The following is a 60,418-nucleotide window of genomic DNA, read 5'->3' as shown; positions in this document are numbered from 1 at the left end:
GTGTGTCCTCCAAGGCAGGTGAGCACAGGGCCGGGTCCGGACTTGGGCCAACAGGTGGTGTATGCGGGGAGGGCGCCCCGGAAGCAGCCTCAGGCCTGCCAGGAGGCCAGCTCGGCTTCCAGAGATGGAGGTACGGGGCCACTGCTGGAGTCCCTCCATCCTGCCCCACATGGCCCAAGCTGCTGTCTTCTCATTACCCAGCGCCACTCCCTGGTCAGGCCCCTGCCGCCTCTCCCAGGTGTTCCCATCCCACTTCTGCTCCAGGAACCTCTTACGGCAACCCTCCCCTCCACAGCAGCGGCCCCCCTTCTTACTCATGGTCTAGGCCAAAGCCCGCACTTTGGCCGCGAGGCCCTATCTGCTTGGCCCATCCCTCACGAGCACTGTCCCTTTCTGTCCCCCATACCCGGGTAACGTGCTCCAGCTGGGCCATCCTCCCGGCCCTCTCGCCACCCATTGCCTGGGGAGCCTGAGACCCACATGCCGACCCAATGGCCCCTGGCCCTACAGGTGTACCCCCAAGGGCCAATGTGGGCGGGCAGCCCAGGCCAACCAGTGGCTGTGGAGCTATGAGGACGGCCACTGCCCGCACGTCCAGAGCTTGCTGCCAGCCCAGCGCCCCCGCCAGGAGCAGGGCCAGGTGAGCTGCCCACCGCTGCCCACCTGTGGGGGCTGCCCACAAACTGCCCCCATCGTCTTCCTCCTCTCCTGCTGCCTCTGCTCCTACCCCACTGTGCCCGAGCTCCCTCTCCTCTGCTGACACCCACTACATCCCCCTACCGAGGAGCCCCTGCCTGCTCTGTTTTCCTTGACGTGTGTCCCAGGTCACCTTGTCTGTCCCCCGGCTGCCCACCCTGGCCATGGATGAATACTTCCATTGTGCCTTTGGGGACTATGACAGCTTGGCTCACGTGGAAGGGCCCCACGTAGCGTGCGTCACCCCTCCCGAAGACCAGCTGCCGCTGAACCCTCCGGGCACAGGTGAGGAGCCCCTGGGGCCGGGGGCCAGGGGCCGGGGCAGGAGCTGGAGGGGCAGGAGCCCCGTGACCCGCCCTGCCACCACCGTCCCCTCCCAGACCACGTCACCTTGCCCCTGGCTCTGATGTTTGAGGATGTGGCCGTGGCTACCACCAACTTCTCCTTCTATGACTGCAGTGCCGTCCAGGCCTTAGAGGCGGCAGCCCCGTGAGTGCCGGGCCTGGCAGCTGGGGAGGGGTGGCAAGCCCACAGGGCGCCCGGCCTGAGCATCCCCCTGCCCCTCCAGGTGCCGTGCTTGTGTGGGCAGCCTCTGGCGCTGCCACTGGTGCTCCCAGAGCAGCCGCTGTGTGTATGGGGAGCACTGCCCTGAGGGCGAGGACACCATCTACAGTGTCCAGGAGGTGGGTGGGCCCCGCCCCATGTGTGCCCTGCCCAGCCCCTTCTCCTGCCAAAGGGCTAAAGTGTCTCCTTTCCGCAGGTGGATGTCCAGGTGCGTGGCCCAGGGGCTTGTCCCCGGGTGGAGGGCCTCGCGGGTCCCCTCCTAGTGCCTGTGGGCTGGGAGAGCCGTTTGGCCCTGCGTGTGCGGAACCTTCAGCATTTCGGAGTGAGCGGGGGATGCAGATGGGGAGGGCTGGTGGGGGGCGCTGACCGCATCCAGGGTCCTGACAGTGCCCACTCCCAGAGCCTGCCTGCCTCCTACCACTGCTGGCTGGAGCTGCCCGGGGAACTTCGAAGGCTGCCGGCCTCTCTGGAGGAGATGGCGGGGGACGTGGGCCTCATCCACTGCCAGGCCCAGCAGGTGTGTGGCCGCCCAGCAGCCTCTCCTGCCCCTGGCTGTTCTCTGCGGCCCTCACACCCCCACACCTGTTGCCTCCCAGATTGTTCTTTGCCCTCCGCATCTTGTCGTCCCTCACAAGGCAGGCTCTGTGCACCCCAGCCTCTGCCCTAGGCTTGCAGTCCGGTGGGAGACGTGGGCACTGAACTAGGGCACCCATTCTGGGAGGAGTGTCCTGGAGGAGGCAGGGGTCAGGGTTGTCCGGAGTTGGGCTCGGCCTGACCCCACCCTCTGCCCATAGTTCCGCCCCTCCATGGCACAGCGGGAGCTCCCGGTGCCCATCTATGTCACCCGGGGCGAGGGCCAACGGCTGGACAACGCCCACACTCTCCATGGTGAGCTTGGGGGCGGCAGGGGCGGGTAGGACTTGGTGGGGGGCAGGGGGCGATGCCTCAGCGCCCTGCCTGACCTTCCTCAGTGACCCTGTATGACTGCGCCATGGACCACCCTGACTGCAGCCGCTGCCAGGCGGCCAGTGGGAGTCTGGGCTGCGTGTGGTGCAGCCACGGCCAGCCTGCCTGTCGCTATGGTCCTCTGTGCCCCCCTGGGGCCGTGGAGCTGCTGTGTCCCACTCCCAGCATTGACACAGTGAGCCCCCAGCCTCCTACCTCCTCCCCATCGGCCCCGCCCCTCCCCCTCCCACTGTACTAACCCCACCTGGGTCAGACCCACCTGCTCAGGCCCCCAAGCCCGGCAGCTCAGTTCCGCCCCAGGCTGGCTGGTGGGGTACCCCCACAGCAGAGCAGATGTGGGTTCGGGCCACCCTTCCTTGCTGCAGGTCGAGCCCCTAACCGGGCCCCCCGAGGGCGGCTTGGCCCTCACCATCCAGGGCTCCAACCTGGGCCGGGACTTTACTGAGGTACAAGATGCCGTGAAGGTGGCTGGCCGCCCCTGCAGCCCGGAGCCCTCTCTCTACCGCACCTCTGCCCGGTGAGCCATCCAAGCTGCCGGCAGCTGAGGGACGCCCTCCCGGGGAAGCCCTCAGAGAGCGGCTACCCAGAGAGAAGGGGAGCTTGCCGCCAAGAAATGTGGGCCTGGGTCAGAAGCGCCAAAGGAAGATGAGCCCGGGGAAGGAAGTGGGGGCTGGCAGTGAGAGGAGGGGGCAGCGGGGTGGAGGGGGGGGTTCTGGGCAGTGGCTGGTGGGCGGGTGGCCCCCGGCTCCTGCTGAAGACGGGCCTGGTCCATGGGAGGAGCCCTGAGCAGCTCCCAGGCCTCCCTTCCCCAGGATTGTGTGTGTGACGGCTCCCGCCCCTAGTGGCACCACAGGGCCCATCCAAGTGGCCATTAAGAACCGGCCACCAGGCATCTCAACCCAGCATTTCACCTACCAGGTCAGCACCCGCCCCAGAGTGGTTCCCACGCAGGACATAGTAGGAGGGCGGGGGAGGAGGGAAAACTAAGTGAGGATTTCAAAGTTGGCCCCGGGTAGCAGGAAGAGCTGGCATGTGTCCAGAAGGAAAACCAGGTGATCTGTCCGAGTGATCATCCGAGTGGAGGACAGGCCACAGTACCAGTGGGACAGTGGAAGCAGCCAGTGTGGCAGGCGGGTGGGACCGAGGGAGAGCGGGGACACCTTGAGGCACTAGCCAAAGCCAGGAAGTGCAGGGGGGCAGGGCAGAGCAGTATCAGGAGTCCGGCAGCACCCCAAGTTGGCCATTGGATCTCAGGATTTAGAGTTCGGGGGGGCCTGGGAGGAGTAAGTTGTGGCAGAGGAAGAAGCCGTCCTGAGGGGCAGAGACGCAGCGAGGAGAGACAAGCCCCTCTCAGGGCAGAGGAGGGCTTCGAGGCTTCTGGGAGGAGGGTGTGGTCAGCTATGGCCCACGGGATAAAGCCCCCGCACCTTGGGGCCCAGAGCCTAAGGGAGCAAGTGTCCGGCACCCCAGCCTGCTCTGTCCCTCAGGACCCCATCCTCCTGAGCCTGAGTCCCCAGTGGGGCCCCCAGGCGGGGGGTACCCAGCTCACTATCCACGGGCAGCACCTTCAGACAGGGGGCGACATCAGTGCCTTCGTGGGTGAACAGCCCTGTCCCATGTGAGTATCTCTCTTGTCAGCTGGGGTTATCCTTGGGGGCCTCATTACCCCCTTGTGTACATGGAGGCAGTGGGCTCAGGGCTCCCTAAGGCCCCCATCAAAGTCCAAGAGAAACGGCCACTGTGCCCTAATGGTCTCTGCCGTCACTGAGGGAGGCAACGTGGGTTTCTGGCCTGGGCTAGAGCTCAAGATGCCAGAGCCGTTCGCCCCCGCCCCCGCAGCCAGGAGCCGGTGTGTCCTGAGGCCATCGTGTGCCACACCACGTCCCAGGCTAGCCCAGGAGAAGCTGTGGTTCGCGTGGTCTTCGGCCACGCCCAGCGCACGCTGCTCGCCAGCCCCTTCCAGTACACGGCCAACCCCCAGCTTGTGGGTGCCGAGCCGAGCGTCAGCTTCCGGGGGTGAGGACCGGGCTGGCTCTCCAGGCGGCCTCTGCTCCTTCCCCGGGGAGGTGGGGCTGGGCTGGGCTGCCACCCGTTTGGCTGCTGACTGCGACCCAACGCAGGGGCGGGCGGCTGATCCGCGTCAGGGGCACCGGCCTGGACGTGGTGCAGCAGCCCCTGCTGTCCGTGTGGCTGGAGGCAACAGCAGAGGTGCAGGCGCGGGGAGCCCGGCCCCCAGATCCCAGCCCGAGGAGGAGCTGCGGGGTCCCTGCCACGGCCCCCCAGGCTTGTATCCCGCTTGAGGGGGGCTTGCTGCAGGTGAGCACCCCACCGGCAGGCAGCGGGGCCGGTCGCGCCTGGGGGGCGGGGGCGCGGGGTGCAGATGGGGGGCTATTTTGCCCACCCCGGGAGCGAGCGAGGAAGCCCCAGCTCACCCCTCCTCATCCCGGGTCCCGCTGCCTCGCAGTGCTCCACGGTCTGTTCCGTCAACTCGTCCAGCCTCCTGGTGTGCCACAGCCCCGCCGTGCCAGACGGGGCGCACCTGCGGCGGGTCTTCTTCGCCCTGGACAATGTGCACATAGACTTCGCCAGCGCCAGCGGGGGCCAGGACTTCCTGTACCAGCCCAACCCCCGCCTAGCCCCCCTCAGCCGCGAGGAGCCCGCCCGCCCCTATCGTGTCAAGCCAGGCAACGTCCTGGATGTGGAGGTGAGCGCTTCTGCGGGCCGCCTCTGCGTGGGGACCACGGGCAGGGGCCGGGCCCCCCCGCCCCAGCTCAGGCCCCTGCTTTCTGTCCCAGGGCCAGGGCCTCAACCTGGGCATCAGCAAGGAGGAAGTGCGCGTGCACATTGGTGACGGCGAGTGCCTGGTGAAGACACTCACACTCACCCACCTGTACTGTGAGCCGCCGCCCCGGGCCCCGCAGCCCGCCAACGGCTCGGGGACCCTGCCGCAGTTCGTGGTGAGGGGGGTCTCCGGGCACAGAGGTGGCTGGGCACTAGGGCCCCAGAGCCTCCCCCCCGCTCAGGAGCCCTGCCCACTCCCTGCCCCAGGTTCAGATGGGCAACGTGCGCCTGGCCCTGGGCCCTGTCCAGTATGAGACCGAGCCCGCCCTGTCTGCCTTCCCTATAGAGGCCCAGGTGGGCCTGGGCATGGGCGCTGCCCTGCTCATCGCCGCCATCCTGCTGCTCAGCCTCATGTACAGGTGAGAGGCTCCTCCCCATCAGGCCTGTGCCCACCGCCCTCCTCACTTTCAGAAAGGTGCACCACGGCAGGCCTCCACGCTGCCAGCCACCCTGGCTCGGTGGCCTCGGGCTCCCGGCTGGCTCCGGCCTGTGGCTAACACCTGATCCCTGGGCCGCAGGCACAAGAGCAAGCAGGCCCTGCGGGACTATCAGAAGGTTCTGGTGCAGCTGGAGAACCTAGAGATTGGTGTGGGCGACCAGTGCCGCAAGGAGTTCACAGGTGGGGAGAGGGGGACAGGGAGGGGGACAGAGGACCCACCTGGGCCTGAGCCCACACATCAGTGCCTCCTGGTCCGCAGACCTGATGACCGAGATGACCGACCTCAGCAGCGACCTGGAGGCCAGTGGGATCCCCTTCCTGGACTACCACACCTATGCCGAGCGCGTCTTCTTCCCAGGGCATGGCAGCTGCCCACTGCAGCCTGCCCTCGAGGGGCCTGGGGAAGACGCCCGCCGTGTCCCTGTGCGCCAGGGCCTCACGCAGCTCTCCAACCTGCTCAACAGCAAGCTCTTCCTCCTCACAGTGAGGGCTGTGCGGGTGGGCGGGGGGCCTGGGTGGGCGGGGGGCCTGGAGGGGCGCAGGCCGGGCCGTGCGGTGGGGCTGGGTGGGCACAAAGGCAGGGCGCTGCGTGGGGCGCCCCTGAGTGCCAGTGCCCTGCCCCCCAGCTCATCCGCACCCTGGAGGGGCAGCCTGGCTTCTCCCAGCGGGACCGCTGCCATGTGGCCTCCTTGCTGTCCCTGGCGCTGCACGGGAAGCTGGAGTACCTGACCGACATCCTGCGGACACTGCTCAGTGACCTGGCCGCCCACTACGTGCATAGGAACCCCAAGCTCATGCTGCGCAGGTCGGCGTGCCCGGCCGTGCGCTCCAGAAGCGGGGGGGGGGGTCTCCCCACGGAGCAGGGGTGGGTGGGGTAGGTGGGAGGGAGGTAGACGGGCCTCCTTACCAGGAACAGGGGGCACAAAGGGCTGACAGGTGGAAAAGCTCAGCTCAGGGCCTAGGGCGGGGGCGGGGGTCCTGCAGCACCCCCTCTTTGACCTGGGGCCCACTCCCTCCAGGACGGAGACCATGGTGGAAAAGCTGCTGACCAACTGGCTGTCCATCTGCCTCTACGCCTTCCTGAAGGTGAGGGTCAGCCCGGCTGACGCCTTCTCCCCTCAATTCCTTTCACAGCTGCCACCCGTAGCCCCGCTGACCTGGGCCCCCTGTTCCCCCAGGGGCCCTGGGGTGTGAACCCTCCAGGAGGGCTGGATGTGAGGTTGGGCCGGCCGTCCTCCCTGCGAGCAGCCTGTCCCGTCATGCCCGCTGCAGGAGGTGGCCGGAGAGCCGCTGTACCTGCTCCTGCGGGCCATACAGTACCAGGTGGACAAGGGCCCCGTGGACGCCGTGACGGGCAAGGCCAAACGGACCCTGAACGACAGCCGCCTGCTTCGGGAGGACGTGGACTTCCGGCCCCTGACGCTGATGGTGTTGGTGGGCCCCGGGCCCAGCGGGGCAGCAGGGAGCAGTGCCACGCAGCGTGTGCCCGCGCGGGTGCTCGACACAGACACCATCACCCAGGTCAAAGAGAAGGTGCTGGACCAAGTCTACAAGGGCACCCCCTTCTCCCAGAGGCCCTCAGTGCACGTCCTAGATCTCGGTGAGAGAACCTACCCGCCCATCCCTGCTTGGGGCTGTCTCCACCTGCAGGAGCTCAGCCCTGCACTGCCCCGGCAGGGAAGGGGAGGGAGGCCGGGGATGGGGATGGTTGGGGGGAAGAGGGGAGCTTGGGCCCTGTCACCCTGAATGCACCACCAGTGCAGCCTCGGGGCACAGGCTGCAGACTCACTGGCTTCCCCGGGCGCCCCCAGAGTGGCGCTCGGGCCTTGCTGGCCACCTAACCCTGTCCGATGAGGACCTGACCTCGGTGACCCAGAACCGCTGGAAGAGACTTAACACCCTGCAGCACTACAAGGTGCCGGGCGGCCGGGGGCTGGGGGGTTGCCCCCGCCTCCGCATCAGCCAGGGAAGGAGCCCAGCCTCCACTCGCCTTCCCGCCAGGTCCCGGACGGAGCCACCGTGGGGCTCATCCCCCAGCTGCACAATGGACGTGCTATCTCCCAGAGCCCGGCCCAGAGCTGCCCCTTGGGGGAGAGTGAGTCTTATGGCCCCAGGGCTCAAAGCAGGCAGGTGGGAGTCCCAGTCCTGCTGTCCACCTTGCCTGGGTGTCCCCCACATCTTGCCAGGGGGCGAGCACAACCTCTAGGCTAGGCCAGGGACCTGAGGCGGACGAGGGCAGCAGCTTGTCCTGGTTGGGGAGCTCTGGGACACCGGGGTGTTGAGCTGAGCTCTTTCGCCCCTGCTTTCCACGTCTCCCCCTACCCTGCCTCACCCGGCTAGGTGAGCGGGTTGGGCATCCCCAGGCAGTGGTGTGGGACAGGGGACAGGGGCTGAGGACTGAGGCCAGACTTCTGGGCCCTCAGACGTTCCCATGCTAGAGGACGGTGAGGAGGGTGGGGTCCGCCTCTGGCACCTGGTGAAAGCCACCGAGGAGCCAGAAGGAGCTAAGGCGCGGCGAGGCAGCCTGCGGGAGCGGGACCGGGAGCGGGCGCGGGCCAAGGCGATCCCAGAGATCTACCTCACCCGCCTGCTGTCCATGAAGGTTGGTGTGGCTGGGGAGCTGTGCCCCAGGGGAGCCCCCTGGTTGGGAGGGCCCGTGGGGATGGGGGCTGGGACTGAGCTGGGGGGAGGGTGTGGTCCTGAGAGCTAGCGCAGTGGCCTGAGTCCCTGGGGGAGCGTGGCCCTGGCCTGCACCAGCCTCCCACACCGGGCCCCCTGCCTTCCAGGGCACGCTGCAGAAGTTCGTGGATGACACCTTCCAGGCCATCCTCAGCGTGAACAGGCCCGTGCCCATCGCTGTGAAGTATCTGTTCGACCTCCTGGACGAGCTGGCGGGCAAGCACGGCATCGAGGACCCGGAGACCCTGCACATCTGGAAGACCAACAGGTACCAGCGCGCGGGTGCGAAGGACGGGCGGAGCCCAGGAGGGTAAGGGCCGGCCGCGCTGGGGGTGGGGCCACAGGTCCAGGACCGGAGCCCAAGCTTGGTGGCATCCGCCCTGCGTTTCTGACATGGACATGTCAGACAGCCCCCCCGCGGGACTCGGGTACGGCACGGCCAATGATGCGCGCGGCGGGCCTGTGTCCCCAGCCTGCTGCTGCGGTTCTGGGTGAACGCCCTGAAGAAGCCACAGCTCATCTTTGACGTGCGGGTGTCGGACAACGTGGACGCAGTCCTCGCCGTCATCGCCCAGACCTTCATCGACTCGTGCACCGTCTCCGAGCATAAAGTGGGCAGGGTAAGCCCAGAGCTGGCATCGGCAGCCCGAGGCCCAAGGAGGAAGGGCTCAGGGAGGAAGCCACAGAACTCTCCACAGAACTCCCGGAGCCGGGCTGGGGAGGTGGGCGGGCCGCGGGGCACTGGCGGTGCGGTCAGGGGGACAGGGCCGGAGCTCCCCCCGCCTCGCCGCTCAGGCCCACTCCTACCCGGAGCAGGATTCCCCAGTGAACAAACTGCTCTATGCCCGCGAGATCCCTCGCTACAAGCAGATGGTGGAGAGGTGAGTGTTGGGACGGCGGGGCTGGGGGGCGGGGCTTCCCGCCTTGCCCGCCCCTAACCGGGTCTCCGCCACCAGATACTACAACGACATTCGCCAGAGCTCGGCTGCGAGCTATCAGGAGATGAACTCGGCGCTGGCTGAGCTCTCCGGGGTAAGGCATAGCCCAGGGGGCACAGCCCTCTGCCTCGCGGTGCGCGCGGGGGTGGGGGTGGGCTTTAAGGTCCCGGGCTGAGCCTCACCCCTCCAATGTGTGGTCCCCAGAACTACGCCTCTGCTCCCCACTGCCTGGAGGCTCTGCAGGAACTGTACAAGCACATCCACAGGTATTATGACCAGGTGAGGCCCGGTGGCCGGGAGGGGGGGACGCCCCCTGAGCCTGGAGGGAGGCCCCAGAATCTCCCTGGGGCTGGAAGGAGGTGTCTAGGCCCCTGTGGGCAGAGGAGAGGAAGGGCGCAGATGGGGGAAGAGCCACACCCTCCATCCAGATGCCCGGGGAGGCCTGGGTCGGCCCCAGCGATCCCCAAGCCACTGCTGAGATGGTCCAGGGCTGCCCAGCCCTGGGCTACAGGCTGAGGGCAGAGGTCTCAGACAGGGCGCCCTTCTGTGCCCTGGGCAGATCATCAGTGCCCTGGAGGAGGACCCCGTGGCTCAGAAGATGCAGCTGGCCTGCCGCCTGCAGCAGGTCGCCGCCCTGGTGGAGAACAAGGTGACTGACCTGTGAACACCGAACCCCACGGACACTTGAGGCCCAGCAGCCCCGGCAGGAGCAAGCAGGAGCCCCCACCGCAGTGCCTGAGGACCCCCAGTCGGAGCCGGCAGCTGAGGAGGGGCCGGTGGAGAACGGCTGGGGTGCTGCCCGCCAGGGCTCTCCCTGAGGCCTCCCCCCTCCACCTGCTCCTCACCCCGCATTCCCCCGCCCGGGCTATCTTCTAATTTATAGTAATCCTCACCTCTTCCCCCCACCTCCCCACTGTATTTATTTGCTTGCTAGAGAATCACATCTGGAAATAAAATAGAAAGACATCTTTTTAGAAAAAGCCCAGTCCCCAGCCCCTGCCTTTGCCTGCGCAGTGCTGCAGTGCTGCAGTGCTCCGTTGCTTGGCCTTCCTCTCCGCCCCATGGCTATGACTTGTGCCTGAGGAAGAGGAGTCATCCGGCACTCCCAGGCCTTGCTCTCCCCTCTCCCCTCTCCTCCCCGGGCCCACCCCCCTCCATGTATGCCCACCCCACCCTACCAATTCTTTCCTGGCCCAGGGCTGACAGAACCAAGCATCTCCTACCTTGGGCTAAACACAGTCACTGCCAAGGCCCCTCTGCTTTTGACTCCCTGACAGTCCCCAGCTGGCCTCCTGCCTCCACACTGTGCCCTCCGTTCCCTCCTGGCCACTTTTCTCTTTCTAAAGAGAAAAGTGCTCCTCAGCCTTCATGGGTCTCTCACACCAGTGCTGATGGGCGCTGGGTAGGACCCGCAGCTGCCCAAGGCCTCCCCATCTCTCCCCCAACCCCAGCCACTCTGTGGCCCAAGAGGTCTCCGGTCCATCAGGCTATAGGCCTTGCACCAGCCACGCCCTACGCCACCCCAGAAGCTCACCCACCCCTTTCTGGAGAGCCAAGTCTTCCTGGCCCCATGTTAGAGCCGTGGGCTTGTTGGGTCCCCGAGGACAGGCCCAGGGTGCATGGTTCCCTGTGCCTCCCACAAGGAGGTGGAAGGAAGGCCGCACGGTGTCAGCGCTAGGGTCCTGAGTGGGCAGGTTCCCAGGCTTTGGCACTGTCCAGGCACCTCTGCTGGGAGGGACCAGCTGCCTTCAGCTCATGTCCCTGACTCATTCATCCAGAATCCCCAGTGACAGCACGTTCAGGGAGAAGACAGGGACCTGCCTGTCTAATGGGTCAATGAGCCATGGGAGAAGTGGGAACCGCACTGAGAGGGGGCAGGGAATGGGGTACCCATGGGAATGGGAAGAGTCACCTCTGGAAAGGCTACCACAAGGGCCAAGCAAGAAGCCAGATACTGTTCCCAAAGTGTCACTGGTGCTGTAGGGCATATGCAGGGCAGGCCGTGGAGGGCTCCACCTGAGGACCGGGTTTCCCACTGCCCCCCTCAGCTGACTCCAGCTCTGGAGTGTGGGGACTCGTCCTGGGAAGCACGTTGCTGACACCTCCCCACTCAGTGGGCCTCTTCTGCCACCCCTGGGCCACAGGGGCTTAGCACTAGGGCCTGGGTTGCTACATCCTCGAGTGGGTGTCCCCGTAGGGACCGTAGGGGGTCCCCCTTGGTGCGGGGACTGAGCGCAGAGCGGTTGTACTCATCCCCACCACGGGCCCCCTAGGCCAGCCCCGGGGCGGGGGCGGCTGGGGGGCGGCTGGGAGGCAGCTGGTCCTGGGGCCCAGGTTCTGCCGGGCCATGGTGGCCGCACCGTCTCCTCCCCGCCACATACCTTGCCCACAGCCGAGCAGCTGGGAGGCTATTTATAAAGGCGGGTGAGATCAGCGGCCGAGGCTATAAATGCGCAGGCCGCAGCCGGGCCCCACAGGAGCAGCCGCCTGGGGCGCGGGAGCTGCGGGCCGCGCGGCCGGGATGAGCGCCAGCGCGGGTGGCGGCGGTGGCGGAGACAGCGGCAGCAGCAGCAGGTAGGGCTTGGCCCGGGCGCCCGGGGCGGAGGGTGGTAGGGGGGCTCGGCGCCTGGCCGTTTGCCGCCCGCTCACCCCGCCCGCAGCTCGCAGGCCTCCTGCGGGCCGGAGTCCTCGGGCTCCGAACTCGCCCCCGCCGCGCCGGCGCCGCGGATGTTGCAGGGGCTGCTGGGCTCCGATGACGAGGAGCAGGAGGACCCCAAGGACTACTGCAAGGGTAAGGCCTGGCCTCGGGCGGCAGGCCGCCGGACACAAGGCAGCCCGGGAGGAGGAGGGTGCTGAGGCCGGCCCACGTGGGCCAGGGAGCCGGCGGGGCTGGGCTCTTCCGGGCCACCCCCTCAACCAGGCAGGCGCCACCGCCCACCCTGCCGTCCGGACTCCCTTCCCCAGGCGGCTACTATCCCGTGAAGATCGGGGACCTGTTCAATGGGCGGTACCACGTGGTGCGCAAGCTGGGCTGGGGCCACTTCTCCACAGTCTGGCTCTGCTGGGACATCCAGTAAGTGGCCCTTCGGCCCCCACCCAGGGCCCAGGGTCCACAGGGAGCCTGCCCCTGGGCTTGGTTGGGGCCACCATGATGCCCCAGGGATCCCGCCGGGGCGGCAGCCGACACAGGGCTTGGTGTCGCAGGCGCAAGCGCTTCGTGGCCCTGAAAGTGGTGAAGAGCGCGGGGCACTACACCGAGACAGCGGTGGATGAGATCAAGCTCCTGAAATGTGTGAGGCGCCGCCCTCTGGCTCCCGGGCGGGGCGGAGCTCCCGCGGGGCAGGCTCCAGCTGGCGCCGCCCGGGGGGACCCACGGCAGGCCAGGGAGGGGGAGAGGCGGGCGGGAGCGCCCCGGGGGGTGCCTAAGGGAGCAGCCGCTGACGGGCAGCTTGGAGCTATTCAGGGACCCTTTGCTCCAGGTCCGAGACAGTGACCCGAGTGACCCCAAGAGAGAGACCATTGTCCAGCTCATCGATGACTTCCGGATCTCAGGGGTGAACGGAGTCCGTATCCTTTAACGATGGACGGGTCATGCGGCAGCAAGAGCGCCGGCTCCTGCCATCCCTGCTGCTAGGGCCTCCGTCTCCCCGACCTGCACGAGGGGGGCTTGCGCCTCCCAGGGACACTAGTCTACAAAAGCCCACCGCTTTGGGGGCCTGTGTTCATGTGCCTGGGGGGAGTGGGGGCTGGATGACCAGACTGACACTGATTACCCATGGGGCCGCGGCAGCGGCGGTGTCCTCTCTCAGAGACGAGCTCAGGAGGCACCATCCCAACGGGCACACCTGAGAGGGACAGGGACGCTGTGCTGACACTAGAGCCTCGGGTGGGTGGGGCCCGCGCCGCAGCTGTGGACCCGCCGGCCACCCTTCACTCCTGACCCCAGATGTGTGTATGGTGCTGGAGGTCCTGGGCCACCAGCTCCTCAAGTGGATCATCAAGTCCAACTACCAGGGCCTGCCCGTGCCGTGCGTGAAGAGCATCGTGAGACAGGTAAGCACCAGGGGCTCCGCAGAGGCAGGGCGTGACGCCAGACGCCCGGCCGCTGAGGTGCAGGAGGGGCTGTCCCCAGGTGCTGCACGGCCTGGACTACCTGCACACCAAGTGCAAGATCATCCATACGGACATCAAGCCTGAAAACATCCTGTTGTGCGTGGGCGACGCCTACATCAGGCGCCTGGCCACGGAGGCCACGGAGTGGCAGCAGGCGGGGGCCCCGCCCCCATCCCGCTCCACAGGTAGCAGCAGCCTGCATGGGTGGATGGGGGGGGGACTGTGGGCCTCCGCCCCTGCCTGAGTCTCTGTTTCTTTCTCACCCCCAACACCCAACCTGCCCCTCCAGTCAGCACTGCCCCGCAGGAGGTCTTGGTAAGTTGAGGTGCCCCTCTTTCCCTGGGCCTCACCTCCCCATCTCCTCAGAGCTCCCTCCTCGGCCTCTCTGGTCCTGCTGCCTCCCTACCTCCCTGCCCCCTCAGGGATGCAGGTGATGCGCGGGGTGGGTCACAGTCCCTGAACTGCCGCTGGGGGCTGCTGGGCTGGTCACTGCCTCGGTACAAAGACACGGTGTCTCAGCCAGAAAGGGCCCAGGCTGCCCCCAGGAGAGGCCAGCGCCCAGCCAGAGGGAGGTCCCTTGGCTCCTCCCCAAACTTGAGCTCTGGGGAGCAGAATGGGGGCAGGGAGACAGGAGGTGGGCTGGAGTTGGGTGGCACCACGTATGGTCATCCCAAGTAGTCGGGAGGGGGGGGGACCTGGGGAGCTCAGTCGTTGGGCGTCCACCGTCCGCTCGGATCATGACCTCCGGATCCTGGGATGGAGCCCCACATCGGGCTGCCTGCTCAGGGGGAAGCTTGCTTCTCCCTCTCCCCTTCCCTGCTCGTGTTCCTGCTCTGTCTTTGTCAAATAAATAAACCAAATCTTTAAAAACAAAGTAGCTCTGGGGCCCGGAAGCCTGGGCCCCCGTGAGGCAGGCAGGCCATAGGCAGAGGCTTGGGCTACTCAAGGGACCCGCGGGGAGGGAGGGCCGGGGTGACCCTGGCTCTACTGGCAGACCGGTAAGCTGTCAAAAAACAAGAGGAAAAAGATGCGGCGCAAACGGAAGCAGCAGAAGCGGTTGCTGGAGGAGCGGCTGCGGGACCTGCAGAGGCTGGAGGCCTTGGAAGCGGCAGCCCAGTCGGAGGGTGAGCCGGCGGGGTGGGGGGGAAGCGGGAATCACCCGTCGGGCCAGCGCAGTCCCCCCACCCGGGCTGGCAGGCCACGAGGACCGTCAGCTCAGACGGTGCCTCTGCCCCTCTCTGCAGATGCAGTCTCGAGGCTAGAGGGGGGCAGCGGCTCCACCTCCTCCTCCGGCTGCCACCCTGGAGGGGCCAGGGCCAGCCCGTCCCCTGCTTCCTCCTCCCCTGCCACGGCGGGAGAGCGCAGCCTCAGCCCAGGCTCCCAGACCTCAGGCTTCTCGGGCTCGCTTTTCTCGCCTGCCTCATGCTCCATCCTCTCAGGCTCCTCCAATCAGCGGGAGACCGGGGGCCTCCTGTCCCCCAGCAGTAAGTTGAGTAGGGCCTGCGGCCGGCTTGGTTTTGGGGGTGGGCACGCAGCTGGCAGGCAGGGTGGTGGTGCCCGGCCAGCTCAGTCTCTCCCCACTTCTCTTCCTTCTCCAGCACCATTTGGTGCCTCGAACCTCCTGGTGAATCCCCTAGAGCCCCAAAATGCAGACAAGATCAAGATCAAGATCGCAGACCTGGGCAACGCCTGCTGGGTGGTATGAGCTGGCCCAGAAAGCAGAGCCGGGCACCCTGCTGTGAGGGCAGGGGCGCGGGCCAGACCCCAAGGAGCCCGTTGCGGCCTGCAGTGCCACTCGACCGACCCCAGGGTCTGCCTCGTGACGCAGACCCAGGACTGAGCCCAGACCGGCATCGGTCCCATCCAGTCAGCAGAACTGAACCCACGGCAAGGGGCGGGATCACTGGGAAGAGGCCGGTCCCTCTCGGGACCTCTGGGGACCCTGAGGCTCAGAGCAAACCTCACTGAGCTCCCTGGGTACACGGCCCAGAGGTGGTGGGAGATGGTGGGGGCCGGCGGGGGACAGGCCAGCCATGGCCCCAGCTCCTCCCCAGGGCTGCCCTTGCCTCCAGCATAAGCACTTCACTGAGGACATCCAGACTCGCCAGTACCGGGCGGTGGAGGTGCTGATCGGAGCAGAGTACGGGCCCCCGGCCGACATCTGGAGCACAGCGTGCATGGTACGCCCCGGCTGCTCCAGCCTCGGGCCGGCCCGCCGGCCAGCAGCCTCACCTTCTCCCCCTTCCAGGCCTTCGAGCTTGCCACCGGTGACTACCTATTCGAGCCTCACTCTGGAGAGGACTACAGTCGTGATGAGGGTAGGCAGAGGCCAGCCCTGGGCTCATCCTCGGGGCCTCCCGGCTGCCCAGCCACCTCCCAGCCGCCTCTCTGTCCACAGACCACATCGCCCACATTGTGGAGCTTCTGGGAGACATCCCCCCAGCATTCGCCCTCTCGGGCCGCTACTCCCGGGAGTTTTTCAACCGGAGAGGTAGGGCCGAGCGGGCTTAGTCCACCGGGCTATAGGAGACAGGTCAGGGAGCACAGGCCACCGGGCGGAGGGGGACTGCATCCCAGGGCCGGAGGCCTCCCTGGCAGAGCCTAACCTGCAGCCCGTGGACCCGCCCCCAGGACAGCTGCGGCACATCCACAACCTCAAGCACTGGGGCCTATACGAGGTGCTCATGGAGAAGTACGAGTGGCCCCTGGAACAGGCCACACAGTTCAGCGCCTTCCTGCTGCCCATGATGGAGTACATCCCTGAGAAGCGGGCCAGCGCCGCCGACTGCCTCCAGCACCCTTGGCTCAACCCCTAGGCCCCACCCGGGCTCACCCTCAAGCCCCTCCCAGTGCCTTCAGGGAAAGCGGGACACCTCCTGCCACCCCCAGCTGACCTCCTCCCCGCTACTGGGCGTCAGCTTCCTCCCGGCCCCACCACAGGGCAGAGAGATGCTGGAGCCAGGCCCATGGTTCGGAACTCATTCTGCCCCTAACCCTCGCCAAGGGCCCCCAGTGGGAAGCGCGCGCATTTCTTTTATTAATAAAGTGTGAACTAAAACGTAGGCATCCTGGAGTGACAGGAGCACACCAGCCGAGGCCGAGAACGGGGACGGAAGCGGATTTATTCCGGGGCTGCCCACCAAACCGGCGAAAAGGCTGGGGCGGGAAAGGGGATGCGCGGAGGCGGTCCCGGGGGACGGCCTAGGCGTCCACGGCGCGGCCATTGATGATGCGGATGTGGCGGATGATGTCCTGGATGGCCTCCGATGTGGTGCCCTGCCCCCCAATGTCTGGGGTGTGCATCTGCGGGGCACACACAAGCTGGCGCACATGCCAGGGGCCCACTGACACCTGAGCCCTATGCTGCAGGCGGCCCAGGGCCGCCCATGGTCTCCCATAGCTTGCGGGGGCTAAACTGCTGGCGGGAGGGCAGCAGCGGTACCAGCTCCTGCCCAGAAAGACCGACCCGCCCTGGTCCCACCCTCCTCTTGGGAGCAGCAGGAAGCGCCAGGCCACCCCCCACCCCCCAACCCCCCCACACCCCCCCACCCCCGCCTCCAGGCCCTCAAGGGGGCACAGTGGCCCAACCCCCAACGGGGGCCAGGGCTCAGGTGGAAGGCAGGGAGGGGAGAAGAGGAGCCTCACGTTTTCGTTGTCCATGGACGCCAACACAGCCTTGCGGATGGATGTGGCATAGGAATGGAGCCTAGAGAGGGAGAGCAGCTCTCAGGCCCTGCTTCCGAGGGCCTGGCCGGGTGCCGGCGGCCGGGCGTCCAGAAGCTGCTTACTTGAGGTGGTCGAGCATCATGCAACTCGCCAGCAGCGTGGCTGTGGGGTTGGCGATGTTCTTGTTGGCGATGCTCTTGCCCGTGTTCCTCGTGGCCTAGAAGTGGCAAGACAAAGGCGGGGGAAGGTCTGAATGGAGTACCAGTCATGTGAGGCCATTGGTATAACCCAGAGAGATGGAGAGCGGAGCAGTGCGGGGGCCAGGGGCTGGGGCTGGGAGTGGTTGCTAATGTGGCTGGGGTCCCCTCTCGGGGCACCAGAAGCGCTCTGGAACTAGACAGAAGCGATGGTTCCACAGCACTGTGTGTGCGCCTAATACCCCTAAATCGCTCATTTTAAGTGGTTTCATTGTTATGTAAATTTAACCTAATTTTTTAAAGAAAAGCTCTAAAAACAGAAACTAACCGATAGGTAACAAAATGTGGTCTCTCCATACGATGAAATACTATTCAGACATAAAAGGAACGAAGCTCTGAGCTGTGCTACAGTGTGGGTGAGCCTTAAAAATACCACACTGAGGTACAAAAACAAAGAAAGAAGAAACAGAGACAAAACTGAAACCCGACTCCGCCAAGCTAAAGCAGCTCATCATAAAAGCCCACATGGGGAGGGGTGCCTAGGGGGCTCAGTCGGTGAAGCCTCTGCCTCCAGTCCCGCTCATGATCTCAGGGTCCTGGGACGGAGCCCCCCATTGTGCTTAGAGGGGAACAGAAGGAGGCGGAAGCAGAGTCCGTGCTGAGTGTGGAGCACTCGCTCTCTAAAATCAATCAAACTGTCTCTAAGATCTATCCAAAACACCCAACAACCTCCATTTGTAAAAGACGGCCGTAAGAAGCAAATCCACAGTGACAGAAAGCAGGTGAGTGGTGGCCAGGGAGGGGCAACGAGCAAGTATAGGGTTTTCTTTTGGGAGGATGACAACACTTGGGAGTGAGACAGCGGTGACGGCTGCAAAACTCTGAATGACCTAAACCACGGAAGTCCTCCACCTTCAGGGACCCGATGACACGCGCTACACAGCACGGAGGGGCCGGGAGCCCTGGCCCGCCGGGGCTACTCACCGTCTCAAACACAGCATACACGTGGCCATAGTTGGCCCCGGCCACAAGGCCAGGGCCCCCAACCAGTCCTGCGCAGACATTGTTGACAATGTTTCCATAGAGATTGGGCATCACCATGACATCGAACTGCTGGGGTCGGGACACCAGCTACGGGGCAAGGACACAGATAGGAGCCTGAGCACCGGAAGCCCACAGCGCCCAAGGCAGGCAGCCGGGGAGCCCAGCAGGCTGGCTACCTGCATGGTGGTGTTGTCCACAATCATATTTTCAAAGGTGATCTGCGGATAGCGGGCTGCCACCTCCTTGCAGCACTGGAGGAAGAGCCCATCGCCCAGTTTCCTAGGGGGGGGGCATAAGACACCAGTTTGGCCATTTTCATAGTCAGCTGGAGGAATGGGGCATGCAGATGGCCACGGAAGCCGGGTCGTAGCCTGTAACCGGCCCCCGTCTGTAAGACAGGCACAATCCCCCTCCTACCCTGCCCCCAAAGTGTGCATTGTGGTAAACCCGCATCTGGGAAACAGGCAAGGGGGCACAGCCCTGAGCATCCCCTCGGTGGGCCCCAAGTCCCTGAGAGCAGGCCCAAGGAGGGTGTTCAGTTCGGCTGTTTCACGACCGCCTGCAGCACGGGTGGGAGCACAGCAGGCCTGGGGCATACATGATGTTGGCTTTGTGCACGGCTGTCACTTTCTTGCGCCCGCTTTCCTGGGCCAGTTTGAAGGCGTATTCAGCGATGCGCAGGGACTTCGCCTTGGTGATGATCTTCAGGCTCTCCACCACTCCAGCCACACTCTGGGACAGGGACAGGGAGAAGAGACCCTCGGGCACAGGTTTTTCTTTGGGTCTGGCCTTCTTTACTGTAGACCCTGGCCAGGCTCATCATGGCCCCATGACCCAAGGGGATAAGGGGACAGTCTGGATCTCACCCACCTCATGTTCTAGGCTGCTGTACTCGCCCTCTGTGTTTTCCCGGACAATGAGGATATCTATGTCCCTGTGACGGGTCACCACTCCTGGCAGGCTCTTACAGTGGATGACATTGGCATAGAGGTCCAGGCTGGTGCTGGGGACAGAGAGAAGAGGAGCCGGCCAATGCCACTGCCAGCGCGTCCCACCTGCACGGAGCCCCGACGCCGTGCCCCGGCTGCTCACCGAAGGATGTTGTTTCGGGATTTGTGAGACGGAGGCAGGTTGTGATTGGTTTCAATGTTGCCTGCAAGACAGAAAGAAGACAGGCTGGAGAGGGGACCCCAGGCTCAGCCGTGCCACCATGTTCCCCTTCTTGAGCAAGGAAAATGCGTGCGGAAGGCGGCTCCAACCCGGGGAGGTGGCTTCCCGCAGCAGAAAGGCCTCACAGAGTGGCTGAGTGGCTGAGTGTAGCTTCCACTGTAAGCCCCGTGAGGGCGGGGACGGGGGCGGCGGTGCAAGTGCGTTTGGTTCCCTGATGGCTTCCGAGGACCCGGAACGGCACCTGGCACGTAGCAGGCACTTGACAGATACTGAATGATGGACTGACTGACTGAACGAACAAATGAATGAACAAGGGCTGGCAGCTGGCCAGGAGAACTTGCCAGCCCCTGGGCAGGAAACGGCAAGATCAGGGTCTGGCTGGATGGAAAGTGACGACTCCTGCTTGCTAACGGGCAGGCCAGCCAGGCTGGCGCCAGCAATGTGACCTTGGCCAGCGTCACTGTTAGGCCTCGCGTTGAGGTGCCACATGAGCCCTGGTTCGGGGGCAGGTGTGGGCCGCCTGGACCCAGGGCAAAAAGAACAGGAACAGCGGGGGCCAGCAGTCACCAGGAAAAGGTGGTCCGTCCAAGGGTGCCAAGAAGAGCAGGCCTATCTCCGGGCCCACCGGGGCCATCGCCCCTCTGAGTCACACCCTGCCCACACTGCCTTAGCCCAGTGCCTCGGGCACCTTGCAGCTGCCACGTCTGCTCCTCCTCTTGCCTGCCAGTGCCTCGGGCTCTAGCTGGGGTCAGCTCTGCTCAGAGACAGTGGGTAATACAAAACCAAGGCAAACTCAGGAAGGGCTAGAATTCCTTCCGTGACACCCACAGCTGTGCTGGCTGGAGCCAAGGCAGCAGGCAGACGGCTAAAACTGTGACATCTCTGTGACATCTGGTTCGTGAAAAAGGTTCTGAGGGTCAAAGGTGACCCCAGCAGAGAGGGCTGCCCCAGGAGAGAAGAGGGTGGGAGGAAGCCCTTTACTGAACAGGCTCCCACACAGCCTACTGCCACCAAGATCTCAGAATCGCAGCACACACAGGACCCCAGAAGCTTCTGTTCACTCTCTAAGCACAAGGGTCCTCCCTACCCAGAAAAGGCCTGAAGTCAGAGTTGGGCGGCCCCAGGGACAAGTGCTGGTTGGAAGGGAAAGGAATCGAGTACGGTGTCCCATTCTGGGCCCCCGGACGCACCCTTCAGGGCCACACGGTTCCGCCGGATGGCCATGATGGCGTTGCGGACGTCCTCCTCATCAGCATTGGAGCTCACGTGCACCTCTTCAAAGTCCACCGGCACACACGCATGCCTGCGGCAGAACTGGGTCCGAGTGGCTGGCCCCAGGGAGCCCCCATGGAAGGGGTGCCTCTAGGGGCCTCTAGGAAGCCCAGATGGACCACTGGGTGCAGAGGCCCCCCCACTGCTGCTGCCCACCCTGACTTGGATCTGACTGACAGGAGACTGGGACCACCTGCGCCAACTAACGGGGCGGTACTTGAACTCTACAACAGTTAGCAGGACCGGCAGCACCTTTCCCCCGCCCAGGCCGGTCTGGCAGGATCCCAGGCACCGGGATGCAACGCCTGGGCTTATGACCCTCCTGCCACTGGCGCACTGGGTGCTCAGGCAAAGCCCCAACCAGCGGGCTTCTGGGCTTCCTGCCCCTCTTGGCACAGTTCTCAAACCGCGCCCCCCCCCAGGGTGGGCCTGGGGTCCAACCTCCCCTAGGGGTACAGGAAGCGGGCCGAAGGGCTGTGTACCTGAACACAGACTTGACGTGCAACATGAGCTCTGGCCCGATGCCATCCCCCGGGATCATGGTGACCGTGTGCCGTCCACCATACTTAGCCGACGGAGGCTGGAAGGAGGGGAGAGTGCAAATGGGCTCGGCAGGCCACGAGAGGCCAGCTCGGGGTACCTTACCGCAGCACCCCCCCACCCCACCCCAGACAGGGCTGCTCCTGGGGGCTCCTGGCTCAGGAGCCCAGCAGCCATCCCCACCCCTGCCTGGACTTGGGTCACTCCCAAAGCAACTAAAAGCCCCAAAACCTAATAGGCAGATGAGAAGAATACTCACAATTGTTTGTTGCTAGAGGGGGAACAGGAAGGAAGAAGACACCCGTCAGCCAAGGTTGGAGGAACAAGGCCGTGCCCAGGGAACGGGGCCTTGTCCCCGGGGACAGTGTGCAGTACAGCTCGGGTAAGGAGCAGGGGCGGGCCATCCCTGGAGACCGTGCCGCAGAGGGCAGGACGCGGGGGGCCAGGCAACAAAGGCACAGCGCACACGCATCCACATATACACAAACATACGCGCCTCTGCACACACACATGCTCACACACACATACACACACACCTACAGGCTACACGCGCCGACAGAGCTGACACACGTGCAAGCACCCGCAGACACGCGGACACGACGCTCGGGCAGGTACTTACTGAGATGCTCCTCCGGGGGGCCTCATGGGCACCGAGAACCTGGCAAAGAGAACCCAGATGCCGACGGCTGCGTCCAGCCCATCCGGCAAAGGCCAGCTGAAGTCCTGGCAGGGGAGAGGGACCATTCCCACCGTACCCAGACCGGTCCCACGTGTCATCCCCTCACGGCCACCATACACCACCATGGGGGGAGGAGCACCCAGTGCGCACCTCCACTCCCCAAGGACCAGCCAGTCAGAGCACCATGCGGGGCGGCGGCAAGTGCCACAGTCAGCGGCTGAAGAAACATTCGTCTCCCTCCCCCTTCTTTGTTGTTTGATTCTTTTTTTTTTAAAGATTTTATTTATGTATTTGACAGACAGAGATCACAAGTAAGCAGAGAGGCAGGCAGAGAGAGAGGAGGAAGCAGGCTCCCCGCTGAGCAGAAAGCCCGATGCAGGGCTCAATCCCAGGACCCTGAGATCATGACCTGAGCACAAGGCAGGGGCTTAACCCACTGAGCCCCCCAGGCTCCCCTGTTGTCTGATTCTTTTTCAGCAATTCTTCCTGCTCTGAGGTATAACTTTTATAACTAACTTGCGATTATGTAAAAATTTTTAACACAGTGAACGTGGCACAACAGAGAAGTCCATCATAACAAACCACAGGGCCATCACGACAATCATTTTATCGTTTTCTAAAATCTTTTTTCCTTATTGCAAAAGCACCATACAGTCCTAACATGGAGATCAGAAGAAAAAGATAGCCCCCAGGTCCCTGCCCACCCAGAGGCAGTCACTGCTGGCATGGCGGGGAACGGCCCTCTGGAAGCACAAGCCCGAAGCAAACGAGGCACGGAAAATCGAACCATTTTAAAAAGAGAAACAGGCACCTATCTCTTGGAAGGCTTTCATGAGTTACTGCACAAGTGCCTTGTGCCCTGCATGGGAGATGAATATCCCCCAACCCCGACTCAGAAACAACCACATTCGGCCACACCAAAGCCACGTCTGACAGCTTCAGAGTAAAAGCTGTTGGAGCCACAGGGGCCCGGCGTTGAGAAGTGATCCAGCCAGAGCCCCCACGCTGTCCCGGAGGTAAAAGCCTGTGTCTGAGGCGCCACTGCAGGTGGCTGCAGGTCCTCACACTTTCCTCCCTGCTATGCCCCACCTGGGAACACAGCCAGGTGTCCTTCAACCCAAACAGGAAGGGACAGAGCCAAGGTCCCTTTTGTCCCTTGGAGATGCCCTGCCACTTGCCTCCCGGGACGGTACAGAGTGCTCGGGCCAAGAGCAGCGTCACCGCAGCTGTTTGGCGACAAGCCACACCTTCCTCCTGGAAGTCTAGACAGAGACTGACCACCTGCTGGGGGTCTCCGTGGCTGGTGCTCAGGCAGCGCTGGTGTGCTGGTCACCTGCCCACGCCAGGGGGTGGGTGGCGGGGAGGGCTGACCACTAGGACAAAAGGCTCCAGGTTTCAGCTCATGCATGTGGCCCCTGGATCCACGGCGACAGGCCCACCCACTCGTGGCTTTCCTATTTTTCTGCCCAGCACTTGTCAGTATCTGGATTCATCTTATTTGTAGGTCCCTGGTACAACTTGTGGAAGGAGACTTCCACTGGCCCTCTTCCAGGTAGCCTTCTGTGATGCCTTAAAGGCTGAACTGTGGGTCCCCCTGGGCTCCCAAAGCCCTACCTACTCCCTCCCCCACCAACCACAAGCTCCTTAGGCTGCCCCTCGTACCTGCCTTGCTTCCTCTCCCACCCTAAACTCCTGAGAGTGGCAGCTTGTCTGTCCAGCTTCTCACTGTCATCGCGAGACCCGGCAGGATCTCTGGTCCAGAGCTTGGACATAAGAAACATTTCCCGCATTAGTGAGCACAACAGAAAATGGAGGAAGGGATGGTGGGTTTGGGGGCCAGGGAGGCCTCGGTCCAAATCCACCATCCACTATTTTTGGTAGCAAACAGCTTAAGCTTGCTAAGCTTCTTGTCCTCACGTAAAAAACCCACAGAATCGAGATACGCACTTTATGTGGCTGCTGGGAGGAGGAAGCAAACCATTTGGTCCCCAGCAAGGCACACCCACCCACACACCACCCCTGGTCCCACCAGCTCCTTACGCCAGTATTTGATCCTGGGTAGACCCCTACAGCTCCGAGGAGTAGTTCCTCCTGGGAGTCCACTGGCCCTAAGCAAGTACCTCGGCCGTGGTGGTGAGCCACCGCCTGCACTAGCTCTGTATCTGGGCACCCACCCCAACCCCTCCCTCAGAACATATCATCACCTGAGCTAAACCTCTCCACCACCCAGTCCTTGTGCGAGATGTTTCTTCAGGCTTTACTCAAAGACCCAGAGAGCTCTCAAGATAGACTTACTTCCCTACCTTGCTCTGGACAGACACAGGCACGTTCTTCCTTACAAAGGTTCTGCCTCACACCTAGGCTGCCGTGAAGCCACCCATCAAAGCCCAGTTTAAAGCAGGGTGGGATACACGCACAGGCCTACTGCTTACTCCTTAAGCAGGAGGGTAGACTGTCAGTCATCCTTTGATAGTACCACAGAAAGAAAGGAGTCCACAGTGGTATGTGTTCCTGCCAAAGGATTCACACACTCCAAACCTTAGTGAGGCTTCTTTCGTCAGCGTGTTCTGTTAGGCCAAGTGCCAATGGTGGCTGCATGTTTTCCCATAGGGACCAAAGATCTGGGATTCATCTCCAAAGCTTCCCGTACCCGGGACAACCAGTCTCCGGGCAAAGCACTGCCCAGCTACCAAATGTCCTCTGCGCCCATCCCCACCCCGACATGGACACAAGCACACACGGAAGAGGTTAGGGAGGAGACAAATGTCTTCACCGAGACCCCACGAGAGCCTAGCTGCCAGAGCCGCCGGGCCTCTGGCAAGCCCCTGATCAGCATGCTCGGAGAAATGAGAATTTCATAAAGCGTAAGCTGTCACAGTGTAGACTTCCTAAGGAGTCAGGCAGAAGCATATCAGATGCGTCTACAAGTAGTGTCAGCAAAGTCACAGGTTTCTGGAAGGTCAGGGTTGGCTAGAGCCTTTGAGACAGAGGGGAAACTGGAGCCCAGTATGGAGGGTGGCCATACTGTGGATCAGTCCGGGAAGCCAGACCTGGAGGTCATACCTCTTGACTCCTAGAGCAAGTCCCTGCTCTCTAATGCTTCGGATGGCTTCCCATCCACCCAGGGACTAAATTATCCTCGCTTAAGCGTGTAAAGAAAGAGGAATGAGACCTGAATAACCAAGATCCTGAACGGAGAACTGAGAAAGCAAGGTCCCCACAGCCTCCCACCTCACCAGTCTCAGGCAATCAAGCACTGTCCCATTCCAGAAGGCTGAAAGGAAAAGGCATCTGGGCTATAAAAACCTTTGGGGCTGGGGTGTGGTATCGGGGGTACTGGCGAACTGGTTCTCCAGCTCCACTGGGGTAAGTGACAAAGCGGTCCTCCATAGAAAAACCCGAGGACGAATGGGGGCTGGGAACCAGAGTCCTAAGGCGGCAAGAACGAGGAGGGCCGGGACACGTGACCGCCTCAGAAGGGCTCCCACAATGACACTAGGGAGGTGACTCTGGACCCGCTGCTGCCCACTCACGCCGCCGGTCCGGAGCTCCCCCCGCCCGCGCAAGATGCAGACCCCTGGGGAAGTCGGACGAGAGTCAACTTTAGCTAAGCCCTTCACTGACAGCGGAGGGAGCCAATCAACTCCGGCGCGTAGCCCACTCCCCGCCCCTCGCGGGGCCCACAGCCAATCGGGCTCCAAGACGCTCCGCAAGCCTGCTGTCTCCGGACCGGCCCAGCGAGCGCTGCGGCTGTCCCGCTGCCCACTGCCCCTTCTCACCTCCCAAGGACGGCAAAGGAGGGCAGGTCTGAGCACCGCCTTTGCAGCGCCACCGACGACCGCTGCCACCTTCAGCGCCATGACGGAAAGTGCGAGCAGCCGCACGTCCAGAAACGCAGACACCGCTCTCGCGAGAGTTAGGCAGGGTGCGAACTGCCGGAAGCGGTCACGGACCCGGCAGTGCGCACGCGCACGGCCGCGCCGGTTCCCACGCCCTTTTCCAGCGCGGAGAGAGTCGCCGCTGCCGCCGCCATCTTGATGGGGCGGCCACCTGGGCCACTGGTCTGGGGAGGGGACACGTCAGTGCCGCCAGCGACGTCACAGGCCCGCCCGGCCCGCCGGCGCCTGATTGGCTGCCACTGCTGCTTACGCGTCGCGCTTCCTTCTCTGCCCCTCATGTTCAGGGGAGTCGCTCTCTTTTTCCCTCGGCAGAGAAGAGGCAATGGCGGCGCTGGCATCATTCGGCGCCCTGGCGCTACTCCTGCTGTCCAGCCTCTCCTGCTGCTCAGGTAGCGGCCTGGCCGGAGCTCGTTTCTGGCGAGCCTCTCTCCCACGACTGGTGGTGCGTGGGGGGAAGAGGGGTGCGGGCGAAGCAGGGTTCTGGGCCTTCTTTCTCCGAGAGGCAGGTGGCCTCGGGGCGCGGCGGCCGAGGCCACCACGCGCTCCCGCACCACACACGTTTACCCAGCAGCCAGGCTGCTGGAAGAAACAGCCGAAGCTTTTCTCTGTCTACTCCCGCGAGGAAGAGCCCCAGAGTCTGCCCTGTGCGCCCGCTTCCCAGCTCCAGCAGGGAGAGTGACACCCGTCCCTGCTACCCCTCCGGAGCTTCCAGTCCCGGAGGGCGAGGAGGGGGGTCGGACAAGAGCAAAACTGTGCAGCTCGGGGCGATAGGCGTGAGAAACTAGGCTGGTGGGAGAGCAGGCACCTGACCCGTCGAGGTGGGACCGGGCCTCCCCAGGCAGGGAGCTGTAAATGAACAGGGGGAGCGGGTTGTGCCAGGCAGAGGGACCATGAGCTCCGGCAAGTTAGACAGGAGCAGAAGAAGCGGCGGGGTGGGGGGGTAGGGTGAAAGGGGTTGGGAGTAGGGGAGGGCTTGGGTGCCAGGCCGGACTGTTCACCTTTTCCCTGAGGCCCTGGGGTATTCTTAAGGAGAGCTGAACCACAGTCAGATAGTGAGCATTCTTGCGAGATTCTTTTTTTTTTTTTTTAATTTGTTTGACAGACAGCAATCACAAGCAGGCAGAGAGGCAGGCAGAGAGAGAGGAAGGGAAGCAGGCTCCCTGCTGAGCAGAGAGCCCGATGTGGGGCTCGATCCGAGGACCCTGGGATCATGACCTGAGCTGAAGGCAGAGGCTTAACCCACGGAGCCACCCAGGCGCCCCTCTTGCGAGATTCTTAACACCTGGTGGCAGGGTTGAGCTCAAACTGGAGTCTAGAAGTGTGTTTAGGAGGAGGTCCTTGCCAGAACAGCGCTAGGCTTGGGGGGCCTGGAGTGGGTCCGGGATCCCATCTATACATTCACTTTACCTGCCTTGCTCAGTTCAGAGCCCCTGGTGCCTGGAGTGTTGCATCAGCCTAACTGGGTTTCTTGCCTGCACCCTTTTCACCTGCCCTTTGGGAATTAGCCACAGTGTAGCCAGGGAGGTCTGGAAAGGACAAACCTGGCAGTAAAATCCTTTGGTGCGCCACAGGGTCCATAGGACAATGGCCAAGCTTAGTGGGACACAGATGTAGCTCCTGAGAACCAGCCCCCACTGATGTTGCCAGGTTGCTTCCTCCCGCTGCCCAGACCCAAAGCTTCTCTGTCTCAGTCTAACACATGGCTGTGCCAGGACACATTCGGAGAGCAGCTGCCAGAGAACTTTCCCACTGGTAGCATCTGCTTGACACCCTATGATTTAGGCAGTGCGCTTCCTATAACCTGTAGGAGTTAGGTCTTCAGCAGTGTGGAGGTGGCTGAGGCAGCATCCTTTCTGTCCAGGCAGCCCTGTTAAAGGGGACAAGATGTGCCGATTTCCTTCCCTTGGGCAACACTGGGTCCGGTCTTGGCCTTCTCTCAGCTGTGGCTGGAGGCAGAGACCCCTTCATCTCAAGGCCTCATGCGTTGCAAGCAGCGCTATGCTTGGTGCCTGCAGAGGGTCCCTTCTGTCAACCGTCCAGGGCAGCCTGCGGCCCCAACTCATTGCATGGCTTCCCCGTTGCAGGTCCGGGCACAGGTAGCAGTTGTGCAGTGAACTCATCCCGTTGCTGCTGCCCCTCCCCCCAATAAACACACACACACACACACACACACACGCTCTTTCTGTGTCTCTCCCTCCCTCCCTCTCCCCTGCTCTTCTTTTGCCCTCACATTTAGGTTCACCTATACAGAGCCTTTCTAGCCACCTCCCCAGCTGCCTTCACGGCCATCCCACCCTGCCTCCCCTTACCACTGCGTTTCTGACTAAGCATTGGGATCCGTCTCCCACCTCCCCACCTGACAGGTTGCAAAGGGCCCTGTATGTCAACTGACAAGGTCTGGGAAGTGGGTCTGGGTGGCCCCTTCTGCCCCCTAGCCCAGCACACACAAGTTAAGCTTTGTGTAGACCTTTCTACCTCCTCCCCACAGCAGAGGCCTGCGTGGAGCCCCAGATCACCCCTTCCTACTACACCACCTCGGATGCTGTCATTTCCACTGAGACTGTTTTCATCGTGGAGATCTCCCTGACGTGCAAGAACAGGGTCCAGGTGAGGCAGCAGGGGTTCAGCCAGGAAGTGCTGGGGCAGGAAGTAGGCAGCGAGCCTGGGGCAGCCGTTTCTCACTGGCAGTTGATGGGGTCAGACCCACCTACCCACACAGGTAGAGGGAGAGTGAGGATTCCAACGTACAGGTGTAGGAGAGAGAGGTCCGGATACAGCCAGGCCAGACCGTTTAAATCAGGTGTTACACAAACATTTTCTTAGTCTGCTCTGCCTAGGTGCGAAACCATAAGCAGACGTCTTGCTGTGCCTGGTAAGAGCGTATACCGAAGTGAGAAACAGCAGGGCTGTAGCCCCTGGGCTCCTGTGTCCCTTCTCTGGTTGTTGTCTGCCATGGTGTGGCCTTTCTGGTCCGAGTGCAACACTCCGTGGGCAGCTCATTGGATAACCCTGGACCCCAGTGCCCGCTTCTGGGCTCAGAGGCATAATGACTACACTTGAGTCAACCTGTCTCTGTCTTCAGTTAACAGGCTTGCTGTGGGTTAGGGAGGCTAGGCCACAGGGGGGATGTGCCTCCCCTGACATGGGGAGACACGCAGAGAGGCAGTGACCGCATCGATGGCTTCATGGCATGGCCCTGGTTCTCCCGTCATGCCCCCTGCAGACACACCACAGTCCCTGTGGGCAGCACAGTGGGGCTTCTGCTGGCCGCCAGGGAGTGGGGAAGGTGACTGTCTTTGTCCCCTCTCCCAGAACATGGCTCTTTATGCTGATGTCAGTGGAAAGCAGTTTCCCGTCACCCGGGGCCAGGACGTGGGACGCTATCAGGTAAGGGATGCTGCGGTTGCCGTTTGAGTGGAGGTCACCTGCTCACTAGGACTCCGAAGCCCTGGGGGTGGCCCAGTGGAGGAGCAGTGAGGTGCTTTGGCGTGGCCGGCTGGCGGGGGGCACTGTCAGCTCCAGCCAGGGCCGAACGTCCCCAACCCAGGTGTCCTGGAGCGTAGACCACAAGAGCGCCCGCGCAGGCACATACGAGGTCAGATTCTTCGATGAGGAGTCCTACAGCCTCCTGAGGAAGGTGAGGGTCGGCCTCCGGGAGGGAGGGCGCGCCCCACTTCACAGCTGCCTCTGCCCTGCAGCCCCCCTCACCGCGGCTCCAAGGCCAATAGGGACCTCGAGTTCGGGGAGCAAATCGGCCGGGTGGGCATTTCCCGTGTTCCTCTCTCGCCTGGTTCTCCTCTTCCACAACCCAGGCCAATGTTCCTGCCTGCCCAACCCCCTCCCTGCCCTACCTGGCAGGACCCGCCACCCCAGCCTCCCCTTTGCAGGCTCAGAGAAATAATGAGGATATTTCCGTCATCCCGCCCCTGTTCACAGTCAGCGTGGACCACCGGGTGAGTGCGCTGAAGACCCCGCCCGGGCTCAGCCAGCCTCGCCCTTTTTGAGGGATGGGATTAAGCCATAGTTGGCCAGTGCCTTGCACCCTGGAGGGAGAGTGACTAGGGCTGGCTGGCTTCCCACCGGCTCTCCCCCGACCTAATTTTGGTCTCCTTTCTTGCAGGGCACCTGGAATGGGCCCTGGGTCTCTACCGAGGTGTTGGCTGCTGCCATCGGCCTGGTGATCTACTACCTGGCCTTCAGTGCCAAGAGTCACATCCAGGCCTGAAGGCAGCACCCCGGGGCTGTGGCTACTTTCAATAAACAGCTGTTGGCTCTGACCGGCATTCAGGACGTGGGCTTCTGACTCGCACTGTCCTGCCTCTGCGCACGGGCAGAGCCGGGTGGCCGGCGCCCATACCCACCAGACAGTGTAGGGTTAGTGTTTGCTCCACGCTCTGCCATCGCAGATTCTCCTTCCTTGGCCCCCAGTTCAGCCTTCCCTGCCTGCTGCCCCCCGCCCGGCCGTGTCTGCCTTCTGTCCTCCCAGCTGTATGATCTTCTCCGGGTGGCTGTCCTGTCAGCAGACAGATGACTGCCCCAGGCACAGACATGGGCAAGATGACATCCCCCCCCCACCTCTGAGGAGCCAGCTGCCACCCTTTTCCAATTCCGGCCTCGCACCTGCTCTGTCGCCTTACCCTGAGCACCAAGAGGGTGGCTAGTGACCTGGCCCTGCCTTGGGGACCTCCTCCAGACTGGGGAACACCAGCCTCTCCCTGTGCCTTGTCCCTCACTCCTGTGGACGTGGGTTGGGGGGGGGATGTAAAGACTGGTGAGCCCGGGGAGGCCCTCAGAAGAGCTGGCTCCTGACTGCCAAGGGCGGGGCTCCAGCCAGAGACTTGCGGTCAGTCCCCTGAGGATCAGACCAGGCTGGGATATTAGTGGGTGGGCTTTCTGGGTTTCAGAGAAAGACCCATGGTGGGAGTTCAAGGGCTGCCTGCTGCTACCCCTCACTACCAAGAAGTGAAGGGCGATGGGTCCCCACGTCCTGCCAGCGGTCTGCAGGGCAGGCAGGGTGGACAGTGGCAGCCGTTGGCCGAGTGGCTCTTGGTTCTGTTCAACATGAAGTCATTGTTCCAGGGCAGCAGCAGCTGAGGGTTGCTGGCCTTCCTGGTACCACCTCTCCCGGTGTTGGCTTCTGCAGGGCAAGGGACACCAGTTAATGGGCCAGTCTTGGCCCACATCCAAAGAGCACTGGGCCTCCAGCACTCCCCTCTCTCCCAGGCAAGGTTGGAGTGCCCCTAGTGCCCACAAAGTGAGCTCCGGCCCCCAGAGACTAGAGAGGGTCACCCAGAGACAGTTGGCCTCGGTCTCCAACTGATCTCCAGCCAGTTTCCTACAGTAGGGACTGAGTCCTTGGATCCCCATCTGTCCCCACAGGGCTCGATTGGGGCCCAGGTGTCCTCTCCAGAGGAAGAGATGTGCCCAGTGCTGGACTCCAGGGTCCCCGGAGGGCGGAGGCAGCCGATGGCTCCAGGACGAGCCCCAGCCCCTTGAGCTCCCATGTGCCCCTCACCACCAAGCGCTTTCCTGCCTTCCCGCTTGCTGGTGTTCCAGGGCTGCCTTGCAATGTGCTGGGCCTTCCCTCCCGGCTGCTCAGAAGAACAGTTCACAGATGGGGCCAGCTCTCAGGGCGCAGCCTTCCCTGCAGAGCAGCTGGCTTCTGGAACACTCGCTCTTATTTTTCGCTCATGCCCATCACTGTAAATTAGGGAGATCAGCAACAGGGCTATGCTGATGTTTCCCGGTAGAATCTTCACACCTCCTCGCTCGCTCCAGTGGCGTGTCAGGAGACGGCTCCTCCGCTGCTGTACTGCCCACCCCAGGGGGCGCCACACGCGCACACACCCCAGGGCCCCACCCAGCACTTAGCGTGCTTCCTGGCACTTAGCAGATGCCCCACGGTTTGCAGCCAAATGTCTGAGGTTCCATGCAGTGCAGCAAACCACAGGGCATCTGCTAAGTGGTGGAGGAGGGCAGAACCTGCTTCTCAAGGGTTCCACTGGACCAGCGTTGTCCTCCACGTGGCAGAGACCTGGTTGAGCACTGATGGCAGGGCCTGCTCTGTGACCTCCCTCTTGTGAAACGGTCCCGGTTACGGTCCACGCCTCCTCTCAGAGACAAGATGGACTTGAGAAGACCCGGCTTCTCCGCAGTGATCGAGAAAGCACAGACGCAGAGCTTTGAACTGACCCGAGCCCTCCCACCCCACCACAACCGGCATCTTTTCTCCAGCCTGATGAGAATGAACACAGAGAGGCCAAGAGTCACCTCAGAAAGGCAGCTTTGCTTTATTCTCTCAATGCCGATGCGGGGTGGGGGAGGGCGGCCTGTTTGCCTCAGGGGCCCTGGGCCGGGACTGGTCCACACTTGGCAGCGGGGTACAGAGCGGGTCCCCAGTCAGCCCAGCCGGCAGGGCCCGGCGCTCGGGTCCAGGCCTCTCCCGCAGCTCACCATGGGTCTTGTCACCAAAACCTTCCCCCGCTGCTTATGCCTTAGCTCTCCCTCAGTCATCGGGGAAGTAAGTGGCCCCCAGGGCGGGCCACACAAGCCACATCGGAGGCTCCCCATCCCCACACCTCAAGAGCGGAGACCCCCAAGAAAGCTGCTTCCTATTCTCCCTGTCCTCCCCCCTCCCTTACCCTCCCCCTGCCCCAGCCCTCCCTCTCCTCCTTCCCCCCCCCCCACCTCCTTCCCAGCCATCACTGGGGCTCCACTTCCATCAGGCTGCCTGAAGGAGCTGCCAGCCCCCCCACCCCAGCAGGTCCACAAAACAAAAAGACAACAATTGGCAAGCACAGAAAAGGGGGAAAAAACAAACCCACAAAACTCAGGGGTGCCTTTGTCTACAAAGAACCAAGGCCTCCGGCAGAGGCGAGACTGTGCTCAGCTTCAAAGCCCGGCATTCTCTTGTGCTTAGGACAGTCCTCTTGACCTCTGATTTCCAGCTGGACTTTTCCTGTCCCCAAGCACCCACGCTGAGAGCTCTGGGGGGTGTGCGTGTGCGTGCGTACATGTGCCTGGGCCTGTGTTGCGCACACATGGCCCACACGAAGCTGAAGGGGGGCCTGCGACAGGCCTGCCCCTGCACCATGCCTACTGTCAATGCGGTCGCCAGACTCGGAGAGCGGGAAGTAGCCGACAGAGAGAAGCGTCCCTTCTCCTGGGGGTTTCTCTCTGGTCACAAAGTCCTGTGTGCACGCACGGACACACACTAGATTCTAAGGGAGAGCAGGGAATGGGGTGTCTTGGGGGGCTCACTGGACCTGGGCTGGGGCGGGGGCCCCACCCCGGAGTGCGGCGGGGCTCAGACGGTGGTGACCGAGAGCAGAGGGTTGTAGACCCGCTTGCCATCAGCAGAGCGCGTGCCGTGGGCCAGCATCTCCTGGATGGTGATCCAGTTATCCAGGATCTTCTTGTTCCGCTTCTTCATGGTTTTGCGGTGGCTCAAGGCGATGATGTTGAGCTCAGCCTTGCTGTCGCCGTTCTGCTGCTCCCTCAGGCACTCCAGCCGGCTCTGCATCATGAACTCGCGCCGCTTCCGCTGCTCCCGAGCCCGGATCAGGTGCTGCTTCCGCTCCTCCTTGCTCCAGTAGCGGCCCATCTTCATCTCGCTCACCGCGTCGTCGTCCGTGGTCATGCCGCTGCGCTCCTCGCGGATCTTCAGGGCCCGAGCTTTGAGGAGGCGATCGCGCACGGGCCGCTTGGCCACATAGCGGGTCCCGTCGCTGCGCACCTTGACCTTCCACTCCATGCGGGGTGCTTCGGGGGCCACCGCGGCCCCGCCCACGCGAGGGCCTGCAGCCAGACTCAGGGGGCCCTGGCCCAGCTCCTCCAGGCTGCGCGGCGGGGCCAGCTGTACGCAGCTGTGGTAGTGCTCGCCCTCCTGGCCCTGGCCGCGGTGGCGCCGAGACAGGTACGGGCTGCCTTCGGGACCCACGCGCTCCAGGGTCGCGCCCGTCTTGGGGCTTCGGCGGACACGCTCCTCCGCGTGCTGTCTCCTGCCCACCTCGGGATCCCGGGAAAGAGAGCGGAACTTGGCGGGGCTCCCCTGCGCGGGGGGTGCCTTGGGGTGGGCGCTGACCACGGGGCCGGAAGGGGTCCGGTTCAAGTTGGAGTTGCCAGCAGCAGCCCGCCGCAGGGGGCTCTCCGGCGAGGGCTCGGCGAGCAGAGGGGTGCTGCGGCAGCTCTCCCCAGTGTTGTAGGCGCTGGTGCTGTCCTTGTCCGATTTCTCGGGCAGCTCGGAGATGTCCGACAGCTCGTGCTTCTTGGGCTCCCCGGCAGCCAGGTGGTAGAGACTCTCCTCCTCCAGCAACCAGGCCTTCATGCAGCGCTCCCGCAGCTGCTGCATCTTCTGCGCCCGCAGGATGTTCCGGCACTTGAACTCCAGGTGCCGCAGCTCCTCCTCCAGCATGGCCATCTCGTGGCCCAGGCTCTCGTTGCGGTTCACGTCCAGGGCGCTGTTGCCACCTGCAGCACGGGGGAAGAGCAGGCCCGGCTGGTTGCCATTCTCCAGATGGCCCTTGATCTCCAGCAGCTCCCGGTAGCGCTCGTACTCCTCGTCGGTGAGGCCGGGGACGTCGCCTCCGCCCAGCCCCGCCCCCTCTGCCAGCAGCGAGTCCATGCTGAAGTGCAGGTCCCGGCTCTTGCGCAGGGCCCCAGGGGTGTTGGCGGCACTGGCGGGCTCGTCCCCCAGAAGGTCGTGCTCGGAGCTCTCCTCGGTGCGGGTGCTCTCGTCAGTGCGGCCCACACCGCTGTCCAGCTCCTGGCTGTTGCTCAGACCCGTGCCCGCCTCGGGGACCCCTTTCTCCTCTTCATGGCCGAGCTGGGGCAGAAAGAGGAGTCCCACTCGGTATGGGTCCCGCAGGCCAGGCTTGGGGTCAGAAGGGCCTTCGGGTCCAGCCCATCTGCCACATGCCCCAGCCCCCGGCCCCCCCTCCCGCCCTGCCTCCTTCCTCACCTGCTGGGCAGGGGGGGATCTCAGCTTCCGTGCACGCAGGTCCCCCTCGTGCTCAGAGCCAAATTCATCCAGAAAGTCATCCCGGTCACTGTCCTTCCACCGCTTTGCCAGCTGCAGAGACAGAACTGTGCTGTCCCCACTGCTTTAAGGACCGCCCAGGACACAACCCCAGTGGTTGCCTTTAAGTACCATACCCGGTCTCCTGGTCTCAGTGAGGATGAATGAACCCAGGCGAGAGGGCAGCCGCAGCACACTCGGTCATCAGAGGCCGGAAGGGGAAATGGGCCCCAAAGACACGCCCCACCCTCCATCAGCAGCCCCCACAGAAAGCCCGATGCCAGGGGTCCCGGAGGGCCCTGCCGGGCGCACACACACCTGGCTCTCGGGCCGGGCCACCAGCAGGGAAATGTTGGTGTTCTCCTCCTGGCTCAGAATGGCCACCGCCTCCTCCCGGTTCTGGACGTCCACACCGTTGATCTGCGACAAGCCAAGGGACCATCACACAGAATGCCAGGGCTGGCTGTGGGGCAGGCCCTACCCTAGTGGAGCGTCCTGGGCTAGGAAAGGCTCTTGAGCTCTGACAGGATGGAAATGAAGTAGCAGGTGCCCAGGGAGAGGAAGGGGTCCCCGTGCCCGAGCAGCACAGACGATGCCAGCAGACCTCCCAAGGCAGCCGGACCGGAGAGAGAGAAGACCCAGGCCCGGTTTCAGGCACAGCAGGATGTCTAGCCATCGGGCGAGGCTCTTGGCAGGAGAGAGCTGGGACTGGCTAGGGAGAGGTCAGTGGGCGGCCAGGGCAGCGGGGCCATGGTCAGGCCCGCCCGCACCGCCTGCACGAACCCACTCACCTGGATGATACGGTCCCCCTCCCGGATCCGGCCGTCTTTAGCTGCGATGCTATTGGGGTTCACCTGCAAGGCAGATGCATCATGGGGACCTGGCATCCTTCACTCGGGTTCCCTTTGGGGAGCAAGGGGCAGCCTCACCTTGGAGAGGGGGTTCTGAAGCCAAACTACAATCTCCTGGCTTGCTCCCTCTTCAGCTCAGACTGGAAGCTTCTGAGCTCCAGGAGGCAGGGACAAAACAGTGGGTCTTGGGCTAGTCACCTCTCCCCAGCACGAGCCAGCTAAAAGCTCCCCAGGCCCAGGCCCGGGCCCAGGCCCCCAGCAGTCTCTCGTAGACTCTCATGCATGGAAACCTGTTCTTTTCCACGTCAGAGGCCGGGCAAATGCAGGAAATGCAAATGCAGGAAGCCGAACACTTCCCCACACTGTGCCCCACCCACACGAGCTCTGGGGCTCAACGGGCAGTAAGGTGTCCATGCAAAGGTTGACTGGACAAGAATGCGGGCGGCTGGATGCACCATGTCCACCACGGACAGGTGGGGAAGAACAACCCTATGAGTTCCAGGGGGCGCTGGCTGCGGGCCGTGGGAAGAAGAGCAAAGCCAGGCCCAGACTTCAGCCTCGCTCCCAGTCCCAACCCCCGCTCAAGTCTCCCAGGGAGGATGGCGGGGGCCGAACACATGCCCCATGATACTGAGCAGGCGCCGCCCCTGGCAGCCAGGGCATTCCGGGCAGCCTTAGAGCCCCGCGCCGCATAGAAATGCCATAGGGATCGGGGTGGTGTGGGCACTCTTCATGTGGCTGCCGTGTCACCCGCCACCACGACGCCCCGCCCTCCCCACTGCCGGTGCCACGTGCAGCCTGGGGGTCCGGCGCCTGAGGAGGAGGCCTGGAGCCCCACTACCTCCTAGAGGGCCCGCCCCCACGCCCCGCCGTCCTACCTCTCCAACATAGATGCCCAGGTCCTCCTCCTCGTCTGTGCGGTAGCACACCATCAGGCCGAGCTTGTCCCGGTGGCTGGTCTTATACAGCTCCACCTCCTGCCACAGCGGGTACAGGGGAAGCAAAGGAAGAAAGCCCCCAAAACCAGTGAGCGCGGAGGCATGCTAGCGGGTGGCAGCCGCGGCCCAGCCCCAACCCCAGCAGCTCGCCGCCGGAAGCAAGTTTCCAGCCTCCAGCTTAGAGGGGCTCTCTTACCATCCCAAGTGGCGCACGTGTGCCGCGGTCTCCCCTGCCAGGAAATGCCCGAGACACACGCGAGACGCACGGGACACACAGATCACAGACATGCGTGGGACACAGACTCACTGACACAGACTGACTAAGGGACCTCGCCCACGCCCCTCCCCGACTCAGCCCGATTTGACCCTCCTTGGCCCGTGAGCCGGAGTAGGCAGCCGTGCATCTTGGCCGCTGGGGACAAGGGGAGCCAGGCCTGAGCTGGGCTGCGGACAGCCGTCCCGGGGCCGGCTCCTGAAGCTGGCTCACCTCATACTCCAGCTCGTCCATGCGGTCTGCCTCCTGCGGGCCGCCCTCCATGAACTCCGCCGGGTCATAATACTCATGGCTGATGGGGGGGCTGCCCAGGAGAAGTGAGGTCAGGCCAGCCATCTGCTCCTCTAGTGCCCTAGCCCCAGCTCCTGGGCTGGCCGCTCCCACTGAGCTCAGCATGGAGCCCCTCGTTCTGAGCTACATGCACCCATGCAAAGACCAGGAATGCTTCTTGAACGGGAGTATGCAGGGCTCTGCACTGAGGACAAGGGCATGCCTCGCTCTCCCCACTCCATCCCGCCCTGTCGCCCAGCCCAGCCGGCAGGGTACCCACTTCTCCAAATTGCAGGTGCCACCCACCCCACCCCAGCACTGGTCCCGCCCATGCAACGCCCCCAGGAGTTATCCAGGCCCCAGAGGACTGCTGGGGAGTAGAGGAGGACCCACTCTACCTCCAGGGGCAGCCCTCCTTGCCCCAAAGGCTAAGCGCGGCTGCCAGCGGCCAGGGGCCTCACTCTCTGCGGAGGAGGGCATCCCGGGACCCCAGCCCTGCAGCACGGGTTTAGATTAGCGGAATGAGCCACCCGGCCTGGATGAGACGCCCTTCTTCCGAAGGGGCCAGAAAGAAGCCGAAGAGATGGAGGAAGTTCAGAGCAGGGAAAGGATGGGACAGATAAGGATGTGAGAAGATTCAAGGAAGGATGCTTGAGAGGCAGAAGACGATGGACGGCAGAGAAGACAGATGGAGGAGGAGGAGCGGAGGCCCTCAACCTTCCAGGAGCAAGGTCCCGGGATGCTCCTCCCTCCGCCCTGGGAGCGGGAGGGGAGATACCAAAGGGAGCCTGTGTGTGAAGCCTCCCCGGTCACTTCACTGGCTGCTGTCCAGCCTGAGGCCGCAGACGCCTACAGACTGCTGAGCCCTTGGACGTCCCAGTCGGCTCTGGAGGCCAAGCAGCCTGCTTCCTGCCCAAGAGGGCAGGCCAGGCAGGGTCTCCCTGCCACGCCCAGAGCTGCGGCGACGTAGCCTCTGGGTGGCGTGCCCTCTCTGGAGGCAGGGCCCGGGGCCCTCCTGAGGGCGACTCACAGCTCAGATAGGACGTACGGCTCCAGGATGACCATGGGCGGGGTGGGCGGGCGCAGCTTGCCCAGCGCCATGATATGCTCAAAGGTGATGTCGGTCTGAGTGCCACTGTCCACCAGCTGCAGGTCATGGCACGAGCTGTCCCCCCGGAGGCGGGGGCTGCGTCTCAGCACCTGGATCACTAGAGGCTCCTTGGAGGAGCGGAGGGCCTCCAGGGTTTGCTCCTGAGACAGCTTGGAGAGCTCCTTCCCGTTCACCTGCGGCAGAGACACGCCCCCGTGAGAACCTGCCCGCTGCTCGGCTCTCCATGGCCAAGTGCGTCTCCACCCTCATTCCCCGGGGGAGCCCCACATCTCAGCCCTACCCCTACATGGTGCTGCCTGGGCCTGAGGGAGCCCCCGGGACTCCACCCCCACCCTAGAACGTCATCCAGCAGGAGCCCCCCAGGCTTCGGTCCTCAGTGCTCCTGAGGACCTGCTTCTCCTCCAGGCAGCACAGAGGTCAGAGCTAGCATCTAGGAGACCCGCAGCGAGGCCCCCTTGGCAACGACGGCACTTCTGTCGTGCTCATCTGACATCAGGGCTGGAGGAAGACCTGGACTCCTCTCCCAGTGGAGTCAGTCCATAACTAGGTTCAGGCAGGAGGGTCAAAAAGAGCACGCAGACGTCAAGGACAGGATCTGTCCTCAAGCCAATGACAGAATCACTGAAGACAAAGGGTGACCCCCACAAAGCCCCCTCACATGCCAAGACAACCTAAGGGAGGTGCCAAACAAGTGATCCTCGTAAGACAACTGCCATTTCTTGGGCGCCCAATGTGTCTCCCCTAGATCCTGACCCCAACGCCCCATTGTGCCCTTGAGGAAACCGAAGTCCAGCAAAATGAAGGGAGCAAGTGAGTCAAGGTCACAAGCTGGGCTGCAGAGTGGCGGGAGCTGGGGAGAAGCCTCCAGGGAAGGCTCCTTGAGCAGAGGGCACCTGGCCGGCCTCAGGGGAAGGGAGAAAGTGAGGCGTGTTTGCAGGCGGAAGCAGAGTCCCCACCAGTCAGCACGAGGAGTGCAGGATGAGGGGACAGGGGCCGCACTTGGGCACCGTGGCCAGGTTGTCCCAGTCTCCGAATTCCCACAGTGCCATCTGTGTCTCTGGGGCTCTCGGGGATGGGAGCTCTGCAGAGACACGCCCCGTCCGACTGCGAAATAGCATCTCCCGGCTGCTATGGAACAGACCAACGCCTGGATGTCATTCCGGGGTCACGGCCATGTCAGAAAAGCAAACAATTACCTATCCACTACTTCGTTCTGTCCTTGTAGATAAGAAGCTCAGTATTGATGTTTCCCGGCTCCACAAACTTTCCCTGGTCAGAAAACTTTTTTTTTTTTTAACCAATCTGGTCTACTTAGGCAAGAAACACAGGTTCATTGTAGAACATTTGAAAAATACAGAAAACCATAAGGAAGAACACAGAAATCTGCCAAGAAGTTACTAGTTGCCAACTAAAGGTAAGTGTGAGAATGTGGTCAGTACCGCCGGAGAGACCACAGTGTGGAGGGCAGGGGGCACGGGAGAAATTCGGGAAGCTGTGGGCAGGGCAGCGTGGGAAAGGCTATGAACAGAGGAAACATCAGGAATGTCCTCAAAGACCCTAGCAGGGCTGGGTGTGAAGCTGTCGGGAAATCTGCGAGCCAGCTATTAAACACAGCCATTATCAACGTTCCGATGGAATAATCTTACAACGGAACGAATTATATTAAAAACAAAGGCAGGCGCAGCTGGGTGGTTCAGTGGGTTAAACCTTTGCCTTTGGCTCCGGTCATGATCCCAGGGTCCTGGGGTCGAGTCCTGCATCGGGCTCGCTGCTCAGTGGGGAGTCTACTACCTGCCCTCTGCCTGCCTCTCTGCCTGCTCGTGATCTCTCTCTCTCTCTGTCAAATAAATAAATAAAATCTTAAAAACAAACAAGCAAAAAACACACACACAAAGGCAGTAAGTACTCCAAGCTCATGACTTTCTAGTTCTACTACACTCTCCTGTTAGCACTGTTAGCGTGACCGGTGCCAGGTGTGTCTGGCGTGTGCCTGTGTCTCTTCCCGGGCTGAGTGACGCCACGGAAATCAGCCACGGCTTCGAACGAGGGCTTTTGGTCCTGGACATATGCCAGCTCCCCAGTGCCCTTAAGTCAAGGGCTTCCCTAAAATGTATAAGGGCTGGGCTGTCAAAGGCTAGGTGTGCCCCGAGCAGGGCCACAAGTGAGGGCCACAAGGGACATTGAGAAATGCAGGAAGGTCTTTCTCCCTTGAATCCGCTGGTTCCCCTGCAACCCCGTTGCCATGGAAACTGGGTCCAGACAGTGAGGAGGAGAATGCTGGTTGGGCTGGGACAGGAGGAGGAGGAGGAGGAGGAGGAGGATGGGTGCCCACAGAGGTGAGGTCATCACAGTGAGGCCTGGGGCACCCAGCAGCTTCCCCTTGACCCACACGCCTTCCTTCCTCTCTCCTCTTCCTCAGTCAGTGGGTGCTCCCGAGCTAAGGAAGAGGAGTGGGGCAGAGGCGGCTCCTGACAAGTTAGAAACAAGCCCCTCCCAGACTGGGTGTGGGCTCCGGACGGGGTGGGGAAGCTGGGGCGGGGCGGGGGCGGGGCGGGGGGAAGGGTTGAGAGGGAATGAGCAAAGCAGCCTGCGGCCAGGCCCACAGTACCGACCAAGTGCTCTGCAAACACCTGTGCCGGTCCTGCCCCGAGCCCGGCTCTCGTCCTGCCACCACGAGTTACAGAAAGACCACGGGGGGCGGGGGGGGGGGCTGCTCCAGCCTCAACCTGTCAGAACCCAGGATAGCTTGCCCTTCCACACCCTGCGACTCCCCAGTCACATGCAAATGTCTCCAGGGGCCCCCTGGGAGGAAGACATCTAAGACCAATCCCCTTCCTGCGCTCCACCTCCCTCCCCCAATGCCGCCACTCCAAGACCCCATCAGCCACGATCCAAAATGGACCAAGTCCTAAAAGGACAAAAGCGAAACTGCCTACCTTGGACGTGAGGGGCAATGTCCGCAATGCTGCGACAGAGAATTCTTAAGATGGACACGGGCCAGCAGGAATGGAAGACACACATCTGACTATGCTAAATGGTAAAACTTCCAAACAAATGACAGAAACAGAGTGAAATGACAGGCTAAGAGAGGATCCTTACAATGCATAGAACTGATAAAAGATTATCCAAAATACTCCGTAAAGAATTCCAACAAACCCTAAGAAAACACGACAGTAGACCGGAGAAAAGAAAAGCCCGCACTCACAGAGGAGCCCCACCACCTCACTAGCCCTCAGGCGAGGGAAGGACAGGCTTGGGGTCAGGGACTTCGGGCACAGGCGGCTTCAAATCTGCCTTCTTAAGGGATAAATGTTGAGGCCACAGAGACGGAGACCCAGGCTGGAGGCAGTACGCGCCGAGGCCAGAAGGATGCGCGACACTTTTCCGTACTTGAGAAATGTTTCAGGATGGTCGCACGGGGGTGGGGGGGCCGGACAGGGACGGGGACAGCCAGGGGCAGGGGAGGCCAGTCCCCTACTCGGAGGGGGACGGAGTACGCTGGAGGCCCGGGTGGCCGGAGCGGCGGGAGAAAGTGACCTGCCAGCACCAAGAACCGCGTCCAGCACGGGACAGGAGGGGCTGCGTCTGCGGGGCGGTGGCCTGTGTGGGTGGGCGGGAGCCCCGGTGGCAACAGCAGCCCGCGACCCTGTGTGGAAGCCCGTTCTCCTCCTGGACGGTCCTTTCTTCCCCTCCGTCCCCTTGCCCCCCCCCCGTGTCTGCCTGGATCCCTCCCTCTCCCCCGTCCCCCCCATGCACCCTTCTTCCCTGCCTCAGCAGCTGCTCATCCCTTCCTGTCCCCTCCTGTCACCTACACCCACTCAAGGACAGGTGCCCACGTGTGTCCGCCGGTGCCCAGAGTCACCCTGGCTGCGGAGCAGACACCCGCTGAGGGGCTGCGGCGGGCTCAGCTGACCCCCGGGGAGAAAGCGCGGCGCGAGCGTGCGGCCCGCAGCCTGGCCGCAGCCTGGCCCGGGCCTCGCTCATTTTCCTCAGGCTCCTCAGGCCCGAGAGGGCCCAGCAGAGCTCAAAGGCTCATCCCCAGCTCAGAGCGGAAGCCAGGCCCCAGGGGCCCCACCCAAGCTTCCAAGGGGGCCTCCACTCTGCTTCTGGGTCTGTCTCTCCCACCAGGCCAGGGCACCTGCTTTTTCTTTTTCTTTTAAATTTTTTTATATCAAACATTTTTAGACTCTCTTGGCAGACTCCCCACTGACAGCACAGCCCCAGTGAGACAGGGTGCTCGATCGAGAGACCCGTGAGGTCATACATGAGCCACACAGCCAGAAGGAATCCAGAATGAGGGTCCCAGTGGGAACGGTCATTTCCACTTCAGGGACAGCAATACCTGCTGGCCACGCCCATTGTCAGAAACTCTCATTATTAGAAGATGTTGCCTTCTCAAGTACAAACCTGTCTTCTTTGGAACATTCCAGAAGACATCCACTGTGTCTTCCAACACTCCACATACGCCTGAAGCCCACCTGAAATGTCCCCCCGCCACGCCCCATGTGCCAGGCATCGCCCTGCCTTAGCTGGAACCATCTTTCGGCAGCTGATCCTGCTGGCTTCATAGCAAGCAAAACCTCAAGCACGGCCTCGCCTGAGGCAGACGTAATGCTCGCTACTCAGAGGAGCTCTCCACGCCCGGATCCATTTCCTGCTGCCCAGATGGGCCCGAGTGGGTTGACCTGAAACCCACAGCTCTAATCCAATCCCAGCTGAGCGGGAAGCCGCTTCACTTCCACTGTGGGGAGAGGGGACCCAAGCCTCAAGGCACCCCTTTGCTCAGAGTGGCCCGGGGGGCCCTCACATGGCCCTGGCGGGTGTGGCCTGGCTCCCGTCTACGCACCAGCAGAGCACCCAGGGCCCTAGGTCCGCAGGTACCGGAGACCTTGCCAGCGGGGCCGCCCCGGGGCCCTAGCGCAGTGGCCACCTCCGAACCCTGATCCTGGCTGGCCGCGTCACCCGGTCACGCACTCTCCGTCCGGACCCCCTTCGATCCAGTTAAATTTGCTCTAAGTAATAGATGTTCCTTAACACATTTTCTAGGCTAATCCGTATTGCAGTAAGCATTAGTACTTCATTCCTTTTATGGCCGAATAACATTCCGTTATATGCCAGAATATTCCTTTATATGGAAGGACCACATTTTGTTTACCCATTCATCTGTCAATAGACACTGGATTGTTCCCACTTCGTGAATAACGCCGCTCTGAGTATTCGTGTGCAAGCGTTTGAGACCCTGTTTTCTAATCTCTGGGCTGTTCCTGTAGGAGTAGAAGCGCCAAGCCCTACACTCCTACATTTAACTCAGTCAGGTACCGGCACAATTTTTAAGGCCGACAACTTCACAACTATCTTAAGCACTGAGTGTCTACCTAATTAAAGCACACAGCTGCCCTACCACAGTCTTCCAGTAACATGCCTGTTTCTCAAAAAAGATATAATGGGGCGCCTGGGTGGCTCAGTGGGTGAAGTGTTGAACTCTTGGTTTTGCTCAGGTTGTGATCTCGGGGTCGTGGGACTCTCACGTGAGACTCTCGCCCTCTGCGCCTCCTACCCCTCAAACAAATAAATAAATTTTTTAAAAAAGATTTTATTTATTTATTTGACAGATAGAGATCACAGGTAGGCAGAGAGGCAGAGATAAAGGAGGAAGCAGGCTCCCTGCTGAGCAGAGAGCCCGATGCGGGGCTCTATCCCAGGACCCTGAGATCATGACCTGAGCCGAAGGCAGAGGCTTTAACCCACTGAGCCACCCAGGCGCCCCAAATAAATAAATTTTTAAAGATTTATTTCTTTATTTTTGAGAGAGTGAGCCAGCAAGTGATCACAAGCAGGAGGGGCGGAGGGAGAGGGAAAGAGAAACTCAAACAGACTGCACTGACTGGAGAGCCCAATGCAGGGCTCGATCTCACGACCCTGAGATCATGACCTGAACTGAAACTGAGAGCCAGACACTTCACTGACTGGGCCATCCAGGCGCCCCAACAAAGAAATCTTTTTAAAAAAGATATAAAATGTCATGTGAACTAGGTTGATTACCATACAAAATAAAAAGGCTGGGAAAGAATGTGTAAAATCGTTGTGGGAAGGAAGTCTGAGATTTTCCCCCCTTTTTTCCTGTACTGTTTTTTGAAAATACAATAAATGTTTATGAACTGCAAAATAAAAAAAAAACATTATTGCTGGAAAATTCTCACGATAAAATATTAAGCAAAAGACCTGCTTAGAGCAGGGCGACCCCAGTTCTGGGAGCATGGGTCTGGGCATATGTTGCATATATTCACATATGTGTTTAACACAATACTTTCTTTAAAGAATAGGAGGAAATTCACGGGAGATAGTATTTACAGGGGACTGCTCTTTTCTCTTGTTCTTTCTAGTATTTTCTCCAATGAACATCACCTTTATGATCATAGAGAAAACACACAAAAGCAACCTGGCCCGATAGATTCGGAGTCGTTCTCAGGCTCTGCGGCAGGGGATGGGTGTGCGCTCCGAGCCCCAGGACAGCTCAGGCTGGGAATGCGGCTTCTGGGCTCAGGGCCCTGGGTGCCGGCAACAACGAGCTGCACTAATTAAGTCACATCACATGCCACATCCACACCTGATCTGAAGCGGCTCAGGAGAAGCACAGCTTTCTCCCTCTACTGCCTTCCATTTCCTGCTGGGGTGTCCCCAAAAAGGAGCCTGGAATCCCAGAGGGAATGAAGGAGGACGGGGGGGGGGGTTAAGGGCTCTAGGTGAGGGGGATGAATCCCAGCCATCCACCCCCTAGAGGAGGTGGTCGCGAGGGACATGCCCCATGCCCACCCCAGGGGCCAGGCCTGACCAAAGGGCTGGCCAGTGAGCCTTAATGGGCCTCAGGTCCTGGGGAGCAGGACCGAGCAGACACCCTCCCCATTCCCCCAGTGCAGCACCCCTGCAGGCCGGCCCCCTACTGCCTCCCTCTAAGGTGGGATTTACAGAAGGCGTCCTGTGGGCCCCAGTGTCTGAGCAGAAGAGGATAGGAGGCCCCTGGGGCTGGGGAAGCACTGACCCCATAAGCACCAGCCAACAAGGCGGGAGGCAGAGCAGGCAGGCCCCCAGGTCTGCCTTCAGAAGAAGCTTATGGCCAACCCACGCACAAGGCCCACCCCAGCCCCTTGATGCAAGCCAGGTCACAGCGGACCCCTTCCCACCAGGGGGTGGACAGGCACAGGGCAGCAGATCAGGTAGTGGGCTGAGGCAAGATACAAGCTAAGGCAGGGACATACCTCAACCCAGGTTCTAAAGGAGGGTGGGGAGGGAGCTCCAATGGTAGAAGAACTTTCTAGCAATCAGGTGTTGGGAGTGAGCAAAGAAGGTGAGGGGGGATGTCAGAGACTACAATGGGGATGGATATGGGCAAGTGGGCCACTACCCACTTGTCTCTCTCATTCCAGGTGACTGAAGACAAGGAAGTCCTAGAACAGACCTGTGAGGTCCCTCATGCGGCTTCTCCAGGGAGCGGAGGGACAGTGGAGAATGAGCCTCGGAAGCAGGGAAGCAGGGAGGCAGGGAGGCAGACTGCTTCGAACCTGGTGGGAAGGTGGGAGGGGGAGGGGCAAAGCTGTGTGAGTCCAGCGGATGAGGGCCCCACAGGGGTCCTGGGTGCACGAGGGGCTCTCCGTGTCCCCGGACAGCAGGGAACCACTGGAAGGAAGAGGGCACATGCTCCTTCTCCAGCCGAGCACTGGAAGAACAGGAAGAACAGCCATGAAGCAGACAGACGTGATCCCTGTGCTCAGAGAACCCAGGCGAGGAACAAGCCAGTGAGGCCGTCTGGGACCGCACGCAGAGCCCTGAGTTCCGCCGTAGAAAAAGCTCAAGTGGGGCCTGCTTTAGATGTTGTGTGCAGGGACAGCGTCCCTGGGGATGCCTGACCTAAGACCTGAATGGCGGCAAGGAGCCAGCCACGGTAGGGACTTTGAAGAACGTTCCAGCCAGAACTAAGCCCTTGGTGCTCTCTGGAGAGTGCCGGGCGCACACAGGAGAGGCCCCCTGTGGCCCCGGCAGAGGAGGGGACCAAGCGGAGGTGGGGGAAGGAGCCGCAGGCAACCACAGCAGCCCAGACCGGAGATCATGGTGGCTTGGCCTAAAACAGAGGTGGCAGTGGAGAAGGGGACCCGAAGGGAGGAAGGATGCCTGACAAGCACAGACCAGATGCCTGGCCTTGCTCCCCATCAGGAAAGCGCACGTCAAAAGCACAGTGGGATCCCCACTCCCGTCCACTAGGATGGCTGGGGTGGTGAAGGGGAAGACAGGTGTTGATGCGCTGGGGGGGATGGAAAACGGGACAGTGGCTGTGGCTGCGTCCACACGGAAAGGCGCAGACAGCTGTTCATAGCGGCACTGTCCGTAAGCACCGACACTTGGAAGCCACCTCGATGTCCGCCCACAGATGGTTCAATGCAACGTGGTAAACCCGCAAGGTGGGTTATGTCCCGCAGAAAGGGCCGACGGCCTGACGAGTGAAAGGCCGACTGCAAAGGCCACCTGTGTGATTCCACAACGACAAATCCGTAGGGACAGAAAGTACAGGAGTGGGTGCCAGGGGCTAGGGAAGGGAGAATGGGGAGTGCTTGCTTAATGAAGTTCCATTTTGGGGTGATGAACATGTTCTAGAAATAACAGTGGCGATGGTTGCACGACACTGCGAATGTACATGGCACCGATGGCAAATCTGATGTCCCAGCCTTTCCTGCAGTAAAAATATGAGTGCCACCTGGATCCGCAGAGACCATGACGATGGATGCGGGCGTTGGGGTAAACAGGGGAAATGGGCATGTTTTATTAATGGAAAAAGTTTTTCTCAGATTTGAAGTTCCTGAGACATGCAAGCATCCTCGATGGCCCGTTCCTCCTCCATGTGTCCCGAATCATGAGATGGGGTGGGGGGGCACTCTCCCACTTGCTCTGCCTCCACTTTTCTCTCGAAGATAAATTAATAAATAAATCTTAAAGAAAGAAAAAGGCGGGGCTCCTGGGTGGGTCAGTTGGATAAGCGGCTGCCTTCAGCTCAAGTCATGAATCAGGGTCCTGGGATCAAGCCTCGCATCCAGTCACGGCTCCGTGGCGAGCCTGCTTCTCCGTACTTGTGTGCTCTCTCAAATAATTAAATAAAATATTTAGAAGAAAAAAAAAAAGGCCTGAGATGGGACACAGTCATTAGTGTCAGGGTTGTGGGTTTGAGCCCCAGGTTGGGTCCAGAGATTACTTTAAAATAAAAATAAATTATATACGAAAGCATGAGATGGAGGAGATAACGGGAGATTGAATGTAGACAGAAGAGGCCCGCCGACGATCATGAGGTACGCTTACATTTAGCAGTTGAAGAGAGAGACCCAGAGTTTACAGCCAGCCAGAGAGAAGCTAAGGAGGAAAGCTGAACAAGACGGCATGGAGGCGGAGGGAACAGCTGGCCCAGCAGCCAGAATGGCCTTCGACATCTGTTAAGGGGTGGACCACGGCTGGGCGGAGTGAGAAGCTTGGTCTGTACCGACACAGCCTTTGGGAACTTTGGCAGAGAATGGGGTCCCAGTGGCTGGGGGCTGCGGGTGAGCGCTGCCTTTGGGTTTTACCAGGAGAGGCAAGACCTGGGCGGTCTGCATGCTGATGGGAGGTTTACAAGAGGGAGACCTCAGGCCAAAGAGCGCGAGGGGGGGTACTGCAGCCGCGCAGCCTTGGGGGACATGGGAGTAGGCGCGGGGAACACGGAGGAAGAGAAGAATCACCAGGGGCAGGTGAAGGAGACACAGGGGCAACGAGGGGACGCGGTGGGGAGGCGGGGCGGGGGCGAGAGCTATGCGGGAAGCCGGGTGACCAGTCGCGACACAGCCAGGGCCAGCGGCCCCAGAGTAAGGTGCTCTGCCCCGCCCCGCCTCCCGACCGAGAGGCGGCAGCGCCCCGGGCGGCGGAGGGCGGGGCCCCGGCGCAGTAGCCCCGCCTCCCGCCCCCGCCCTCCCCCCCCCCCCGCCCCAGTCCGAAGCCGCAGACAAAGAGGGCGGCGGCGGCGCAAGCCGGGCTGGCGGTGGTCTCCTGCCCCCACCCTCGGCTGCAGCAAGCCTCCGGGCCCGGACCTGGGGAGGCTGGCGCAGCTGTGCGGGGGCTCCACGGGCGCCGTGCGGGGCGGCTGTGCTGCGGGATCTCCGGGAGGGCGGGGGGCACGGCGCGGGGAAGGGGCCCCGGAAGGAGCCCGGCCGGGCCCGCGACCTCAGGGAAGCCTGCGAAAGGCCCCTTCCACTCGCCCGAACGCGGGGAGTAGGGGGCTACCTACATAAATGTCTAGTGGGGCTACGTTAGGACCCTCCTAACCCCACTCGGCGGATGGAGGGACAGACAAGGAGACAACAGAAACCGGAAGTTGCCCTCTGCAACTAGGGGTAAATCAGTGCGCCCTTGGGTCCTGATCGGTGGCTCTCAGCGCTGCTGACAGGTATGTCCTGGCCTCAGACAACTGTTCCGCCGACCCCCAAACCAACAGACCAGGAGGTAGAGAGAAAGCAGAGAAGGGAAGCCTGAGCCAAGGGCAGGCTCTGTGCACTCCTGTTTTCAATGGCCCAGCACAAGTCCTCCCTCCTGTTTTCCCAACTCTGGATTTTGAAAATGGTCAAGCCACAGGGACGTTGCAACCCTGCATTCCCTTGAGGCAGCTCTCCCGCAGAGTGCACATTCCCACACCGCTCTCCCCTTTCTACGCACACGATTTTGCAAGCAAGATGCCAGCGCCATACTCCCATTCCAGGAGAACCACCGTCATCAGCCACCCCCACATCTCCACAATGTACCCCTATGCCCTTACAGCTCGTTTGTTCTGGTTTCTGGACCCAGGATAGAGTCAAGGACCACACACATTACATTTGGTGTTATGTGTCTAGTATCCTTTAATCTAGAATAATCTATCCACTTTTTCTTTTTTTAACTTTCATGGCACTGACCCCGGAAGATGTTTGGGGCAGCTGCCTTGTACAATGCCTGAGTCTGGATCTGCCCTCATTAGATTCAGCTTAACTGCTCTGACAAATTGCTGGGTCCTGCCCCTTCCAGACCAACAGCATCAGGAGGCACTGAGATGAGGCCGTCCCACTGCTGGGGACTCTTGATTTGCTTTAGTCACATGGTCAAAATCGCGGCTGCCAGGTCTCTCCTTTTCCCTTCCTAATTTACAAGGTACCGGGGTAACACCTTGAGACCCTGTGACCATCCTGTACCCTGACACCCTTTAAGTAATGGTTTTACTATTTAAGGCGGATCCTTGCCTAAATGAATAGCGTCAGTGGCTATGAAATGCCTTAATCTGGAAGAATCTAGCTGGGCAGTACATTCCACCATCGCATGACTGGCCCAGCAAATGCACGCCCCCAGTCGTGGCTGCCTGGACAAACCAGCCCATCCAACCCATAACCGTGGCCGCCACTTCTTGCCCAGGGGCAGGAGAAAGAAAAGGAAGCATGGGAGGCCTTCGTCTCAAAAGCCTTTTTAGCCATTTGGGTGTGTATGTCCAGGTGCCCCAGGGAGCTGTGTGCGTGTTGGTGAGGATGTGCGTGATGGAAAAGGAGCCCTGCTTATCTGGAACACAGTATGTCCCTTGGGAACCTCAGTGGGGCAGTAGCCCCTGGAAATGGATTTGGTAGGTCCCAGGTGATGCCTTGCCTCCCCCTGGGGGATGCTGACATGATCCAGGGCTTCATTGATGTTCCCCAAGCTCCTTCCTGAGCTCCTTGCTCTTGGTGTGGCTGGTCCAAGGACCAGCAGCAATGGACGTGGCCTGGAAGCTTGCGAGAAATGCACTCTCAGGCCCTGGGCCTCCTCCAATTCTGCATTTTAGCAAGGGCCTAGGACTGGGGTCATGCACTCATGGAACCAGGAAGGACACACAGACCTGAATGGGGTTCAGACACCAGACAAGTGACTCAAAGGGTTTCTCCTTTCCTCTTAGTCCTTATCTCCCCAAAGCTGCTGAGTGGGTGGTGGGGCCCACCCAGGGTCTACTGAAATCTGATCCACTTGCCCTGCCCCCACTTCTAGGTGAAGCAGGCCTCTCAGGGCACCTCTGGGTCCTGCCTGGGAATAGTGGCTGGGAAGGGAGGGTAACCCAGATGGCCTGTGTGAAAAAGCAAAGCAGGGGCGCCTGGGTGGCTCAGTGGGTTAAGCCTCTGCCTTCGGCTCAGGTCATGATCTCAGAGTCCTGGGATGGAGCCCTGCATCGGGGCTCTCTGCTCAGCAAGAAGCCTGCTTCCCCCTCTCTCTGTCTGCCTTCCTGCCTACTTGTGATCTCTCTCTGTCAAATAAATAAAATCTTAAAAAAAAAAAAAAAGGGACGCCTGGGTGGCTCAGTAGGTTGAGCCGCTGCCTTCGGCTCAGGTCATGATCCTGGGGTCCTGGGATCGAGTCCCGCATCGGGCTCCCTGCTCAGCAGGGAGCCTGCTTCCTCCTCTCTCTCTGTCTGCCTCTCTGCCTGCTTGTGTGTACTCTCTCTCTCTGACAAATAAATAAAATCTTTAAAAAATTAAAGTTAAAATTAAAAAAAGAAAGAAAGAAAAAGAAAAACAATTCTTGAGGTTATCATCAAGAACAACCTTGCGGGGGGACATCTGGGTGGCTCAGCAGATTGGGCACCTGCCCTTGGCTCAGGTCATGATCCCAGGGTCAGGGGATGGAGCGCTGCATGGCATTCAGCCCCAGAACACCTCAGGCTTCCAGCTTAGCTGGGGCCTGCTTCTCCTTCTCCCTCTGCCACTCCCCCTACTAGCTCTTCTCTGTCAAATAAATAAATAAATAAAACCTTAAAAAAAAAAAAGAAAGAAAAAAAAAGGATCAACCTTCATGTGTAAGCTCACAACAACTAAAAACATCACCACCCACCTCTGGGCTGACCAGACCTCTCCAAGGCCGGCAGTCACCAGAATGATAGTCTTTTCTTATTTTTAATATTATTTATTTATTTATTTGACAGAGACACACACAGCCAGAGAGGGAACAGAAGCAGGGGGAGTAGCTAGCAGAGGGAGAAGCAGGCTGCTGACTGAGCAGGGAGCCTGATTCGGAGCTTGATCCCAGGACCCAAAGGCAGAGGCTCAACTACTGAGCCCTCCAGGCTCCCCCCCCCCTTTTTTTTTTTTTTTGTAATTTGAGAGAGAGAGAGCATGAGAGCAGACAGGTCAGAGGGAGAAGCAGACTCGCCGCCAAGCAGGGAGCCCAATTCGGGACTTGATCGTGGGACTCCCGGATCATGACCCGAGCCAAAAGCAGTAGTAGCTCAGCCAACTGAGTCCCCCAGGCGCCCCGGAATGATACTCTCTATGCGATCTTCCTCATTTCCACTGCTCCAAGCCAGCGTGGGCAAGAAGCAGGCTGCTCCGCACAGCAGCCCCTGAGCCCGGCTTCTCAGACGTGCAGATGTCCCTCGCCTTCACTAATCTCGGGCCTTCCACTTCACAGCTGGGGGCTCCTCTCCCGGAGGGTTTCCTCTCCTTTCTTTCACATTACACAAACCCTCAGAATACTACTGAACGTCCTTCTGTCGCCGGACATTGGCTGTGTCCTGGCCACGAGTAAGGCTGTCTCCATCCATCTGCCCTGCCTAAACCACCCACCACATGGCCTGATGGCAGCAACTCGACCCTCTAGCCAAAGGAGATCCCAGCGGACCCAGGGCCTAGGAGAAAAGGCTGCCGGATCTCCCCATGGCCATGACCGCGGGTGGCAGGCACTGTTTCCTCCCACACGGTACTGTCTTCCCTGCGGGGACCCTGAAGCAGAAGGAAGGAAAAAACCCCCAACCCCACTTGGGCCCCATGTTGGGTTAAGTACACTCATGTGTTTTTCCTTTGGTATGTGTGTGTTACACGTATTTCTTGTTTTTAAGGGTTTACTAAGGTATAGTTGCCATGTAATCGGATTCACGTATTCAGAGCGTTACGCTTTACAGTTCTGTAAATTACACCTGTGACACCACCGTCACAGCCGAGATAGTGACCATTTCCTTGCGAAGCCCCATGCCCCTCTGTCATCCCTCGCTTCCACCCATGCTTCTGCCCATCCCTGCAAAACGCCGTCTGCCTTCAATCGCTGTAGATTAGTTTGCATTTTCTAGAACTTCCTAGCTCCATGGCTCAGGCAGTCCTTGGAACTGAGGTAAGGAAGGGCATTTTAAAATGTTGCGACAATGGAAAACATGGTGAGCCCGAGCAGATGACGGCTACTGGAATCCAGCGCCGCGGTCGTGCCCTCTCCAATTGCTTCCAGAGGACCTGCTGCCCTCAGAAGCAACACACACATCCTGCTCACAGGAAGCCCCGACTCAAGGGGCAGGGGGAGAAGAGCCGCCACCAAGGAGGGAGGAAGATGGAGAGAGGGGACAGCTGTGGGCCCGCTGCCCTGCTCTCGTGGCACACTGGGCCCTTCCCTCCCCAACGGTTGCCTCTTTGTTCCCCGGGCAATCTCTCCCATCACAAAATGGCCCCAGGGGAGGAAGGGGGGGGGTCTGCGGCTCCTCCGTGTGGGGACTGAGGGCTGGCACAGCGGGGGTTCGGCGGGGTGGGGGTGCTCACAAGGAGACCTGCAGGGCTGTGGCCTCTCCGAAGGTGGACAGAGGGGAGCCGGTGGTGGTCCTGACTCACTCGGCTGAAAGAAGAGCGGAAGTCTGGACGGCCCCGCAGGGCATGGGGGCAGCAGGCCCGAGGCCAGTTTCCTTTGTCACGTAGGTCCCCCAGGCACGGGGCCTGTCAGCAAGCATGTCATGGTATGGAGTAGGGGGGGAGGATGCCAAGATCTAGAAGGCTGGGGTGGCAGGGGAAAAGACGAAGGGGCAGAGAGAAGCCCAGAGTGGGGTGTGATTAGATCCACGACAGAGGGGTCAAGGTGCCCCACGGAAGGACAGCAGGCCCCCAGCCAGCAAGAGCACCAGGAAGGGGTCTCAGCAGGCATCGTGCCCTTGGCGCTGATGCCGCTTTCTCCCCACCTTCCACCCTCCGGAATCTGGTTCCCGCCTCTTCCTGAGGCACCTTGCAAGACCGCCCATCCCCCAGGACCTTTCTACCTCTCCAGAGTTGGTTGGTGTGGGACCTCCTCCCCCACCCCAGCGCATGCCTGGCGAAGCCCCGTGACACACCAGCAGGACAGAGGTGGAGCTGGCGGTGGCAGGGGGATAAAGTGCCCAAACCCAGGAGGGGCTCAGCAGCCACCCGGAACACAGTGGACGTCCTATGACACTTCATCATAAAAACACCCAAACTAGGAATAAAAGGGAACTTCCCTGACTTCATAAAGAGCATTTATGAGAAACCTACAGCAAGTTGTAAGTCACTGGTGGAAGTCTGGAAGCTTCCCTCTTTGATTAGCAGCAAGGCAAGGACACCTGCGCTCAGCGCTTCTACTCAACATCCTGCGGGAGATTCTAGCCAGAGCAAGTGGGCAAGAACGAGAAAGAACAGGTATCTGGGTTGGAATGGCAGACGGAAAAGTATCCGAGTTTGCCCTTGACATAATCCCACACATTCGAGATCCTCCAGAATCCACTAAGAAACGATGAGCGCTAATAAATGAGTTGAGTGAGGTTGCAGCACAGAGGATCAATATACAAAAATCAACCGCATTTCTACTCAGTAGCAATGAGAAAGATGAAAAGTAAGTTAAGAAAACAGCCCCCTGGGCAGCCCTTCATGACATTTCGGCTCAGGTCATGATCTCAGGGTCCTGGGATCGAGCCCCAAGTTGGGCTCCATGCTCAGGACAGGGTCTGTCTGCTCTCCCTCTCCTCTCAAATAAATAAATAAATCTTTAAAAAAAAAAAAAATTCCTGGCCGGCTCGGTCAGAAGAGCACGCTGCTCTTGATCTCAGGGTGGTGAGTTCGAGCCCCGTGGTGAGTGGAGAGATTGGTTCAATAAATGAACTTTTAAAAATCTTTAGGGGCGCCTGGGTGGCACAGGTGGTTAAGCGACTATCTTCAGCTCAGGTCATGATCCCAGAGTCCTGAGATGGAGCCCCGTATCCAGCTCCCTGCTCAGCCGGGAGCCTGCTTCTCCCTCTCCCTCTGCCGCTCCCCCCACTTGTGCGCGGACTCTCTCTATAAATACCAAATAAATAAATAAAATCTAATTTTAAAAACCTTTAAAAAATAATGAAAAAGAAAACAATTCCACTCACAATAGCATCAGACAGAATAAAACAATCAGCAGTAAATGTAACAAAAATGCAAAACATCATTTAAAGAAACGGAACACCCATGTGGAAAGACATCCTATGTTCATGGGTTAATACTCCACCCAAACCAATGCAGAAATTCAATTCCGACAAAACTGCAGCTGCCTTCTTGTTAGAAACTGGCAAACTGATCCTACACTTCATATAGAAACTTAACCAGGGCGCCTGGGTGGCTCAGTGGGTTAAGCCTCTGCCTTTGGCTCAGGTCATAATCCCAGAGTCCTGGAATTGAGCCCCGAATCGGGCTCTCTGCTTGGCATCGGGCTGGGCTCTCTGCTTGGCGGGGAGCCTGCTTCCCCCCCGCCCCTGCCGCCTGCTTGTAATGGATCTCTCTCTCTCTGTCAAGTAAATAAATAAAATAAAATAAAATCTTTTTTTAAAAAAAGAAACTTAACATACCCCCAAATAACCAGAACAATGGCGAAAAGTACAAAATTGGGAGGACTTACACTTCCTGATTTTACATTTTACTTACAGGGGCTCCTGGGTGGCTCAGTTGGTTGTAATATTGGACTCTTGGTTTTGGCTCAGGTCATGATCTCAGCCCGCATCGGGCTCCTGACCTCGCAGTCTCCTTGACACTCTTTTTCTCTCTCCTTCTGCCCCCTCCCCATGCAGGCTCTCTCTCTCTCAAATAGATAAATCTTTTAAAAAATTTAAAAACTAAGATTAGGGATGCCTGGGTGGCTCAGTTGGTTGAGCAGCTGCCTTCGGCTCAGGTCATGATCCTGGTGTCCTGGGATCGAGGCCCGCATCGGGCTCCTTGCTCGGCGGGGAGCCTGCTTCTCCCTCTGCCTCTGCCTCTGCCTGCCACTCTGTCTGCCTGTGCTCGCTCTCTCCCTCTCTCTCTCTCTCTGATAAATAAATAAAATCTTAAAAAAAAAAAACAACTAAGATTAACTTACAAAGCTATAGTAAAAGCAGAGTGGCACTGGCATCCAAATCGACATTTCTCCAGAAAAGACACACAGAAGACCAATGGCACATGAAAAGATACTCAGCATCACTCGGGAACTTCACATCAAAACCGCAGTACCCCGCATGCAAAGCAGGACGACCACAATGGGAAACACGCTGGGGCATCTGTTGGGTCTGTCGTTAAGTGGCTGCCAGGGTCCTGGGATGGAGCCCAGCTGGGGGCTCCCTGCTCAGTGGGAAGCCTGCTTCTTCTTCCACTCCCCCTGCTTGTGCTCCCTCTCTCGCTGTCTAAAAAACATGCGTTGGGGGGATGTGGAAAAAGTGGAACCCTCTTACTTTCCTGGTAGGAATGTAAAAATGGCTCAGCCCCCGCCGAAAAGAGATCAACAGCTCCTCAAACAATGAGACAGAATTATCATTCGATCCAGCAGTCCCAAGAGAATTAAAAGCAGGGACTGAGGGCTCCTGGCTGGCCTAGTAGGTGGAGCCTGTGACTTCTGATCTCAGTGCTGTGGGTTTGAGCCCCACGGAGCGTGCAGAGAGGACTTAAAAATAAAATCTTTTAAAAAACAAAAAAAGGGGCGCCTGGGTGGCTCAGTGGGTTAAAGCCTCTGCCTTTGGCTCAGGTCATGATCCCAGGGTTCTGGGATCAAGTTCTGAATCGGGCTCTCTGCTCGGCGAGGAGCCTGCTTCCCCCTCTCTCCGCCTGCCTCTCTGCCTACTTGTGATCTCTGTCTGTCAAATAAATAAATAAAATCTTTTTAAAAATAAAATAAAATAAAAGCAGGGACTCAGATATTTGTATATCCATGTTCACAACAGCATTATTCACAACTGGGAAAAGGTAGAAGCAACCCCAGTGTCCATCCATCCCATGCGGCACAGTGATGCGATGGGGTATATAATTCAGCACTAGAAAGAAATCCAGCGGGTGCCTGGGTAGGGCTTAGTCGGAAGAGTGCGCAACTCTTGATTTGAGCCCCACGTTGGAGGTAGAGATTACTTAAAAAAATTTTTTTAAAGAAAACTTGGTAAGTGGAAGAAGCCACACATTAAAAAAAATCACATACTGTATGGTTCATAAGGTTCATTAAGATGAAATGTCTGGAACCGGCAAATCCATAAAGAGGTGAGTGGTTGCCAGGGGCTGAGAGGTGTTAGGGGAAACCGGACTGCTAAAGACGGGCTTTCTTTCCGGAGCGATGACTGTTCTGGAAGGAGACAGCAGGGATGGCCGCACAGCTCTCAAAATATCACGACCGGCGACCGCACACTTCCTCAGGGCAGGCTCAGTAAAGCTGCAGCCAGTCTCATGCCTGCGAGCCACCACGAGAAAAGGGCCTGGAAGTCAAGGCTAGAAGAGACAACTTTGGGTTCTCGAGCTGGGGGCTGGGGGATGTCAGGCACCTGGAAGCACCCGGGCAAGCGGTGCAGGCCTGCGCGAGCGTCCCTCTGGTCCCGCCCAGGTCCCTCACTCTTGCCGGGTGCAGAGGCCACAGGCAGGCAAAGACAGGACAGGGAGAAGCACCACTGACGCTACTCCCCAGGGTTTAGGGGAGTACGGGAGCCAAGCAAGGGCTCTGACTGGTCTGTTGGGACAGAAGCTTCTTTCTGCTCTGAGAAGAGGACTGGACTGGGCCAGGAAATGCTCTCCCTGCTGTGCTTGGGACTCCAGCCCCCAGCACCAGGGTCATCTGGGACTACCAATGGTTTTCCCTGCTTTCCAGCTCCTTTTTATTCGATCTTCTTTTGTCTCCCTTTAATTTTATTTTGTTTACTTATTTATTTTAGAGGGGGAGAGGGAGAGAGAATCTTAAGCAGACTCTGGGGCTCCATCTCACCCGCCTGAGATCAGGACCTGAGCCAAAATGGAGGGTCAGTGTTAATAAGAGGCCAAGCCACCCAGCTCTCCGCCCCACCTCGAAGCCGCTCCTTCATTTTTAAAGGGTCATTCCTCTTTTAAAAGCGCATCCATGTTCTGATTCTGCCCAGACTTCCTCAGGAGCTTTAAAAGGGGGCAGTTCCCCCAGTCACCGGTCTGCGATGGCTGCAACCCCGACCAGTAAATGGCAAAGGGAGCTGGCGGCTCGGGCCTCTCCTCTGGGGACTTCTCTCCCGAGGGCTTGGAGCTCTCTCTCAAGGAAAGCCTGGCTCCGACCTTTCCTGCCCAGGTCCATCTCAAGCCCTCCCTCACCACGGAGCCTCCCTGACGGCGGTGCCTGCCCCACCTGTGGCAGCCTCCCCTCCCTCGCTGCCAGGGGGAGCCCGAAGGGTCACCTCGGCGTGGCCCCGTCAACTGCCGCTGTTTCAAGCCTGCAGGGCGGCGCAGGTCGCCCTTCTTGTTCCACGCACCCCCGGGAGATCGGTCTTAAACGAAATACGACCTCAATCCCTCTCGGAGGAAGTCAAGAGCCAAGAGCTTTGGAATCGCTTGCCATTTGGTGAAATAATTCCAAGAAAGGAAGGAGCGAGGGTGGGATCCCACGGCGTCGCCCACCAACCAGTGCAGCCCCGGTGCCCGCCACTGGGATTCCGAGGGGCTGCCTTCCGGTCCCAGCGCGAGTTATTACTGAACCCGATTCCACGAGCGGGCAATGACAATGGCCGGGAACAGGACGAGAGGCATAGCCCGGGGGCGGACGGAGAAAATGGGAAGAAAGGCGAGGGGTGGCGAGGGGTAGCGAGCGGGCAAAGCGGAGGGCCGCGCGCGCCCGGGGAGCCAGGGCCTCGGAGAGGAGCCGAGCGGCGCGGCCAGGGCAGAGCCCTCCCGCCGCCTCCCGCTCACCGGGACCAGAACCGGGCTCACAGCCTCGGAGCAGGGCTCCCGCGGCCTCCGATGCCTCCCCCACCCCCACACACACCGCGCCCCCGCGGATGCTTACAGGACTTCCCCCATTCTTCTAAGGAGACCCTATTCCCCCAGCCAACACCGCACCGACCAGCGCCTGCTCCCCAGTCCTGACCCATAAACCCGGATCGAAGTGCATACCTGTCCGCGCTGGGTCTGCCCCAGGATCCCGACTCCCTCCGACCTGGAACTCCCTCCACTTAGCCCCGGGGGAGTCTGAGGCCACACCATGAGGGACATTTCCCTAGACACCTCTCTGAGCGCACACAGAAAGTACACACACGCGGGGCCGGAGGAGCCTCCGCGCACACACAGACGGGGCACAAGCACGCACTCACGAAGTCACGCCACGCACAAGCAAGGAAGCCCCGCTCCGGGCCACCGGGCTGGGCTTGGGTTCCGAGAGCGCGGCCGGGCGTATCCCCTCCTGCCCCGCCGAGCACCTCTCGGTCCACGCCCCCCCCCCCGAGGCCCCGGACCCGAGGCCCTGCAGGGCAGAGAGCGAGCCAGGCACCGCTGCCTGCAGATCGCCCTCCGCTCGGTGAGCCCGCGGCACCCCAGTCTGGGAGCCCGCCATCTGGGCAGGGCCGGAGCGGAGAGTGGGGGCCAGGATAACCTTCCCGGCCCCAGACTGCCCGCGCGCTCCTGCGCCCCTGGTCCTCGGGGGCCACGATTTAGCCGCCCCCAGCGCCGCGGGGGCCCCTCTCCCTCCCCCGCCCTGGGTCCAGCCGGGCGAGCGTGTGCAGGGAACGGAGCCCGTTGCTATGCAACCTCCATCCCGCGCCGGCGCCGGCAGCACCGCGCCTCCGGACTCCCGGGCCCGGGGTGCAAGCGCGCCGGAGCACGCCGAGCCCAACTTCCCGAGCCAGACCGATCTGCACCCAGGATCCACGTCCCCACCTACGCCGGGCGCCAAGGGATGCGCCCTGCACCCCATCCCCACGCAGCTTCCCGCGTCTGTGACTGGTTCCCACGGAGCGCCAACACCCAGCAGCCCCAGAAATCGAGGGCGGGAATGGCTCCCTACCTCTTCGTTTCCGAGCCCTTCAGCCCTCCCAGGTTTGCCGCCCGCTGCTTTCCCAGGTGGCACCCACGCCCCCCCCCCGCCCCAGCGGCCCCTACCTGAAGCATCACTTTGTACTGCTCCTCCGGTTTCTGAACCACGCACATATTACATCCCATGGTGCTGGCCAGCGAGGGGAGGAGGGCGGGAACGGGAAAACGCCTTTCACTGGCCGGAGCGCGGGACCTCGGGTCCCGGGCCCGGGCCGGGGGCCATACCCTAGCGCAGGGGGCGGGCCGCTCAGCGGGGGAGGGGGGACGCTCCCGAGGGAGGGGCCGCTCCACGCCCCTCGGGTTAACTGGGCAGCCCGAGGCCGGGCGCGGGCATGCTCCCTAACACCGGCCAGGAGAAAAAGGGCAGCGGGGGATGGGCGGGCGCGCCGGGCGTTGCTGGGCGACGACCCCCCAGGAGGCGCGGGGGCGCGCCGGGCCGCCGGGGGCCGTCAGGGGCCGTGGGCCGCGCCCCTCCCCGCCTGCGGGGCCCGCCGCTGCCGCTGCCGCTGCCGCCTCCGGCTCCCACCCATGGCCACCGGCCCCGGGAGCCCGGCCCTCGCGCTCGGCGCCGCGGCCCGGCCCGCCGACTGGGGGGCGGCGGCGCGGCGGCGGCCCCCGCCCGCGGCCAGGCCCGCGCCCACGCTCCCGCCTCGCCCGGCCGCGCTCCCGGCGCTCCTGGCGTCCGCTCTCTGGCCCGCAGTCGGCCCCGCAGTCTCCGGCTCCCGCCCGGGACGACGGGCACGCGCGCGCGCCCGCGGCGGCGGCGGCGGCGGCGGGGGTGGGGGGGGGAGGGGCGCGGGGACGGGGCGCACGCGCGCGGGGGAGGGGAGCTGGGCGGGGTGCAAGCGCGAGCTGCGGGGGCCGCAGGAGCGGGCGCGGAGAGCGGGGGGCGGGGCCTCGGCTTGGGTGGTGGGGGGCCTGGCGCCCCGCTCCCGCCGGCGTCGAGTCTCCTGGCTCTCCGCTCTGGACGTGCCGCCTAGGCTCTGCGGGCCCAGGAGGCAGGGGTCCGGTTTGGAAAAGCGTCCCCCGGGATCCCCCAGAGAGCTCGGGGCCTCGGGAGGGGGTCGCGGTCCCAGCCCGGTTCCCAGGGCCTCCACGCTGCAGCCCGACTACCTCTGCCCCTCCCTCCGACTTCCCTTTAATAACTGCTTCTCCCCTTCAACTCGGCCGTTCCCCCGCTGTCGTTTAAACGGACACCTTTGTTAAAA

The 60,418-nt window shown here is 61.2% G+C and overlaps 5 protein-coding genes across 9 annotated transcripts; 3 read left to right on the top strand and 2 right to left on the bottom strand.

The window, feature by feature from the left end:
• The first annotated feature begins 762 nt into the window (after positions 1–762).
• Positions 763–10,103, top strand: PLXNB3 (plexin B3). The gene is made up of 29 exons (XM_044235185.1): positions 763–981; positions 1,077–1,185; positions 1,265–1,379; positions 1,457–1,582; positions 1,661–1,777; positions 2,055–2,148; positions 2,232–2,401; positions 2,592–2,743; positions 3,039–3,144; positions 3,714–3,844; positions 4,066–4,242; positions 4,347–4,542; positions 4,691–4,930; positions 5,022–5,183; positions 5,275–5,426; positions 5,586–5,686; positions 5,766–5,989; positions 6,133–6,311; positions 6,526–6,592; positions 6,779–7,106; positions 7,318–7,421; positions 7,508–7,601; positions 7,930–8,108; positions 8,293–8,453; positions 8,658–8,805; positions 9,002–9,066; positions 9,142–9,217; positions 9,328–9,402; positions 9,683–10,103. The coding sequence occupies exons 1-29, from the start codon at positions 861–863 to the stop codon at positions 9,785–9,787; spliced, it is 4,074 nt and encodes a 1,357-aa protein (XP_044091120.1). The 5' UTR covers positions 763–860; the 3' UTR covers positions 9,788–10,103.
• A 1,709-nt stretch (positions 10,104–11,812) lies between these two features.
• On the top strand, positions 11,813–16,266 carry SRPK3 (SRSF protein kinase 3). 2 transcript variants are annotated; one of them, XM_044235950.1, is made up of 14 exons: positions 11,813–11,914; positions 12,088–12,196; positions 12,328–12,415; positions 12,603–12,690; positions 13,070–13,176; positions 13,256–13,421; positions 13,526–13,551; positions 14,231–14,360; positions 14,481–14,720; positions 14,835–14,935; positions 15,309–15,416; positions 15,485–15,554; positions 15,635–15,727; positions 15,868–16,266. In XM_044235950.1, exons 1-14 carry the CDS (start codon positions 11,851–11,853, stop codon positions 16,050–16,052), a joined length of 1,575 nt encoding a protein of 524 aa, XP_044091885.1. In that variant the 5' UTR covers positions 11,813–11,850; the 3' UTR covers positions 16,053–16,266. The 2 variants fall into 2 exon arrangements, with proteins under 2 accessions (XP_044091885.1, XP_044091884.1); XM_044235949.1 differs by lacking the exon at positions 15,309–15,416 and having other exon boundaries at positions 11,835–11,914.
• Positions 16,267–16,338: 72 nt separating this feature from the next.
• On the bottom strand, positions 16,339–25,723 carry IDH3G (isocitrate dehydrogenase (NAD(+)) 3 non-catalytic subunit gamma). Its single transcript, XM_044235951.1, has 13 exons — positions 25,584–25,723; positions 21,745–21,783; positions 21,385–21,396; positions 21,068–21,165; positions 20,504–20,616; positions 19,236–19,296; positions 19,014–19,146; positions 18,742–18,875; positions 18,320–18,422; positions 18,084–18,230; positions 17,025–17,119; positions 16,882–16,942; positions 16,339–16,539 (listed from the first exon to the last, which is right to left on the bottom strand). Exons 1-13 carry the CDS (start codon positions 25,662–25,664, stop codon positions 16,438–16,440), a joined length of 1,179 nt encoding a protein of 392 aa, XP_044091886.1. The 5' UTR covers positions 25,665–25,723; the 3' UTR covers positions 16,339–16,437.
• A 236-nt stretch (positions 25,724–25,959) lies between these two features.
• On the top strand, positions 25,960–29,986 carry SSR4 (signal sequence receptor subunit 4). Of its 2 annotated transcripts, none has more exons than XM_044235953.1 (6): positions 25,960–26,092; positions 28,195–28,310; positions 29,016–29,090; positions 29,251–29,340; positions 29,591–29,656; positions 29,824–29,986. In XM_044235953.1, the coding sequence occupies exons 1-6, from the start codon at positions 26,026–26,028 to the stop codon at positions 29,926–29,928; spliced, it is 519 nt and encodes a 172-aa protein (XP_044091888.1). In that variant the 5' UTR covers positions 25,960–26,025; the 3' UTR covers positions 29,929–29,986. The 2 variants fall into 2 exon arrangements, with proteins under 2 accessions (XP_044091888.1, XP_044091887.1); XM_044235952.1 differs by having other exon boundaries at positions 25,962–26,092; positions 28,192–28,310.
• Positions 29,987–32,376: 2,390 nt separating this feature from the next.
• On the bottom strand, positions 32,377–59,419 carry PDZD4 (PDZ domain containing 4). Of its 3 annotated transcripts, none has more exons than XM_044235946.1 (8): positions 59,277–59,419; positions 38,083–38,336; positions 36,996–37,086; positions 36,449–36,547; positions 35,511–35,573; positions 35,038–35,139; positions 34,663–34,773; positions 32,377–34,527 (listed from the first exon to the last, which is right to left on the bottom strand). In XM_044235946.1, the coding sequence occupies exons 1-8, from the start codon at positions 59,334–59,336 to the stop codon at positions 33,010–33,012; spliced, it is 2,298 nt and encodes a 765-aa protein (XP_044091881.1). In that variant the 5' UTR covers positions 59,337–59,419; the 3' UTR covers positions 32,377–33,009. The 3 variants fall into 3 exon arrangements, with proteins under 3 accessions (XP_044091881.1, XP_044091882.1, XP_044091883.1); XM_044235947.1 differs by having other exon boundaries at positions 38,101–38,336; XM_044235948.1 differs by lacking the exons at positions 36,996–37,086; positions 38,083–38,336.
• Between the last annotated feature and the right edge of the window lie 999 nt (positions 59,420–60,418).

The sequence above is a fragment of the Neovison vison genome, chromosome X (assembly GCF_020171115.1).
Source record: "Neovison vison isolate M4711 chromosome X, ASM_NN_V1, whole genome shotgun sequence".
In the NCBI taxonomy this organism is placed as follows: Eukaryota; Metazoa; Chordata; class Mammalia; order Carnivora; family Mustelidae; genus Neogale; species Neogale vison.
The sequence above is the reverse complement of the archived record's forward strand: the minus strand, read 5'-3'. Positions and strand labels throughout refer to the sequence as shown.

What these genes read in the sequence shown, in the direction of transcription:
- SSR4 (XM_044235952.1), top strand. Translation starts at nt 26,026, where the DNA reads ATGGCGGCGCTGGCATCATTCGGCGCCCTGGCGCTACTCCTGCTGTCC. An exon ending in CCTACAGCCTCCTGAGGAAG is followed by an intron (nt 29,341 to 29,590) that starts GTGAGGGTCGGC and finishes TCCCCTTTGCAG; the next exon opens with GCTCAGAGAAATAATGAGGA. An exon ending in CAGTCAGCGTGGACCACCGG is followed by an intron (nt 29,657 to 29,823) that starts GTGAGTGCGCTG and finishes CCTTTCTTGCAG; the next exon opens with GGCACCTGGAATGGGCCCTG.
- IDH3G (XM_044235951.1), bottom strand. Translation starts at nt 25,664, where the DNA reads ATGGCGCTGAAGGTGGCAGCGGTCGTCGGTGGCGCTGCAAAGGCGGTG. An exon ending in CACGTCAAGTCTGTGTTCAG is followed by an intron (nt 20,617 to 21,067) that starts GTACACAGCCCT and finishes GTTCTGCCGCAG; the next exon opens with GCATGCGTGTGTGCCGGTGG. An exon ending in ATGATGCTCGACCACCTCAA is followed by an intron (nt 16,943 to 17,024) that starts GTAAGCAGCTTC and finishes CTCCCTCTCTAG; the next exon opens with GCTCCATTCCTATGCCACAT.
- SRPK3 (XM_044235950.1), top strand. Translation starts at nt 11,851, where the DNA reads ATGTTGCAGGGGCTGCTGGGCTCCGATGACGAGGAGCAGGAGGACCCC. An exon ending in TGGCTCTGCTGGGACATCCA is followed by an intron (nt 12,197 to 12,327) that starts GTAAGTGGCCCT and finishes TTGGTGTCGCAG; the next exon opens with GCGCAAGCGCTTCGTGGCCC. An exon ending in TCTGGAGCACAGCGTGCATG is followed by an intron (nt 15,417 to 15,484) that starts GTACGCCCCGGC and finishes TCCCCCTTCCAG; the next exon opens with GCCTTCGAGCTTGCCACCGG.
- PDZD4 (XM_044235946.1), bottom strand. Translation starts at nt 59,336, where the DNA reads ATGGGATGTAATATGTGCGTGGTTCAGAAACCGGAGGAGCAGTACAAA. An exon ending in AGGGGGACCGTATCATCCAG is followed by an intron (nt 35,140 to 35,510) that starts GTGAGTGGGTTC and finishes GGCTTGTCGCAG; the next exon opens with ATCAACGGTGTGGACGTCCA. An exon ending in GATCCCCCCCTGCCCAGCAG is followed by an intron (nt 34,528 to 34,662) that starts GTGAGGAAGGAG and finishes TTTCTGCCCCAG; the next exon opens with CTCGGCCATGAAGAGGAGAA.
- PLXNB3 (XM_044235185.1), top strand. Translation starts at nt 861, where the DNA reads ATGGATGAATACTTCCATTGTGCCTTTGGGGACTATGACAGCTTGGCT. An exon ending in GGTGAACAGCCCTGTCCCAT is followed by an intron (nt 3,845 to 4,065) that starts GTGAGTATCTCT and finishes CCGCCCCCGCAG; the next exon opens with CCAGGAGCCGGTGTGTCCTG. An exon ending in CCGAGCGTCAGCTTCCGGGG is followed by an intron (nt 4,243 to 4,346) that starts GTGAGGACCGGG and finishes GACCCAACGCAG; the next exon opens with GGGCGGGCGGCTGATCCGCG.